Here is a 71,450-nt window from a genome sequence, read left to right as displayed (position 1 = left end):
ACACCCCCCTCTCATTGCCCCTAGCGACCAGGACTGAAGACACCTCCCTCACGTTGCCCCTAGCGACCAGTACTGAAGACACCTCCCTCACATTGCCCCTAGCGACCAGTACTGAAGACCTCTCCCTCACGTTGCCCCTAGCGACCAGGACTGAAGAGACCTCCCTCACGTTGCCCCTAGCGACCAGTACTGAAGACACCTCCCTCACATTGCCCCTAGCGACCAGGACTGAAGAGACCTCCCTCACGTTGCCCCTAGCGACCAGTACTGAAGACACCTCCCTCACATTGCCCCTAGCGACCAGTACTGAAGACACCTCCCTCACATTGCCCCTAGCGACCAGTACTGAAGACACCTCCCTCACATTGCCCCTAGCGACCAGGACTGAAGACACCTCCCTCACATTGCCCCTAGCGACCAGGACTGAAGACACCTCCCTCACATTGCCCCTAGCGACCAGGACTGAAGACACCTCCCGACACTCTGAGGACCTGGACAAACATTGAATACCAAAGTGGATCTGGTGTGACCTGGTCAAACATTGTGCAGGTCACATTGGTCTGGTCTGGCTCCAGATTCAGTTAGTGTTGAGGAGAAGAGACAGAGACAGGAAGCTACCTCTGGTCTGGTCTCCAGAGTCAGTTAGGAGTGGATGACCTTGTTCTTAAAAGACGGGAGAGACGCTGCCAGCACAGTTGGACACAGGAGAGGGAGAGTCAGGAAGTGGAACCCTAAGCTTTAACTTCGCCGGGTAATAGAGCGTGGAGAGAGAGAGAGATAAGAGAATGAGAGACGCATGAAGAAAGTGTGTGTTGAGACCCAGCCCATCCCGTGCTGTGTCACGTCACAACAGACCCTCTACCCAGCCATCCCGTGCTGTTTCACGTCACAACAGACCCTCTACCCAGCCCATCCCGTGCTGTGTCACGTCACAACAGACCCTCTACACAGCCATCCCGTGCTGTTTCACGTCACAACAGACCCTCTACCCTGCCATCCCGTGCTGTGTCACAACAGACCCTCTACCCTGCCATCCCGTGATGTGTCACAACAGACCCTCTACCCAGCCATCCCGTGCTGTTTCACGTCACAACAGACCCTCTACCCAGCCACCCCGTGCTGTGTCACAACAGACCCTCTACCCAGCCATCCCGTGCTGTGTCACGTCACAACAGACCCTCTACCCAGCCATCCCGTGCTGTGTCACAACAGACCCTCTACCCTGCCATCCCGTGCTGTGTCACGTCACAACAGACCCTCTACCCAGCCATCCCGTGCTGTGTCACGTCACAACAGACCCTCTACCCAGCCATCCCGTGCTGTGTCACAACAGACCCTCTACCCAGCCATCCCGTGCTGTGTCACAACAGACCCTCTACCCTGCCATCCCGTGCTGTGTCACGTCACAACAGACCCTCTACCCAGCCATCCCGTGCTGTGTCACGTCACAACAGACCCTCTACCCAGCCACCCCGTGCTGTGTCACGTCACAACAGAACCTCTACCCAGCCATCCCGTGCTGTGTCACGTCACAACAGACCCTCTACCCTGCCATCCCGTGCTGTTTCACATCACAACAGACCCTCTACCCAGCCATCCCGTGCTGTGTCACAACAGACCCTCTACCCAGCCATCCCGTGCCACGTCACAACAGACCCTCTACCCAGCCATCCCGTGCCGTGTCACAACAGACCCTCTACCCAGCCATCCCGTGCTGTGTCACAACAGACCCTCTACCCAGCCATCCCGTGCCACGTCACAACAGACCCTCTACCCAGCCATCCCGTGCTGTGTCACGTCACAACAGACCCTCTACCCAGCCATCCCGTGCTGTTTCACATCACAACAGACCCTCTACCCAGCCATCCCTTGTTGTGTCACAACAGACCCTCTACCCAGCCATCCCGTGCTGTGTCACAACAGACCCTCTACCCTGCCATCCCTTGTTGTGTCACAACAGACCCTCTACCCAGCCATCCCTTGTTGTGTCACAACAGACCCTCTACCCTGCCATCCCTTGTTGTGTCACAACAGACCCTCTACCCAGCCATCCCTTGTTGTGTCACAACAGACCCTCTACCCAGCCATCCCGCGCTGTGTCACAACAGACCCTCTACCCAGCCATCCCGTGCTGTGTCACAACAGACCCTCTACCCAGCCATCCCTTGCTGTGTCACGTCACAACAGACCCTCTACCGTGTCATCCCGTGCTGTGTCACAACAGACCCTCTACCCAGCCATCCCGTGCTGTGTCACGTCACAACAGACCCTCTACCCAGCCATCCCGTGCTGTTTCACGTCACAACAGACCCTCTACCCAGCCATCCCTTGCTGTGTCACAACAGACCCTCTACCCTGCCATCCCGTGCTGTGTCACGTCACAACAGACCCTCTACCCAGCCATCCCGTGCTGTGTCATGTCACAACAGACCCTCTACCCAGCCATCCCGTGCTGTGTCACGTCACAACAGACCCTCTACCCAGCCATCCCGTGCTGTTTCACGTCACAACAGACCCTCTACCCAGCCACCCCGTGCTGTGTCACAACAGACCCTCTACCCAGCCATCCCGTGCTGTGTCACGTCACAACAGACCCTCTACCCAGCCATCCCGTGCTGTTTCACGTCACAACAGACCCTCTACCCAGCCATCCCGTGCTGTGTCACGTCACAACAGACCCTCTACCCAGCCATCCCGTGCTGTGTCACGTCACAACAGACCCTCTACCCAGCCATCCCGTGCTGTGTCACAACAGACCCTCTACCCAGCCATCCCGTGCTGTGTCACAACAGACCCTCTACCCTGCCATCCCGTGCTGTGTCACGTCACAACAGACCCTCTACCCAGCCATCCCGTGCTGTGTCACGTCACAACAGACCCTCTACCCAGCCATCCCGTGCTGTGTCACGTCACAACAGACCCTCTACCCAGCCATCCCGTGCTGTGTCACAACAGACCCTCTACCCAGCCATCCCGTGCTGTGTCACGTCACAACAGACCCTCTACCCAGCCATCCCGTGCTGTTTCACGTCACAACAGACCCTCTACCCAGCCATCCCGTGCTGTGTCACAACAGACCCTCTACCCAGCCATCCCGTGCTGTATCACGTCACAACAGAACCTCTACAACTCTTTCCCCCTGATGCTGATTGGAGGAGAGAATCCCCACTGAGGATGTTCATCACTGTGTGGCTCAGGCTCCGTGCCAAATGGCACCCTATTCTAATATAGAGCAAGGAGAGCAGAGAGACGAGAAAGGAGAGCAGAGAGACGAGAAAGGAGCAGAGAGACGAGAAAGGAGAGCAGAGAGACGAGAAAGGAGAGCAGAGAGACGAGAAAGGAGAGCAGTAGAGACGAGAAAGGAGAGCAGTAGAGACGAGAAAGGAGAGCAGAGAGACGAGAAAGGAGAGCAGAGAGACGAGAAAGGAGAGCAGTAGAGACGAGAAAGGAAAGTAGTAGAGACGAGAAAGGAGAGTAGAAGAGACGAGAAAGGAGAGCAGTAGAGACGAGAAAGGAGAGCAGAGAGACGAGAAAGGAGAGCAGAGAGACGAGAAAGGAGAGCAGAGAGACGAGAAAGGAGAGCAGAGAGACGAGAAAGGAGAGCAGAGAGACGAGAAAGGAGAGTAGTAGGGTGCCACTTGGGATACAGCCTGTGTCTCATCCTGAGCCTGGAGGAGGACAGAGGAGAACTCTGATTCCAAATCAATACCTCTTCCACACCAGAGGAACACAAGACTGGCTATAAGTGACAGACACACGGCTGTCTGGCAGATAGTGAGACAATCCTGGAGACGACTGATGAGTTTGTCCTTGTCCTGCAGTGTTGTCTTCTGTTTCCCCTTCCTCTATATCTGGCCCGTCATGGAAAAACAACGAGGGAGAGAGGGGGGAGGGGGGGTAGAGAGAGGGGGGAGGTAGAGAGGAGTGGGAGAGAGAGGAGTGGGAGGGAGAGGAGTGGGAGGGAGAGGAGTGGGAGAGAAAGAGAGGGGGAGGGAGGGAGAGGAGTGGGAGAGAGAGGAGTGGGAGAGAGAGGAGTGGGAGAGAGAGGAGTGGGAGAGAGAGAAGTGGGAGAGAGAGAAGTGGGAGAGAGAGGAGTGGGAGAGAGAGGAGTGGGAGAGAGAGGAGTGGGAGAGAGAGGAGTGGGAGAGAGAGGAGTGGGAGGGAGAGAGAGGAGTGGGAGGGAGAGAGAGGAGTGGGAGGGAGAGAGAGGAGTGGGAGGGAGAGAGAGGAGTGGGAGGGAGAGAGAGGAGTGGGAGGGAGAGAGAGGAGTGGGAGGGAGAGAGAGGAGTGGGAGGGAGAGAGAGGAGTGGGAGGGAGAGAGAGGAGTGGGAGAGAGAGAAGTGGGAGAGAGAGAAGTGGGAGAGAGAGGAGTGGGAGGGAGAGGAGTGGGAGGGAGAGGAGTGGGAGGGAGAGGAGTGGGAGGGAGAGGAGTGGGAGGGAGGGAGAGGAGTGGGAGGGAGGGAGAGGAGTGGGAGGGAGGGAGAGGAGTGGGAGGGAGGGAGAGGAGTGGGAGGGAGGGAGAGGAGTGGGAGGGAGGGAGGGAGAGGAGTGGGAGGGAGGGAGGGAGAGGAGTGGGAGGGAGGGAGGGAGAGGAGTGGGAGGGAGGGAGGGAGAGGAGTGGGAGAGAGAGAGAGGAGTGGGAGAGAGAGGAGTGGGAGGGAGGGGGAGGAGCGAGCGAGAGGGGGGTGAGGAGAGGGGGAGAGAGAGGAGGGAGGAGAGGGGGAAGGTGAGAGGGGAGGAGGGAGGGAGGAGAGGGGGAGAGAGAGGAGGGAGGAGAGGGGGAGAGAGAGGTGAGGAAGGTTTCTCCAGGATGCTGACAGCAGCAGGAAGTGACCTCTGATCTGTCCTCTGGACTCAACCATGATCACTGTTTCTCCCTTCACAGCCTTCTGCACTCCCCTTACTACACAGGACAGGGGAGGAGGGAGGGAGGAGAGGGGGAGAGAGGGAGGGAGGAGAGGGGGAGAGGAGAGAGAGAGGGTGAGGAGGGAGGAGAGGGAGGAGAGGGGGAGAGGAGAGAGAGAGGGTGAGGAGGGAGGAGGGAGGAGAGGGGAGAGGAAGGAGGGAGGAGAGGGGGGAGAGAGGGAGGAGAGGGGGAGGAGAGGGGGAGGAGAGGGGGAGGAGAGGGGGAGGAGAGGGGGAGGAGAGGGGGAGGAGAGGGGGAGGAGAGGGGGTGAGGTGAGGAGGGAGGGAGGAGAGGGGGTGAGGTGAGGAGGGAGGGAGGAGAGGGGGTGAGGTGAGGAGGGAGGGAGGAGAGCCTGCTGTTTTCCAACAAGATGCAACACAGACACAGATACAAGAAGCCTCCTACCTAGAACAGTAGCCTTGAGGAGCCTGGTCTAAAGTAGTACCCTATATAGGGAATAGGGCTCTGGTCTAAAGTAGTACCCTATATAGGGAATAGGGCTCTGGTCTAAAGTAGTACCCTATATAGGGAATAGTGTCCTGGTCTATATTAGTGGTCTATATTAGTGTCCTGGTCTATATTAGTGGTCTATATTAATGTCTAGGTCTATAGTAGTGGTCTATAGTAGTGCCCTGGTCTATAGTAGTGGTCTATATTAGTGTCTAGGTCTATAGTAGTGGTCTATATATTAGTGTCTAGGTCTATAGTAGTACCCTGGTCTATAGTAGTACCCTGGTCTATAGTAGTGCCCTGGTCTATAGTAGTACCCTGGTCTATAGTAGTGGTCTATATTAGTGTCCTGGTCTATAGTAGTGGTCTATAGTAGTGTCCTGGTCTATAGTAGTGGTCTATATTAGTGGTCTATAGTAGTGCCCTGGTCTATAGTAGTGGTCTATATTAGTGGTCTATAGTAGTGCCCTGGTCTATAGTAGTGGTCTATATTAGTGTCTAGGTCTATAGTAGTACCCTGGTCTATAGTAGTGGTCTATATTAGTGTCTAGGTCTATAGTAGTACCCTGGTCTATAGTAGTGCCCTGGTCTATAGTAGTGGTCTATATTAGTGTCTAGGTCTATAGTAGTGGTCTATATTAGTGTCCTGGTCTATAGTAGTGGTCTATATATTAGTGTCCTGGTCTATAGTAGTGGTCTATATTAATGTCCTGGTCTATAGTAGTGGTCTATATTAGTGTCCTGGTCTATAGTAGTGGTCTATATTAGTGTCCTGGTCTATAGTAGTGGTCTATATTAGTGGTCTATATTAGTGGTCTGGTCTATAGTAGTGGTCTACAGTAGTGCCCTGGTCTATAGTAGTGCCCTGGTCTATAGTAGTGGTCTATAGTAGTGGTCTGTTCTATAGTAGTGGTCTATAGTAGTGCCCTGGTCTATAGTAGTACCCTGGTCTATAGTAGTGGTCTATATTAGTGTCCTGGTCTATAGTAGTGGTCTATAGTAGTGCCCTGGTCTATAGTAGTACCCTGGTCTATAGTAGTACCCTGGTCTATAGTAGTGTCCTGGTCTATAGTAGTGGTCTATATTAGTGTCCTGGTCTATAGTAGTGGTCTATATTAGTGTCCTGGTCTATAGTAGTGGTCTATATTAGTGTCCTGGTCTATAGTAGTGGTCTATAGTAGTGGTCTGGTCTATAGTAGTGGTCTATATTAGTGGTCTGGTCTATATTAGTGTCCTGGTCTATATTAGTGGTCTGGTCTATATTAGTGTCCTGGTCTATAGTAGTGGTCTATAGTAGTGCCCTGGTCTATAGTAGTACCCTGGTCTATATTAGTGGTCTATATTAGTGTCCTGGTCTATATTAGTGGTCTATAGTAGTGTCCTGGTCTATAGTAGTGTCCTGGTCTATAGTAGTGGTCTATAGTAGTGCCCTGGTCTATAGTAGTACCCTGGTCTATATTAGTGGTCTATAGTAGTACCCTGGTCTATATTAGTGGTCTATATTAGTGGTCTGGTCTATAGTAGTGGTCTATAGTAGTGTCCTGGTCTATATTAGTGGTCTATATTAGTGGTCTGGTCTATATTAGTGGTCTATAGTAGTACCCTGGTCTATATTAGTGGTCTATATTAGTGGTCTGGTCTATATTAGTGGTCTATAGTAGTACCCTGGTCTATATTAGTGGTCTATATTAGTGGTCTGGTCTATAGTAGTGGTCTATAGTAGTGCCCTGGTCTATAGTAGTGTCCTGGTCTATAGTAGTGGTCTATATTAGTGGTCTATAGTAGTGGTCTATATTAGTGGTCTATAGTAGTGCCCTGGTCTATAGTAGTGGTCTATAGTAGTGCCCTGGTCTATAGTAGTACCCTGGTCTATATTAGTGGTCTATATTAGTGTCCTGGCTATATTAGTGGTCTATATTAGTGTCCTGGTCTATATTAGTGGTCTATATTAGTGTCCTGGCTATATTAGTGGTCTATAGTAGTGCCCTGGTCTATAGTAGTGTCCTGGTCTATATTAGTGGTCTATAGTAGTGCCCTGGTCTATAGTAGTGGTCTATATTAGTGGTCTATAGTATTACCCTGGTCTATATTAGTGGTCTATATTAATGTCCTGGTCTATAGTAGTGGTCTATAGTAGTGTCCTGGTCTATATTAGTGGTCTATAGTAGTGCCCTGGTCTATAGTAGTGGTCTTTATTAGTGGTCTATAGTATTACCCTGGTCTATATTAGTGGTCTATATTAATGTCCTGGTCTATAGTAGTGGTCTATAGTAGTGCCCTGGTCTATAGTAGTGTCCTGGTCTATAGTAGTGCCCTGGTCTATAGTAGTGGTCTATAGTAGTGTCCTGGTCTATAGTAGTGCCCTGGTCTATAGTAGTACCCTGGTCTATAGTAGTGTACTATATAGGAAATATAGGAAATAGGGCTCTGGTCTAAAGTAGTACCCTATATAGGGAATAGGGCTCTGGTCTAAAGTAGTACCCTATATAGGGAATAGGGCTCTGGTCTAAAGTAGTACCCTATATAGGGAATAGGGCTCTGGTCTAAAGTAGTGTACTATATAGGGAATAGGGCTCTGGTCTAAAGTAGTACCCTATATAGGGAATAGGGCTCTGGTCTATAGTAGTGTACTATATAGGGAATAGGGCCCTGGTCTATAGTAGTGCACTATATAGGGAATAGGGCTCTGGTCTAAAGTAGTACCCTATATAGGGAATAGTGCTCTGGTCTAAAGTAGTACCCTATATAGGGAATAGGGCTCTGGTCTATAGTAGTGCACTATATAGGGAATAGGGCTCTGGTCTATAGAAGTGCACTATATAGGGAACACACATCTCTTTCCACAGGGCCGTGGGGTGAGACAGGGCCGTGGGGTGAGACAGGGCCGTGGGGTGAGACAGGGCCGTGGGGTGAGACAGGGCCGTGGGGTGAGACAGGGACCCTCTTCAACACAAACACACTTAGAAAAACAAAGTCGTTCAATTCTACAACAACATAAAAGGAAGCGATTCCCAAACCTTCCATAACAAAGACATCACCTACAGAGAGATGAACCTGGCCACTGTGACTGAACCAAACTTAAGGAAAGCTTTGACTATGTACAGACTCAGTGAGCATAGCCTTGCTATTGAGAAAGGCCGCCGTAGGCAGACCTGGCTCTCAAGAGAAGACAGGCTATGTGCTCACTGCCCACAAAATGAGGTGAAAACTGAGCTGCACTTCCTAACCTCCTGCCCAATGTATGACCATATTAGAGACACATATTTCCCTCAGATTACACAGACCCACAAAGAATTCGAAAACAAATCCAATTTTGATAAACTCCCATATCTACTGGGTGAAATTCCACAGTGTGCCATCACAGCAGCAAGATTTGTGACCTGTTGCCACAAGAAAAGGGCAACCAGTGAAGAACAAACACCATTGTAAATACAACCCATATTTATGTTTATTTATTTTCTCTTTTTGTACTTTAACCATTTGCACATCATTACAACACTGTATATATACACATAATGACATTTGTAATGTCCCTATTTAAACAATTTAAAAAAAATGTGAGTGTAATGTTTACTGTTAATTTTTTTAAATTATCTATTTTAATTGCTTTGGCAATGTAAACATAAGTTTCCCATGTCAATAAAGCCCTTCCATTGAGAGTGTGGATGCAGGGAGGGCCGTGGTTGGTGTCAGGAGAGAGTGTGTCTTGGTGCTGTGTAGACACATGATCAGTGAGTCTGCTTGATGACTGTAGAGACTCGGGAACACATGTGCCAACAAACAGACGTCTCGAGAACTGTGGAAATCTCTCTCTCGGACAAACAGACGTCTCGAGAACTGTGGAAATCTCTCTCTCGGACAAACAGACGTCTCGAGAACTGTGGAAATCTCTCTCTCGGACAAACAGACGTCTCGAGAACTGTGGAAATCTCTCTCTCGGACAAACAGACGTCTCGAGAACTGTGGAAATCTCTCTCTCGGACAAACAGACGTCTCGAGAACTGTGGAAATCTCTCTCGGACAAACAGACGTCTCGAGAACTGTGGAAATCTCTCTCGGACAAACAGACGTCTCGAGAACTGTGGAAATCTCTCTCGGACAAACAGACGTCTCGAGAACTGTGGAAATCTCTCTCGGACAAACAGACGTCTCGAGAACTGTGGAAATCTCTCTCTCGGACAAACAGACGTCTCGAGAACTGTGGAAATCTCTCTCTCGGACAAACAGACGTCTCGAGAACTGTGGAAATCTCTCTCTCGGACAAACAGACGTCTCGAGAACTGTGGAAATCTCTCTCTCGGACAAACAGACGTCTCGAGAACTGTGGAAATCTCTCTCGGACAAGGTTTTATAAAGACTATTTACTGGTCCGTGGTGTGTAATGAGGAGCAACCAGAAGCTGCACTTTGCAGTTACTAATCAGCACCTAGTAAGAAAATAACTATAAAAAAAACATTAAAATCCCTGTTGATTGATTGATATGGTTACGGTTGAGAGGGATGAGGCAAAAGGAATCGCAAATAAGTCTGGCTGTACAGCCGGATTGGCAAACGTACCGCAAATTTAGAAATCATGTGACTAAACAGAACAAAAATTAAACAGAAACTACACTATGAAACAAAGATAAATAACATCAAATAATGACAGTTAAAAGCTTTATTGTTGTCTATCAACAACAACAAGCCACCGGGGTCTGACAACTTGGATGGAAAATTACAGAGGATGATAGAGGATGATATGGCCACTCCTATTTGCCATGTTTTCCAAACCTACGCCGACTAGAAAGTCTGCCCCCTCAGGCCTGGAGGGAAGCTAACGTAGTGTACTATATAGGGAATAGGGCCTTGGTCTATAGTAGCTCCCTCAGGCCTGGAGGGAAGCTAACCTAAAGCACACTTTATTGGCTCAAACAGCCAAGCAATCATCCTGTTGCCAACCCTGTTACCAACCCTTATTAAGGGGTTGGTAACAGGCTGATTATTGGCTCAAACAGCCAACCAATCATCCTGTTGCCAACCCTGTTACGCCGACGCTGGATAAGAGGTAGAAGGAGAGGGGCCCTAGTCTGACTGAGGAGGCAGGGGCCCTAGTCTGACTGAGGAGGCAGGGGCCCTAGTCTGACTGAGGAGGCAGGGGCCCTAGTCTGACTGAGGAGGCAGGGGCCCTAGTCTGACTGAGGAGGCAGGGGCCCTAGTCTGACTGAGGAGGCAGGGGCCCTAGTCTGACTGAGGAGGCAGGGGCCCTAGTCTGACTGAGGAGGCAGGGGCCCTAGTCTGACTGAGGAGGCAGGGGCCCTAGTCTGACTGAGGAGGCAGGGGCCCTAGTCTGACTGAGGAGGCAGGGGCCCTAGTCTGACTGAGGAGGCGTGCATCACATCCACAGCTTCAGAGTATATTACATGCTAACCTTCAGTCCCTGGACAATAAAGTAGACGAGTTCAGTGCGAGGATATCCTTCCAGAGAGATATCATGGACTGTAACATACTCGTGTTTTACGGAATCTTGGCTCTCTTGGGATATATTGTCCCTGTCCATTCAGCCAGCGGGGGTTCTCCGTCCATCGCGCAGACAGGAAGCAAGAACTCTCCGGGTAAAAGAAAGGTGGAGAAGTGTTTCATGATTAACTAGTCATGGTATGATCCCAGAGAGACGTTGATAAAGTGCCGGTCTATATACGGAGTACGGCTCCTCTCCCAGAGAGACGTTGATAAAGCGCCGGTCTCTATACGGAGTACGGCTCCTCTCCCAGAGAGACGATGATAAAGCGCCGGTCTCTATACGGAGTACGGCTCCTCTCCCAGAGAGACGATGATAAAGCGCCGGTCTCTATACGGAGTACGGCTCCTCTCCCAGAGAGACGTTGATAAAGCGCCGGTCTCTATACGGAGTACGGCTCCTCTCCCAGAGAGACGATGATAAAGCGCCGGTCTATATACGGAGTACGGCTCCTCTCCCAGAGAGACGATGATAAAGCGCCGGTCTCTATACGGAGTACGGCTCCTCTCCCAGAGAGACGATGATAAAGCGCCGGTCTCTATACGGAGTACGGCTCCTCTCCCAGAGAGACGTTGATAAAGCGCCGGTCTCTATACGGAGTACGGCTCCTCTCCCAGAGAGACGATGATAAAGCGCCGGTCTATATACGGAGTACGGCTCCTCTCCCAGAGAGACGATGATAAAGCGCCGGTCTCTATACGGAGTACGGCTCCTCTCCCAGAGAGACGATGATAAAGCGCCGGTCTCTATACAGAGTACGGCTCCTCTCCCAGAGAGACGTTGATAAAGCGCCGGTCTATATACGGAGTACGGCTCCTCTCCCTGAGAGACGATGATAAAGGTCTATATACGGAGTACGGCTCCTCTCCCAGAGAGACGATGATAAAGCGCCGGTCTATATACGGAGTACGGCTCCTCTCCCAGAGAGACGATGATAAAGCGCCGGTCTATATACGGAGTACGGCTCCTCTCCCAGAGAGACGATGATAAAGCGCCGGTCTATATACGGAGTACGGCTCCTCTCCCAGAGAGACGATGATAAAGGTCTATATACGGAGTACGGCTCCTCTCCCAGAGAGACGATGATAAAGGTCTATATACGGAGTACGGCTCCTCTCCCAGAGAGTGGAACTCTACATCAGGTCTGTTCTGTTCTAGAACACTGATCTCCTCTGTTCTAGAACACTGATCTCCTCTGTTCTAGAACACTGATCTCCTCTGTTCTAGAACACTGATCTCCTCTGTTCTAGAACACTGATCTCCGTTCTAGAACAGTGCTCTGTTCTGTTCCTGAACACGGTTCTAGAACACCTCATGACAACAGGAGAAGTAGAATCACCTAAATCTATTCTTGTGTTTCCGCAGTCAAAATGTTAAGCTATAATGTGACTAGTTCAACTATTTCAGTTGACGTTATACTACAACAGCAGCACTCTGATGTGGTCTGTCAAACAGGGAACTACAACATACGTCACATACTGTTGTCACAGAGGAACACACACAGCCAGACAGACATGGTACCTCGTCAAAGAGATTAGACAGACTACCTCGTCAAAGAGATTAGACAGACTACCTCGTCAAAGAGATTAGACAGACTACCTCGTCAAAGAGATTAGACAGACTACCTCGTCAAAGAGATTAGACAGACTACCTCGTCAAAGAGATTAGACAGACTACCTCGTCAAAGAGATTAGACAGACTACCTCGTCAAAGAGATTAGACAGACTACCTCGTCAAAGAGATTAGACATGGTACCTCGTCAAAGAGATTAGACATGGTACCTCGTCAAAGAGATTAGACAGATTTGACAACACCTTGGTTCTCTAACCTTTAATAACCTTTGATAACCTTTGATAACCTTTGATAACCTTTGATAACCTTTGATAACCTTTGATAACCTTTGATAACCTTTGATAACCTTTGATAACCTTTGATAACCTTTGATAACCTTTGATAACCTTTGGAAAGCCCTGGTCAGAGGGGAAGCTTTCACAGTGGATGATGCTGTTCCTGTTATTAGATCCCACATAGAAAAGGGTTCTGCACTACTCCTACTGCTCACCACCAGACAGGGCCACAGTGCCCCCCCCTCTGTGGTGACGTCAGTGCTCTGTGGTGACGTCAGACACGAGACCAGGCGCTCTGTGGTGACGTCAGACTGACATGAGGAGACCAGGCGCTCTGTGGTGACGTCAGACATGAGGAGACCAGGCGCTCTGTGGTGACGTCAGACTGACATGAGGAGACCAGGCGCTCTGCGGTGACGTCAGACACGAGACCAGGCGCTCTGCGGTAACGTCAGACACGAGACCAGGCGCTCTGCGGTAACGTCAGACATGAGGAGACCAGGCGCTCTGCGGTAACGTCAGACATGAGGAGACCAGGCGCTCTGCGGTGACGTCAGACATGAGGAGACCAGGCGCTCTGCGGTGACGTCAGACATGAGGAGACCAGGCGCTCTGCGGTGACGTCAGACATGAGGAGACCAGGCGCTCTGCGGTGACGTCAGACATGAGGAGACCAGGCGCTCTGTGGTGACGTCATACTGAGACCGGAATACAGATGACACGTCCCTGACAGAACAATACCACTACAGACAGACAAACAAACGCTTGGCCCTGTGTCTGGTGATGGGGTGGAGGGGGACACTGTGGCCATGTGTCTGGTGATGGGGTGGAGGGGGACACTGCTTGGCACTGTGTCTGGTGATGGGGTGGAGGGGGACACTGCTTGGCACTGTGTCTGGTGATGGGGTGGAGGGGGACACTGCTTGGCACTGTGTATGGTGATGGGGTGGAGGGGGACACTGCTTGGCACTGTGTCTGGTGATGGGGTGGAGGGGGACACTGCTTGGCACTGTGTCTGGTGATGGGGTGGAGGGGGACACTGCTTGGCACTGTGTCTGGTGATGGGGTGGAGGGGGACACTGCTTGGCACTGTGTCTGGTGATGGGGTGGAGGGGGACACTGTGGCCATGTGTCTGGTGATGGGGTGGAGGGGGACACTGTGGCCATGTGTCTGGTGATGGGGTGGAGGGGGACACTGTGGCCATGTGTCTGGTGATGGGGTGGAGGGGGACACTGTGGCCATGCGTCTGGTGATGGGGTGGAGGGGGACACTGTGGCCATGCGTCTGGTGATGGGGTGGAGGGGGACACTGTGGCCATGTGTCTGGTGATGGGGTGGAGGGGGACACTGCTTGGCACTGTGTCTGGTGATGGGGTGGAGGGGGACACTGCTTGGCCATGTGTCTGGTGATGGGGTGGAGGGGGACACTGCTTGGCACTGTGTCTGGTGATGGGGTGGAGGGGGACACTGTGGCCATGTGTCTGGTGATGGGGTGGAGGGGGACACTGTGGCCATGTGTCTGGTGATGGGGTGGAGGGGGACACTGTGGCCATGTGTCTGGTGATGGGGTGGAGGGGGACACTGCTTGGCACTGTGTCTGGTGATGGGGTGGAGGGGGACACTGCTTGGCACTGTGTCTGGTGATGGGGTGGAGGGGGACACTGCTTGGCACTGTGTCTGGTGATGGGGTGGAGGGGGACACTGCTTGGCACTGTGTCTGGTGATGGGGTGGAGGGGGACACTGCTTGGTCATGTGTCTGGTGACGGGGTGGAGGGGGACACTGCTTGGCACTGTGTCTGGTGATGGGGTGGAGGGGGACACTGTGGCCATGTGTCTGGTGATGGGGTGGAGGGGGACACTGCTTGGCACTGTGTCTGGTGATGGGGTGGAGGGGGACACTGCTTGGCACTGTGTCTGGTGATGGGGTGGAGGGGGACACTGCTTGGCCATGTGTCTGGTGATGGGGTGGAGGGGGACACTGCTTGGCAAATCACCACGTTTCTAGTGTAGAATGCAGATCAGTGTTCTGAGGTCATCCCTCAGATTATCCTGTTGAACCAATTACTTTTTGGAGACTAGATGTTCCATTCACCTTGACACTCAGACAGATAATCCTGTCTTCAGTCCACATTGGTCATACAGTATACTAGGGGTGGCAGGTAGCCTAGTGGGTTAGAGGAGAGGCAGGTAGCCTAGTGGGTTAGAGGAGAGGCAGGTAGCCTAGTGGTTTAGAGGAGAGGCAGGTAGCCTAGTGGGTTAGAGGAGAGGCAGGTAGCCTAGTGGCTTAGAGGAGAGGCAGGTAGCCTAGTGGGTTAGAGGAGAGGCAGGTAGCCTAGTGGGTTAGAGGAGAGGCAGGTAGCCTAGTGGGTTAGAGGAGAGGCAGGTAGCCTAGTGGGTTAGAGGAGAGGCAGGTAGCCTAGTGGGTTAGAGGAGAGGCAGGTAGCCTAGTGGGTTAGAGGAGAGGCAGGTAGCCTAGTGGGTTAGAGGAGAGGCAGGTAGCCTAGTGGGTTAGAGGAGAGGCAGGTAGCCTAGTGGGTTAGAGGAGAGGCAGGTAGCCTAGTGGGTTAGAGGAGAGGCAGGTAGCCTAGTGGGTTAGAGGAGAGGCAGGTAGCCTAGTGGGTTAGAGGAGAGGCAGGTAGCCTAGTGGGTTAGAGGAGAGGCAGGTAGCCTAGTGGGTTAGAGGAGAGGCAGGTAGCCTAGTGGGTTAGAGGAGAGGCAGGTAGCCTAGTGGGTTAGAGGAGAGGCAGGTAGCCTAGTGGGTTAGAGGAGAGGCAGGTAGCCTAGTGGGTTAGAGGAGAGGCAGGTAGCCTAGTGGGTTAGAGGAGAGGCAGGTAGCCTAGTGGGTTAGAGGAGAGGCAGGTAGCCTAGTGGGTTAGAGGAGAGGCAGGTAGCCTAGTGGGTTAGAGGAGAGGCAGGTAGCCTAGTGGGTTAGAGGAGAGGCAGGTAGCCTAGTGGGTTAGAGGAGAGGCAGGTAGCCTAGTGGGTTAGAGGAGAGGCAGGTAGCCTAGTGGGTTAGAGGAGAGGCAGGTAGCCTAGTGGGTTAGAGGAGAGGCAGGTAGCCTAGTGGGTTAGAGGAGAGGCAGGTAGCCTAGTGGTTAGAGGAGAGGCAGGTAGCCTAGTGGGTTAGAGGAGAGGCAGGTAGCCTAGTGGGTTAGAGGAGAGGCAGGTAGCCTAGTGGGTTAGAGGAGAGGCAGGTAGCCTAGTGGTTAGAGGAGGCAGGTAGCCTAGTGGGTTAGAGGAGAGGCAGGTAGCCTAGTGGTTAGAGCGATGGGCCAGTAACAGAAAGGTGGCTAGATCGAATCCCCGAGCTGACAAGGTAAAAATCTGTCGTTTTGCCCCTGAACAAGGCAGTTAACCCACTGTTCACCGGTAGGTCGTCAATGTAAATAAGAATTTGCTCTTAACTGACTTGCCTAGTTCAATAAAAAAGGTTAAATAAATAAAATAGTGTATTCACAGTACTGACAGTAGAATAGACCTGCCTAGTTACAAAAGGCTCCATTTTACAGGAAGGTGTTATCTTGAACAGTACAGCATGGAGGTGCCTAAGAACACAGGATATCCTGTTAGCCGTGGTATATTGGCCATATCCCACACCTCCCCCCCCCCCCCCCCCCCCCCCCGTGCCTCATCGCCAACTAGAGGCCTGTTGACGAGCGTGGGGTGTAATCCCTAGGAGGCAAACGGAAACAGAGGTGCTTTAACGTATAGGGACACACCTGAAAATTGTGCAAAGTTTCTTGTTTTTTCCCCGATGTGCACTAATGAATACACCCGTTCTGTTTCCACACCAGATGCTTTCTGGCTGCTTTTCAAAGATTAATGATTCGGGTTGGTTTTTATTCATGAATAACCTCGCTGGAGCTCATCTCTCATGCCCTTCATATGATAATCTGCCTTCAGGCAGGTGTGCAGCTGTGGGTGACATTACAATGAGAATGGACTCTCTCAGGAGGCAGCGACGGTACAGAAACATTGAAAAAAACAACAGTTACTGATGTTGATGCTAATTCATGATCCGAGTTCCCCTACGGTTGCTGTCGTATCGCCTGAAACATCAATGTTTCTATCATGTGGTTTTCAAAAAGGTCCCAAAAATTAACTTCCTGATGCCAAAGTTGAACACCCAGATATCAACAGATAGAATCCCCCTCCCTTCTCATGGCCAGGGACAAGTCTGGTGGCCTGGGGATTCAATAATATTCACATGGATATCACAAGTTGTACAACACTAAAGCCGACTGTTAAGGGCCAGAGGCTACCTCATTCCTCATCAGTCCCCTGGTAGGAGCACTATGATACACACAGACAGCACTATAGCCGACTGTTAAGGGCCAGAGGCTACCTCATTCCTCATCAGTCCCCTGGTAGGAGCACCATGATACACACAGACAACACTATAGCCGACTGTTAAGGGCCAGAGGCTACCTCATTCCTCATCAGTCCCCTGGTAGGTGCACTATGATACACACAGACAACACTATAGCCGACTGTTAAGGGCCAGAGGCTACCTCATTCCTCATCAGTCCCCTGGTAGGTGCACTATGATACACACAGACAGCCTTGTCGAAAGCCATGAAGCATCGTCATTTGTTTCAGAAACACTGATCAGAGGGAGCAGGCCTGCCGAAACACTGATCAGAGGGAGCAGGCCTGCCGAAACACTGATCAGAGGGAGCAGGCCTGCCGAAACACTGATCAGAGGGAGCAGGCCTGCCGAAACACTGATCAGAGGGAGCAGGCCTGCCGAAACACTGATCAGAGGGAGCAGGCCTGCCGAAACACTGATCAGAGGGAGCAGGCCTGCCGAAACACTGATCAGAGGGAGCAGGCCTGCCGAAACACTGATCAGAGGGAGCAGGCCTGCCGAAACACTGATCAGAGGGAGCAGGCCTGCCGAAACACTGATCAGAGGGAGCAGGCCTGCCGAAACACTGATCAGAGGGAGCAGGCCTGCCGAAACACTGATCAGAGGGAGCAGGCCTGCCGAAACACTGATCAGAGGGAGCAGGCCTGCCGAAACACTGATCAGAGGGAGCAGGCCTGCCGAAACACTGATCAGAGGGAGCAGGCCTGCCGAAACACTGATCAGAGGGAGCAGGCCTGCCGAAACACTGATCAGAGGGAGCAGGCCTGCCGAAACACTGATCAGAGGGAGCAGGCCTGCCGAAACACTGATCAGAGGGGGCAGGCCTGCCGAAACACTGATCAGAGGGGGCAGGCCTGCCGAAACACTGATCAGAGGGAGCAGGCCTGCCGAAACACTGATCAGAGGGAGCAGGCCTGCCGAAACACTGATCAGAGGGAGCAGGCCTGCCGAAACACTGATCAGAGGGAGCAGGCCTGCCGAAACACTGATCAGCTGTAGCTATGATAGAAAACATCTATGATAGAAAACATCTATGATAGAAAAAGTTTGTGTTGTTCATGGAGTAAATGCTATTAAAACATTCTGATATAGATCATTTTGGGTTCCCATCCCTTTACAATTAAAGCATAGTATGCCTGTAACTCAATGCACTGCTTTAAAATAATTAAACAAATATTAAAATTGCGATTAGCTAATGCCATTAACTCAATTAATTAATTGAATAGTTTGACAGCCCTAGTTAAATGACTCCACACATTAATAGGGTTAGTGTTCCCACACGGACACATCTCAACTTTACATCGCTTGTTTATGGAAGACATAGGGCACAGGTGTCAAACTCATTCCACGGGGGGGGGCCGAGTGTCTGCGGGTTTTCGCTCCTCCCTTATACTTGATTGATGAATTAACATCACTAATTAGTTAGGAACTCCCCACACCTGGTTGTCTAGGGCTTTATTGAAAGGAAAAACCAAAAACCTGCAGACACTAGGCCCTCCGTGGAATGAGTTTGACACCCCTGACATAGGGGGACATCTGTGATAATTATATTGAATCAAAATTATAAAAATACAACAATGTCAATGATTTTACTGAGTTACAGTTCCTATAAGGAAAATCAGTCCTTTGAAATAAATAAATGAGGCCCTAGTCTATGGATTTCACATGCCCGGGCAGGGGAGGGCATAGGCTCCTCCACTTAGGAGCTAGGCCCACCTATTGGGGAGCCAGGCCCAGCCAATCAGAATGAGTTTTTCCCCCACAAAAGGGCTTTATTACAGACAGAAATAATCTGCAGTTTCATCAGCTGTCCGGGTGGCTGGTCTCAGAGGATCCTGCACGTGAAGAAGCCGGATGTGGAGGTCCTGAGCTGGCGTGGTTACACGTGGTCTACGGTTGGGAGACCGGTTGGACGCACTGCCAAATTCTCTAAAATGACTTTGGAAACGGCTTATGGTAGAGAAATTAACATTCAATTATTTGGCAACAGCTCTGGTGGACATTCCTGTAGCCAGCATGCCAATTGCACACTCCCTCAAAAATGTTGACATCTGTGGCATTGTGTTGTGTGACAAATCTGCACATTTTAGAGTGGCCTTTTATTGTCCCCAGCACAAGGTGCACCTGTGTATTGATCATGCGGTTTAATCGGTTTCTTGATATGCCACATCTGTCAGGTGGATGGATTATCTTGGAAAATTAGAAATACTCACTAAGGGACGTAAACAAAGTTGTGCACAACATTTGAGATAAACTTTTTGTGAGTCTGGAACATTTATGTGATCTTTTATTTCAGCTCATAAAACATAGAGACCAACACTTTACATGTTGCGTGTTCCTAACACCTGTGGGTAAGCGTCCCTGGGGAGGAAGTGTCGTTCCTCAACTGGAGGCACTCCGCTTACTGGATCTGTGCTAAACTGCTCCAGTAAGTGTGTCTTTTTGAATAGAAAGATTCTCTCTCGCTGATATACCAGCAACCGTTTCTAAACGTTTCTAAACGTTAAAACAGTCGGAATTTGTAGGCTAGTTCACAAGCAACCAACCGCGGGGAAAGCTAGGTTTAACTGCTGAAACCCCTACAGATAATAACAATGGGATTTTCGAGAGTTAGACTGCACAGATAGTCCATTACAAATTACAGTCACAAAGTCACATAACTGATGTAACTAAACAAGCTACTGTTGGTGATATTACATGTCGCGATAGGCCACCAACCGAATCAATTCAACAGTGCAAATTGTAAACGTCTACTCACCAAGTCCACTAATTTCTTGTCTGATAGTAAGACGGTTCCGTTCGTCGGCTATCGCCTTCAACATCTCTTGCAGAGAATGGTCCGGTTCTCCGTTCTCCTCCTCCACCGGTCCGACCTTCTTACAAACACTGGGAACGGATGCCATTCCCAGCCCGGGCTCATGACAGTCCTACCACGGCAGATCCACCCGACCGACAGGGAGAAAGACAGGAGTCGGTGGTGATACCGCGCCGTGTCTCCACTAAAACCACCCACTGATAATCCACTTGGATTAATTCCAGACAATATTTACCAATAGCACTGTCCTCTTGTCTGGTCACCGCTGAATGTTAAAGCCCCTTGAGTAGGAGACTTCCGTCTGGCTCTCTAGATCAGCTGGGGAGGAATGCTCTCACACTTCCTGTATATTATGCAGAACAACAGAGAACATTTAAAGGAAAAGTGACCCATTTTCGTCGATTTCTCATAAATGGATATTGTGGGTGAACATTTCCATTCAAGCAAACAGTCAAATACCAGACACGTTGTAACAAATGTATGTCTCTTATCCATCTGCATGTATGTCTCTTAAATACGTTTCTCGGGTGTGGATCAGCGGGACAGGCCTATGATGTTGCCGTTGGTCTCGAGCTGACGGGAAGGGAAGGGGGGGAGGGGGGGCAGCGGATATTCGGTGCGAGCTCCCGTTGGTCTCCGAAGATGACGGAATTGGTACGAGACGTTTTTTCCGTTTTCAGGGTTCCTCCAAGTTCTAGATGAAATTAGTTATAAACGTGTTTTTTTTTCTCCAGACAATCAACAACTGTCAATTGCAGCACAGCCAGTACAGTAGGCTACAAGCACAGCCTGTACAGTAGTCTACAAGCACAGCCAGTACAGTAGACTACAAGCACAGCCAGTACAGTAGGCTACAAGCACAGCCAGTACAGTAGGCTACAAGAACAGCCTGTACAGTAGACTACAAGCACAGCCAGTACAGTAGACTACAAGCACAGCCAGTACAGTAGGCTGCAAGCACAGCCAGTACAGTAGGCTACAAGCACAGCCAGTACATCAGGCTACAAACACAGCCAGTGCATCAGGCTACAAGCACAGCCTGTACAGTAGACTACAAGCACAGCCAGTACAGTAGACTACAAGCACAGCCAGTACAGTAGGCTACAAGCACAGCCAGTACAGTAGGCTACAAGCACAGCCAGTACAGTAGGCTACAAGCACAGCCAGTACAGTAGGCTACAAGCACAGCCTGTACAGTAGACTACAAGCACAGCCAGTACAGTAGACTACAAGCACAGCCAGTACAGTAGGCTGCAAGCACAGCCAGTACAGTAGGCTACAAGCACAGCCAGTACAGTAGACTACAAGCGCAGCCAGTACATCAGGCTACAAGCACAGCCAGTACATCAGGCTACAAGCACAGCCAGTACATCAGGCTACAAGCACAGCCTGCCCGTTTTCTAATGTCAGAACGTAGGCCTACAAGCCAAGGCATCATCACACACAGCCTAATCATGTCAATAGTTCATGCCAATCTTCCATAAACAGTCCGGTTCAGCGCTTATCGCACGATATGGTGAAGAACGGCCCGATAAAATCATGTTGTAGATTGACTCAAATATTTGTGTGAGACCATAGAGAATGCTAGAGGCCTCTAGTGGCCAAAAGACGATTTTTAGGCATGGGCAGCGACATTGAAGGCTTTCACCATGCTTCTTGACAATTGAAAGTAGTCAACTGGTTGAGGATTCCTATGGGTTGTAGCCTCAATGGGGCTGCCCATGTTGTCACAGACGCTATAATGGCACCGATATAAAGATAAGTCCTCTATCTATCTCTATGTGAGAGACGGAGCGACCATCGCGCCCAGCTCATCTCATGTACTGTAGGCTCTCTGCCGTTTCCAGCTTGTCATTGGCCTGTGACTCGCAGTGGCTGTAAAAGTGTCCCCGAGCCGCTGGCATCGAACAGCCAATCATGTGAGCCCCCTCTGATGTCATTGTTGCAAAGGAAAAAAAGATGATGTCATTTCTGCTCAACAAACCAGGACATAGACTGCTCAATAAACCAGGATACAGACTGCTCCATAAACCAGGATACAGACTGCCACAATAAACCAGGATATAGACTGCTCAATTAACCAGGATACAGACTGCTCAATAAACCAGGATACAGACTGCTCAATAAACCAGGATACAGACTGCTCAATAAAGCAGGATACAGACTGCTCAATAAAGCAGGATACAGACTGTTCAATAAACCAGGATACAGACTGCTCAATAAACCAGGACACAGACTGCTCAATAAACCAGCATAAAGACTGCTCAACAAACCAGGATACAGACTGCTCAATAAAGCAGGATACAGACTGCTCAATAAACCAGGATACAGACTGCTCCATAAACCAGGATACAGACTGCTCCATAAACCAGGATACAGACTGCTCAATAAACCAGGATACAGACTGCTCAATTAACCAGGATACAGACTGCTCAATAAACCAGGATACAGACTGCTCAATAAACCAGGATACAGACTGCTCAATAAACCAGGATACAGACTGCTCAATAAAGCAGGATACAGACTGTTCAATAAACCAGGATACAGACTGCTCAATAAACCAGGACACAGACTGCTCAATAAACCAGCATAAAGACTGCTCAACAAACCAGGATACAGACTGCTCAATAAACCAGGATACAGACTGCTCAATAAACCAGGATACAGACTGCTCAACAAACCAGGATATAGACTGCTCAATAAACCAGGATACAGACTGCTCAATCAACCAGGATACAGACTGCTCAACAAACCAGGATACAGACTGCTCAATAAACCAGGATACAGACTGCTTAATAAACCAGGACACAGACTGCTCAATACACCAGGATACAGACTGCCACAATAAACCAGGATACAGACTGCTCAATAAACCAGGATACAGACTGCTCAATAAACCAGGATACAGACTGCTCAGTAAACCAGGATACAGACTGCCACAATAAACCAGGATACAGACTGCCACAATAAACCAGGATACAGACTGCTCAATAAACCAGGATACAGACTGCTCAACAAACCAGGATACAGACTGCTCAATAAACCAGGATACAGACTGCTTAATAAACCAGGACACAGACTGCTCAATACACCAGGATACAGACTGCCACAATAAACCAGGATACAGACTGCTCAATAAACCAGGATACAGACTGCTCAATAAACCAGGATATAGACTGCTCAATAAATCAGGATACAGACTGCTCAATAAACCAGGATACAGACTGCTCAATAAACCAGGATATAGACTGCCACAATAAACCAGGATACAGACTGCTCCATAAACCAGGATACAGACTGCCACAATAAACCAGGATACAGACTGCTCAATAAACCAGGATACAGACTGCTCAATAAACCAGGATATAGACTGCTCCATAAACCAGGATACAGACTGCCACAATAAACCAGGATACAGACTGCTCAACAAACCAGGATACAGACTGCTCAATAAACCAGGATACAGACTGCCACAATAAACCAGGATACAGACTCTCTCTCCTCTCACAGGAGAACCACTATACCTATTTATACACCTTCCAAATGGCAACCTATTCCCTTTATAGTGCACTACTTTCAACCAGAACTCTGGTAAAAAACTAGTGCACTACTTTCCCACCGGGGATGACAAACGGCACCGACATAAAGTACCAACACCTTACCACTACTACACCTGGCTATCAGCGGAGCCTTGTCTGGCAGCGAAACAGTTCCTTCTGCCTCATTTACTCTCTTTAAAAAAACATAGCTGATATGGCTGACTTGCTGAAACAAATGTGGTTTCTACTGACAATTGAGATGTACAAACTATGACATTAGGGAATGATGAGTGGATAAGAGGCAATCCGTAATTTCGATTAAGACATTAATGAGCGAGCTAGGACGGACGTAACGTTAGTCAATATAACTATTTGTTTAGCACTTTTTGAAATGTACAGCAACGGAATTCAGAACATGGGCCGTTCTTACAGTGTTCTCACTGCACACCAAGTCAGAACCGTAGGATAAATAAAGGGGGCATATAAAGCAGACAATGAAAGCTCTTACAATTTTCGATGATTACATTTCTCTAAAACAGGTTATAGGCTACAGGTGAACCACCAAGTCAGAACAGTAAGCATAATGAAGAGGGGTAAATAGACCAAATTATTAGGGTGAGGCACATGGGCTACTAACATCTTACTACACAACATACACTTAGTATTACTTTCTTAGCTACAGTATACATATCTCCCTGGCATATTACATCATTTATGCAGCAGCATACAAGACATTTTTGGACTCACCTTGTTGTGCTTGAACAGGAAGGTGACGCAGCGGTCCTTCGTGGTCAAAGTTTGTCATCAAAGTCTGGCATTCTCTGGATTTATGGTGCTTTCAAAACAACTGGAGGCCGGATTTACAATTCCGAGTCGACGGCATGGCCAATGTTGAATGTTTATAATTTTAAACTTGTAAAAGAGCCCCTTAATCCCAGATTTGGGACGACACAGCCACTGTCACTGATTCCTTCCAAACCACTCGTTGAAATTGCGATTTCCAACTTGTTGTGTAATGTGTTTATGTCCAATGGTCAATGAGCACCGATACGTTTTATCTATAATTTCTCTTCATATGACAAGGATTAAAAAGGATTTGCCAGTAGATTGTCGACTTGATTCATGATGATGACTGCTAGCTATCATGCTAGCTAAGATAATGAAAGTAAGATGTTGACATGATCAGTCCAATCAGAACTACTGTACATTTAACGTGATTTGACATCATTTTATCTGTGGCCAATGACCTTGAGCCTTCTTGGATGGGCACTTCTAATGTAACATCCGAAGGGGTAGAATTTAAGGTCTCCTCCTACACTTGGCAGTGACGTATAGTCCCTGTGATTGACAGAACACTAAGCCAATCACGGCGCAACGTTCTGTGTTTTCCACTGGCTCGCCCCGCCCACCACAGAAAGCACTGATCTAGGATGAAACACCTGTATTCTGGAGCTGGCTGCCCCGCCCACCACAGAAAGCACTGATCTAGGATGAAACACCTGTATTCTGGAGCTGGCTGCCCCGCCCACCACAGAAAGCACTGATCTAGGATGAAACACCTGTATTCTGGAGCTGGCTGCCCCGCCCACCACAGAAAGCACTGATCTAGGATGAAACACCTGTATTCTGGAGCTGGCTGCCCCGCCCACCACAGAAAGCACTGATCTAGGATGAAACACCTGCCTTCTGGAGCTGGCTGCCCCGCCCACCACAGACAGCACTGATCTAGGCTGAAACACCTGCACTATGGAGCTGCTTTACTCAAGAAAACAAGAAAGAGACCATGTTTGTTTGCGGCTTTATCAACTCAATGATATAAATGATTTTATATTGTTTGCAAACTGTTATGTGACACGTATTAATGCCAAGATAACATGCAAAACAGGCAAGCCCCCCACCCCCCCCATCCCAAATTGTATTTATTTATTTTTGCTAAAAAATGTGGGGCTCTGCCCCATCTGCCCCATCTGACAGGCCGCCACTGGGTGTGAGCGCTATTTGCCTCATGCAGCGCGACACGTCTCCTTCACATAGAGTTGATCAGGCTGTTGATTTGTGTCCTGTGGAATGTTGTCCCACTCCTCTTCAATGGCTGTGTGAAGTTGCTGGATATTGGCGGGAACTGGAACATGATGTCGTACACGTCGATCCAGAGCATCCCAAACATGCTCAATGGGGTGACGTGTCTGGTGAGTAATGCAGGTCATAGAAGAACTGGGACATTTTCAGCTTCCAGGAACTGTGTCCAGATCATTGTGACATGGGGCCGTGTATTATCATGCTGAAACATGAGGTGATCGCGGTGGATGAAGGGGCCTCAGGATCTCATCACAGCATCCCTGTGCATTTAAATTACCATCGATAAAATGCAATTGTGTTCATTTTCTGTAGCTTATGCCTGCCCATAACCCCATCGCCACCAGGGGGCACTCTTTACAACGTTGACATCAGAAAACTGCTCATCCACACAACGCCATGCACGTGGTCTTCGGTTGTGAGACCGGTTGGACGTACTTCCAAATTCTCAAAAAAAAAGACTTTGGAGGTGGCTTATGGTAGAGATATTAACATTCAACAGCTCTGGTGGACATTCCTGCAGTCAGCTTGCCAATTCCATTCTCCCCCTTAAAACTTGAGACATCTGTGGCATTGTGTTGTTTGACAAAACTTCACATTTTAGAGTGGCCTTTTATTGGCCCCAGCACAAGTTGCACCTGTGTAATGGTCATGCTGTTTAATCATCTTCTTGATATGCCACACCTGTCAGGTGGATGGATTATCTTGGCAAAGGAGAAACGCTCACTAACAGGGATGTAAAAAAAATTGTGCACAACATTTGAGAGAAATAATCTTTTTGTGCATCTGGAATATTTCTGGGATCTTTTTATTTCAGCTCATGAAACATGGAGACCAACACTTTACATGGTGTGTTTATATTTTAGTTCAGTGTAGATCACAGGTGTCAAACTCATTCCACGGAGGGCCGAGTGTCTGCGGGTTTTCGCTCCTCCCTTGTACTTGATTGATGAATTAACATCACTAATTAGTTAGGAACTCCCCACACCTGGTTGTCTAGGGCTTTATTGAAAGGAAAAACCAAAAACCTGCAGACACTAGGCCCTCCGTGGAATGAGTTTGACACCCCTGGAGATGAACCGTCCCTGAACTGTCTGGTTTGCAGAGAGAGACTTGAGGACTCAAATATGACCACATTTTATTTAACGCTTTTAGTGTGCAGAGAAACAAGTGCTCTACAAAATGTCTTCCTAGTGAATGGTGGAAGATAGAAACCGGCCACCTCAATGCCCCCCGAGGCACCCCTACAGATCTGCTCATCTTAAAATGTGACCGGTTTCTCACGGGAAAACTTTTGAGAAGTTTGCATTTCCTGCTGTGCAGCAACATTCTCTGCAACAACAGAGAGATCAAATGAAGATCGGTATGATTTGACCGCATCACTTACTAAACACACACAGGAGAACATGAGCTATTAGAAGCTGATTCTGGGACAGAGATAGGGTTTATAAAAAACACCTGGATGAGGGTTAGGGGATAATAAGCAGACTGGATGAGGGTTAGTGTTTATAGACCGAACAACACCAGTTATCTGTGACTTATAGCACATCGGGTGCCTTATTTAAAGGTAGGCTAAATCAATCAGTCTTCAACATCTCTGTTTTATTTCAGCTTCTCTGTGAGGTGGTCATACTGCTACACCACCACTAGAGGTCACTGGTCAGGGAGGTTCATATGAACCCTCGTCTGATGTCAGCCGGCCGGTTCCCAGTAGGTCTCAGCCCCCTTCGTCCAATCAGCCCTCCTGCTGTGGGATCGTGACCTGGCAGCGGACCAATCGGGTCGTAGCGGGGGCGGGGCAGAATACCACCGGGGATGCCGGGTCTCTGGTCGTACTCCCCGCCGATGATGCCAGGCGGGTAGAAGGGGAAGGGGTTGTTGGGGAGGGGGTGGAGGGGGTAGATGGGTGGGGGGACAGGGTGGTAACGGGGCGTGTGGCGGGGGTAACTGGCTGCCTCTCTCCTCCACTTGTACTTCTTCTTGTAGAGCTGAAATTAAAATGGTACCAGAGAGTTAGACTGTGGCTGAGTCCTAAATGGTACCAGAGAGTTAGACAGTGGCTGAGTCCTAAACGGAACCAGAGAGTTAGACTGTGGCTGAGTCCTAAATGGAACCAGAGAGTTAGACAGTGGCTGAGTCCTAAACGGATCCAGAGAGTTAGACAGTGGCTGAGTCCTAAACGGATCCAGAGAGTTAGACTGTGGCTGAGTCCTAAATGGTACCAGAGAGTTAGACAGTGTCTTGAGTCTCAAATGGAACCCTATTCCCTATATAGTGCACTACTTTAGACCAGAGCCCTATTCCCTATATAGTGCACTACATTTGACCAGAGCCCATAGTGAGTAGGGGGCAACTTGAGCCGCACCAGTGATTACAGCAGCATGTCATTTCATAACTTGTTGTCGTTAACATCAATTGCTATTGATGAGTTGTCAATAGATGTCTTTACAACACATATCAAGTTGATAGGAACAGATATTGATGAGACGGCATGTTGCTCTGATGTCAGCCGGGGTTTTATTAACGTCAGATTGTAGCTGGGGTTTTATTAACGTCAGATTGTAGCTGGGGTTTTATTAACGTCAGATTGTAGCCGGGGTTTTATTAACGTCAGATTGTAGCTGGGGTTTTATTAACGTCAGATTGTAGCTGGGGTTTTATTAACGTCAGATTGTAGCTGGGGTTTTATTAACGTCAGATTGTAGCTGGGGTTTCCCCGACGTCAGATTGTAGCTGGGGTTTCAGTGACGTCAGATTGTAGCCGGGGTTTTATTAACGTCAGATTGTAGCCGGGGTTTTATTAACGTCAGATTGTAGCTGGGGTTTTATTAACGTCCGATTGTAGCTGGGGTTTTATTAACGTCCGATTGTAGCTGGGGTTTTATTAACGTCCGATTGTAGCTGGGGTTTTATTAACGTCAGATTGTAGCCGGGGTTTTATTAACGTCAGATTGTAGCCGGGGTTTTATTAACGTCAGATTGTAGCCTGGGTTCTATTAACGTCAGATTGTAGCCGGGGTTTTATTAACGTCAGATTGTAGCCGGGGTTTTATTAACGTCAGATTGTAGCTGGGGTTTTATTAACGTCAGATTGTAGCTGGGGTTTTATTAACGTCAGATTGTAGCTGGGGTTTTATTAACGTCAGATTGTAGCTGGGGTTTTATTAACGTCCGATTGTAGCTGGGGTTTTATTAACGTCCGATTGTAGCTGGGGTTTTATTAACGTCCGATTGTAGCTGGGGTTTTATTAACGTCCGATTGTAGCTGGGGTTTTATTAACGTCCGATTGTAGCTGGGGTTTTATTAACGTCAGATTGTAGCCGGGGTTTTATTAACGTCAGATTGTAGCCTGGGTTCTATTAACGTCAGATTGTAGCTGGGGTTTTATTAACGTCAGATTGTAGCCGGGGTTTTATTAACGTCAGATTGTAGCTGGGGTTTTATTAACGTCAGATTGTAGCTGGGGTTTTATTAACGTCAGATTGTAGCTGGGGTTTTATTAACGTCCGATTGTAGCTGGGGTTTTATTAACGTCCGATTGTAGCTGGGGTTTTATTAACGTCCGATTGTAGCTGGGGTTTTATTAACGTCAGATTGTAGCCGGGGTTTTATTAACGTCAGATTGTAGCCTGGGTTCTATTAACGTCAGATTGTAGCCGGGGTTTTATTAACGTCAGATTGTAACTGGGGTTTTATTAACGTCAGATTGTAACTGGGGTTTTATTAACGTCAGATTGTAACTGGGGTTTTATTAACGTCAGATTGTAACTGGGGTTTCACCGACGTCAGATTGTAGCTGGGGTTTTATTAACGTCAGATTTTAGCTGGGGTTTCAGTGACGTCAGATTGTAGCCTGGGTTTCAGTGATGTCAGATTGTAGCTGGGGTTTTATTAACGTCAAATTGTAGCTGGGGTTTCACCGATGTCAGAATGTAACTGGGGTTTTATTAACGTCAGATTGTAGCCGGGGTTTTAGTGACGTCAGATTGTAGCTGGGGTTTTATTAACGTCAGATTGTAGCTGGGGTTTTATTAACGTCAGATTGTAGCCGGGGTTTTATTAACGTCAGATTGTAGCCGGGGTTTTATTAACGTCAAATTGTAGCCGGGGTTTTATTAACGTCAGATTGTAGCTGGGGTTTTATTAACGTCAGATTTTAGCTGGGGTTTCAGTGACGTCAGATTGTAGCCGGGGTTTCACCGATGTCAGATTGTAACTGGGGTTTTATTAACGTCAGATTGTAGCTGGGGTTTCACCGACGTCAGATTGTAACCGGGGTTTTATTAACGTCAGATTGTAGCCGGGGTTTTATTAACGTCAGATTGTAGCCTGGGTTTTATTAACGTCAGATTTTAGCTGGGGTTTCAGTGACGTCAGATTGTAGCCGGGGTTTCACCGATGTCAGATTGTAACTGGGGTTTTATTAACGTCAGATTGTAGCTGGGGTTTCACCGACGTCAGATTGTAACCGGGGTTTTATTAACGTCAGATTGTAGCCGGGGTTTTATTAACGTCAGATTGTAGCCTGGGTTTTATTAACGTCAGATTGTAGCTGGGGTTTTAGTGACGTCAGATTGTAGCTGGGGTTTTATTAACGTCAGATTGTAGCCGGGGTTTTATTAACGTCAGATTGTAGCCGGGGTTTTATTAACGTCAGATTGTAGCCGGGGTTTTATTAACGTCAGATTGTAGCTGGGGTTTTAGTGACGTCAGATTGTAGCCGGGGTTTTATTAACGTCAGATTGTAGCCGGGGTTTTATTAACGTCAGATTGTAGCCGGGGTTTTATTAACGTCAGATTGTAGCTGGGGTTTTATTAACGTCCGATTGTAGCCGGGGTTTTATTAACGTCCGATTGTAGCCGGGGTTTTATTAACGTCCGATTGTAGCCGGGGTTTTATTAACGTCCGATTGTAGCCGGGGTTTTATTAACGTCAGATTGTAGCCGGGGTTTTATTAACGTCAGATTGTAGCCTGGGTTCTATTAACGTCAGATTGTAGCCGGGGTTTTATTAACGTCAGATTGTAGCCGGGGTTTTATTAACGTCAGATTGTAGCTGGGGTTTTATTAACGTCAGATTGTAGCTGGGGTTTTATTAACGTCCGATTGTAGCTGGGGTTTTATTAACGTCCGATTGTAGCTGGGGTTTTATTAACGTCCGATTGTAGCTGGGGTTTTATTAACGTCCGATTGTAGCTGGGGTTTTATTAACGTCCGATTGTAGCTGGGGTTTTATTAACGTCAGATTGTAGCCGGGGTTTTATTAACGTCAGATTGTAGCCGGGGTTTTATTAACGTCAGATTGTAGCCTGGGTTCTATTAACGTCAGATTGTAGCCGGGGTTTTATTAACGTCAGATTGTAGCCGGGGTTTTATTAACGTCAGATTGTAGCTGGGGTTTTATTAACGTCAGATTGTAGCTGGGGTTTTATTAACGTCCGATTGTAGCTGGGGTTTTATTAACGTCCGATTGTAGCTGGGGTTTTATTAACGTCCGATTGTAGCCGGGGTTTTATTAACGTCCGATTGTAGCCGGGGTTTTATTAACGTCAGATTGTAGCCGGGGTTTTATTAACGTCAGATTGTAGCCTGGGTTCTATTAACGTCAGATTGTAGCCGGGGTTTTATTAACGTCAGATTGTAACTGGGGTTTTATTAACGTCAGATTGTAACTGGGGTTTTATTAACGTCAGATTGTAACTGGGGTTTTATTAACGTCAGATTGTAACTGGGGTTTCACCGACGTCAGATTGTAGCTGGGGTTTTATTAACGTCAGATTTTAGCTGGGGTTTCAGTGACGTCAGATTGTAGCCTGGGTTTCGGTGATGTCAGATTGTAGCTGGGGTTTTATTAACGTCAGATTGTAGCTGGGGTTTCACCGATGTCAGAATGTAACTGGGGTTTTATTAACGTCAGATTGTAGCCGGGGTTTTAGTGACGTCAGATTGTAGCTGGGGTTTTATTAACGTCAGATTGTAGCCGGGGTTTTATTAACGTCAGATTGTAGCCGGGGTTTTATTAACGTCAGATTGTAGCCGGGGTTTTATTAACGTCAGATTGTAGCCGGGGTTTTATTAACGTCAGATTGTAGCTGGGGTTTTATTAACGTCAGATTTTAGCTGGGGTTTCAGTGACGTCAGATTGTAGCCGGGGTTTCACCGATGTCAGATTGTAACTGGGGTTTTATTAACGTCAGATTGTAGCTGGGGTTTCACCGACGTCAGATTGTAACCGGGGTTTTATTAACGTCAGATTGTAGCCGGGGTTTTATTAACGTCAGATTGTAGCCTGGGTTTTATTAACGTCAGATTGTAGCTGGGGTTTTAGTGACGTCAGATTGTAGCTGGGGTTTTATTAACGTCAGATTGTAGCCGGGGTTTTATTAACGTCAGATTGTAGCTGGGGTTTTAGTGACGTCAGATTGTAGCTGGGGTTTTATTAACGTCAGATTGTAGCTGGGGTTTTATTAACGTCAGATTGTAGCCGGGGTTTTATTAACGTCAGATTGTAGCCGGGGTTTTATTAACGTCAGATTGTAGCCGGGGTTTTATTAACGTCAGATTGTAGCCGGGGTTTTATTAACGTCAGATTGTAGCCGGGGTTTTATTAACGTCAGATTGTAGCCGGGGTTTTATTAACGTCCGATTGTAGCCGGGGTTTTATTAACGTCCGATTGTAGCCGGGGTTTTATTAACGTCAGATTGTAACTGGGGTTTCACCGACGTCAGATTGTAGCTGGGGTTTTATTAACGTCAGATTGTAGCTGGGGTTTAATTAACGTCAGATTGTAACTGGGGTTTCAGTGACGTCAGATTGTAGCCGGGGTTTCAGTGACGTCAGATTGTAGCCGGGGTTTTATTAACGTCAGATTGTAGCTGGGGTTTTATTAACGTCAGATTGTAGCCGGGGTTTTATTAACGTCAGATTGTAGCTGGGGTTTTATTAACGTCAGATTGTAGCCGGGGTTTTATTAACGTCAGATTGTAGCTGGGGTTTTATTAACGTCAGATTGTAACTGGGGTTTCAGTGACGTCAGATTGTAGCCGGGGTTTCAGTGACGTCAGATTGTAGCCGGGGTTTTATTAACGTCAGATTGTAGCCGGGGTTTTATTAACGTCAGATTGTAGCCGGGGTTTTATTAACGTCAGATTGTAGCTGGGGTTTTATTAACGTCAGATTGTAGCTGGGGTTTTATTAACGTCAGATTGTAGCTGGGGTTTTATTAACGTCAGATTGTAGCTGGGGTTTTATTAACGTCAGATTGTAGCCGGGGTTTTATTAACGTCAGATTGTAACTGGGGTTTTATTAACGTCAGATTGTAACTGGGGTTTTATTAACGTCAGATTGTAGCTGGGGTTTTATTAACGTCAGATTGTAGCTGGGGTTTTATTAACGTCAGATTGTAGCTGGGGTTTTAGTGACGTCAGATTGTAGCCGGGGTTTTATTAACGTCAGATTGTAGCTGGGGTTTCCCCGACGTCAGATTGTAGCTGGGGTTTCAGTGACGTCAGATTGTAGCCGGGGTTTTATTAACGTCCGATTGTAGCCGGGGTTTTATTAACGTCCGATTGTAGCCGGGGTTTTATTAACGTCAGATTGTAGCTGGGGTTTTATTAACGTCAGATTGTAGCTGGGGTTTTATTAACGTCAGATTGTAGCTGGGGTTTTATTAACGTCCGATTGTAGCCGGGGTTTTATTAACGTCCGATTGTAGCTGGGGTTTTATTAACGTCAGATTGTAGCCGGGGTTTTATTAACGTCAGATTGTAGCCGGGGTTTTATTAACGTCAGATTGTAGCCTGGGTTCTATTAACGTCAGATTGTAGCCGGGGTTTTATTAACGTCAGATTGTAGCCGGGGTTTTATTAACGTCAGATTGTAGCTGGGGTTTTATTAACGTCAGATTGTAGCTGGGGTTTTATTAACGTCAGATTGTAGCTGGGGTTTTATTAACGTCAGATTGTAGCTGGGGTTTTATTAACGTCCGATTGTAGCTGGGGTTTTATTAACGTCCGATTGTAGCTGGGGTTTTATTAACGTCCGATTGTAGCCGGGGTTTTATTAACGTCAGATTGTAGCCGGGGTTTTATTAACGTCAGATTGTAGCCTGGGTTCTATTAACGTCAGATTGTAGCTGGGGTTTTATTAACGTCAGATTGTAGCCGGGGTTTTATTAACGTCAGATTGTAGCTGGGGTTTTATTAACGTCAGATTGTAGCTGGGGTTTTATTAACGTCAGATTGTAGCTGGGGTTTTATTAACGTCCGATTGTAGCTGGGGTTTTATTAACGTCCGATTGTAGCTGGGGTTTTATTAACGTCCGATTGTAGCTGGGGTTTTATTAACGTCAGATTGTAGCCGGGGTTTTATTAACGTCAGATTGTAGCCGGGGTTTTATTAACGTCAGATTGTAGCCTGGGTTCTATTAACGTCAGATTGTAACTGGGGTTTTATTAACGTCAGATTGTAACTGGGGTTTTATTAACGTCAGATTGTAACTGGGGTTTCACCGACGTCAGATTGTAGCTGGGGTTTTATTAACGTCAGATTTTAGCTGGGGTTTCAGTGACGTCAGATTGTAGCCTGGGTTTCAGTGATGTCAGATTGTAGCTGGGGTTTTATTAACGTCAGATTGTAGCTGGGGTTTCACCGATGTCAGAATGTAACTGGGGTTTTATTAACGTCAGATTGTAGCCGGGGTTTTAGTGACGTCAGATTGTAGCTGGGGTTTTATTAACGTCAGATTGTAGCTGGGGTTTTATTAACGTCAGATTGTAGCCGGGGTTTTATTAACGTCAGATTGTAGCCGGGGTTTTATTAACGTCAGATTGTAGCCGGGGTTTTATTAACGTCAGATTGTAGCTGGGGTTTTATTAACGTCAGATTTTAGCTGGGGTTTCAGTGACGTCAGATTGTAGCCGGGGTTTCACCGATGTCAGATTGTAACTGGGGTTTTATTAACGTCAGATTGTAGCTGGGGTTTCACCGACGTCAGATTGTAACCGGGGTTTTATTAACGTCAGATTGTAGCCGGGGTTTTAGTGACGTCAGATTGTAGCTGGGGTTTTATTAACGTCAGATTGTAGCCGGGGTTTTATTAACGTCAGATTGTAGCCGGGGTTTTATTAACGTCAGATTGTAGCCGGGGTTTTATTAACGTCAGATTGTAGCCGGGGTTTTATTAACGTCAGATTGTAGCCGGGGTTTTATTAACGTCAGATTGTAGCCGGGGTTTTATTAACGTCCGATTGTAGCCGGGGTTTTATTAACGTCCGATTGTAGCCGGGGTTTTATTAACGTCAGATTGTAACTGGGGTTTCACCGACGTCAGATTGTAGCTGGGGTTTTATTAACGTCAGATTGTAGCTGGCGTTTAATTAACGTCAGATTGTAACTGGGGTTTCAGTGACGTCAGATTGTAGCCGGGGTTTTATTAACGTCAGATTGTAGCCGGGGTTTCAGTGACGTCAGATTGTAGCCGGGGTTTTATTAACGTCAGATTGTAGCTGAGGTTTTATTAACGTCAGATTGTAGCCTGGGTTCTATTAACGTCAGATTGTAGCCGGGGTTTTATTAACGTCAGATTGTAGCCGGGGTTTTATTAACGTCAGATTGTAGCTGGGGTTTTATTAACGTCAGATTGTAGCTGGGGTTTTATTAACGTCAGATTGTAGCCTGGGTTCTATTAACGTCAGATTGTAGCCGGGGTTTTATTAACGTCAGATTGTAGCCGGGGTTTTATTAACGTCAGATTGTAGCTGGGGTTTTATTAACGTCAGATTGTAGCTGGGGTTTTATTAACGTCAGATTGTAGCTGGGGTTTTATTAACGTCAGATTGTAGCTGGGGTTTTATTAACGTCCGATTGTAGCTGGGGTTTTATTAACGTCCGATTGTAGCTGGGGTTTTATTAACGTCCGATTGTAGCCGGGGTTTTATTAACGTCAGATTGTAGCCGGGGTTTTATTAACGTCAGATTGTAGCCTGGGTTCTATTAACGTCAGATTGTAGCTGGGGTTTTATTAACGTCAGATTGTAGCCGGGGTTTTATTAACGTCAGATTGTAGCTGGGGTTTTATTAACGTCAGATTGTAGCTGGGGTTTTATTAACGTCAGATTGTAGCTGGGGTTTTATTAACGTCCGATTGTAGCTGGGGTTTTATTAACGTCCGATTGTAGCTGGGGTTTTATTAACGTCAGATTGTAGCCGGGGTTTTATTAACGTCAGATTGTAGCCGGGGTTTTATTAACGTCAGATTGTAGCCTGGGTTCTATTAACGTCAGATTGTAACTGGGGTTTTATTAACGTCAGATTGTAACTGGGGTTTTATTAACGTCAGATTGTAACTGGGGTTTCACCGACGTCAGATTGTAGCTGGGGTTTTATTAACGTCAGATTTTAGCTGGGGTTTCAGTGACGTCAGATTGTAGCCTGGGTTTCAGTGATGTCAGATTGTAGCTGGGGTTTTATTAACGTCAGATTGTAGCTGGGGTTTCACCGATGTCAGAATGTAACTGGGGTTTTATTAACGTCAGATTGTAGCCGGGGTTTTAGTGACGTCAGATTGTAGCTGGGGTTTTATTAACGTCAGATTGTAGCTGGGGTTTTATTAACGTCAGATTGTAGCCGGGGTTTTATTAACGTCAGATTGTAGCCGGGGTTTTATTAACGTCAGATTGTAGCCGGGGTTTTATTAACGTCAGATTGTAGCTGGGGTTTTATTAACGTCAGATTTTAGCTGGGGTTTCAGTGACGTCAGATTGTAGCCGGGGTTTCACCGATGTCAGATTGTAACTGGGGTTTTATTAACGTCAGATTGTAGCTGGGGTTTCACCGACGTCAGATTGTAACCGGGGTTTTATTAACGTCAGATTGTAGCCGGGGTTTTAGTGACGTCAGATTGTAGCTGGGGTTTTATTAACGTCAGATTGTAGCCGGGGTTTTATTAACGTCAGATTGTAGCCGGGGTTTTATTAACGTCAGATTGTAGCCGGGGTTTTATTAACGTCAGATTGTAGCCGGGGTTTTATTAACGTCAGATTGTAGCCGGGGTTTTATTAACGTCAGATTGTAGCCGGGGTTTTATTAACGTCCGATTGTAGCCGGGGTTTTATTAACGTCCGATTGTAGCCGGGGTTTTATTAACGTCCGATTGTAGCCGGGGTTTTATTAACGTCAGATTGTAACTGGGGTTTCACCGACGTCAGATTGTAGCTGGGGTTTTATTAACGTCAGATTGTAGCTGGGGTTTAATTAACGTCAGATTGTAGCTGGGGTTTAATTAACGTCAGATTGTAACTGGGGTTTCAGTGACGTCAGATTGTAGCCGGGGTTTTATTAACGTCAGATTGTAACTGGGGTTTTATTAACGTCAGATTGTAGCTGGGGTTTTATTAACGTCAGATTGTAGCTGGGGTTTTATTAACGTCAGATTGTAGCTGGGGTTTTATTAACGTCAGATTGTAGCTGGGGTTTTATTAACGTCAGATTGTAGCTGGGGTTTTATTAACGTCAGATTGTAGCTGGGGTTTTATTAACGTCAGATTGTAGCTGGGGTTTTATTAACGTCAGATTGTAGCTGGGGTTTTATTAACGTCAGATTGTAGCTGGGGTTTTATTAACGTCAGATTGTAGCTGGGGTTTTATTAACGTCAGATTGTAGCTGGGGTTTTATTAACGTCAGATTGTAGCTGGGGTTTTATTAACGTCAGATTGTAGCTGGGGTTTTATTAACGTCAGATTGTAGCTGGGGTTTTATTAACGTCAGATTGTAGCTGGGGTTTTATTAACGTCAGATTGTAACTGGGGTTTTATTAACGTCAGATTGTAGCTGGGGTTTCCCCGACGTCAGATTGTAGCCGGGGTTTCATTAACGTCAGATTGTAGCCGGGGTTTCATTAACGTCAGATTGTAGCCGGGGTTTCATTAACGTCAGATTGTAGCTGGGGTTTTATTAACGTCAGATTGTAGCTGGGGTTTCCCCGACGTCAGATTGTAGCTGGGGTTTCAGTGACGTCAGATTGTAGCTAGGGTTTTATTAATGTCAGATTGTAGCCGGGGTTTTATTAACGTCAGATTGTAGCCGGGGTTTTATTAACGTCAGATTGTAGCCGGGGTTTTATTAACGTCAGATTGTAGCCGGGGTTTTATTAACGTCAGATTGTAGCTGGGGTTTTATTAACGTCAGATTGTAGCTGGGGTTTTATTAACGTCAGATTGTAGCTGGGGTTTTATTAACGTCAGATTGTAGCTGGGGTTTTATTAACGTCAGATTGTAGCTGGGGTTTTATTAACGTCAGATTGTAGCTGGGGTTTTATTAACGTCAGATTGTAGCTGGGGTTTTATTAACGTCAGATTGTAGCTGGGGTTTTATTAACGTCAGATTGTAGCTGGGGTTTTATTAACGTCAGATTGTAGCTGGGGTTTTATTAACGTCAGATTGTAGCTGGGGTTTTATTAACGTCAGATTGTAGCTGGGGTTTTATTAACGTCAGATTGTAGCTGGGGTTTTATTAACGTCAGATTGTAGCCGGGGTTTTATTAACGTCAGATTGTAGCTGGGGTTTTATTAACGTCAGATTGTAGCTGGGGTTTTATTAACGTCAGATTGTAGCCGGGGTTTTATTAACGTCAGATTGTAGCCGGGGTTTTATTAACGTCAGATTGTAGCCGGGGTTTTATTAACGTCAGATTGTAGCCGGGGTTTTATTAACGTCAGATTGTAGCCGGGGTTTTATTAACGTCAGATTGTAGCCGGGGTTTTATTAACGTCAGATTGTAGCCGGGGTTTTATTAACGTCAGATTGTAGCCGGGGTTTTATTAACGTCAGATTGTAGCCGGGGTTTTATTAACGTCAGATTGTAGCCGGGGTTTTATTAACGTCAGATTGTAGCCGGGGTTTTATTAACGTCAGATTGTAGCTGGGGTTTTATTAACGTCAGATTGTAACTGGGGTTTTATTAACGTCAGATTGTAGCTGGGGTTTTATTAACGTCAGATTGTAGCTGGGGTTTTATTAACGTCAGATTGTAGCTGGGGTTTTATTAACGTCAGATTGTAGCCGGGGTTTTATTAACGTCAGATTGTAGCCGGGGTTTTATTAACGTCAGATTGTAGCCGGGGTTTTATTAACGTCAGATTGTAGCCGGGGTTTAATTAACGTCAGATTGTAGCTAGGGTTTTATTAACGTCAGATTGTAACTGGGGTTTCACCGACGTCAGATTGTAGCCGGGGTTTTATTAACGTCAGATTGTAGCCGGGGTTTTATTAACGTCAGATTGTAGCTGGGGTTTTATTAACGTCAGATTGTAGCTGGGGTTTTATTAACGTCAGATTGTAGCCTGGGTTTTATTAACGTCAGATTGTAGCTGGGGTTTTATTAACGTCCGATTGTAGTTTTATTGATATCTAAAAACAGTCACTAACGAATAGAGACTTACTATCTGTGGGTTGATACCAGGGACGATGAGCAACAGCATAAATACAGCTGAGACAAACCCTTTAAACCGGGGCTGGACAAAGAGACGACTCAAAGTGCAGAGTCAATATATAGAATACAGGGACGTGACTCACCTCTCTCCACTGAGTGTCTCTGGCTCTGCTGTGGTCTTGGCAGTCTGCAACAGTCAAATAACAAATCACACAACATGCAGTCAATAACTAACATATCTTTAATACAGACACGTCTCAGGAGGACAGTCCTAGTTCTGACATGTAGAATCTAACATGTCTTTAATACAGACACGTCTCAGGAGGACAGTCCTAGTTCTGACATGTAGAATCTAACATGTCTTTAATACAGACACCGACACGTCTCAGGAGGACAGTCCTAGTTCTGACATGTAGAATCTAACATGTCTTTAATACAGACACGTCTCAGGAGGACAGTCCTAGTTCTGACATGTAGAATCTAACATGTCTTTAATACAGACACCGACACGTCTCAGGAGGACAGTCCCTAGTTCTGACATGTAGAATCTAACATGTCTTTAATACAGACACGTCTCAGGAGGACAGTCCTAGTTCTGACATGTAGAATCTAACATGTCTTTAATACAGACACGTCTCAGGAGGACAGTCCCTAGTTCTGACATGTAGAATCTAACATGTCTTTAATACAGACACGTCTCAGGAGGACAGTCCTAGTTCTGACATGTAGAATCAGACTGTCTGTCTGCACCCTGAGGAGAGGAACAGCAACCTTTAAAGTAGAGACCTCCAGATAGGCCAGAGACAGGCCAGAGACAGGCCAGAGACAGGCCAGAGACAGGCCAGAGACAGGCCAGAGACAGGCCAGAGACCTCCAGTCTTTTATGTGTGTTTATAAATATATCCGTGAGTGTGTGTGCGTTCGTCCTACCCCTGAAGTCTCTGCGGTAGAGGTGTCTCCACAGGGCCGGGTCTGCGGTGGTCTGGTGGAGGTGTCTGTTGACTGAGGAGAGGGCCAGGAGAGAGGAGACATCCAGCAGTCTCAGCACCCTCAGTAACAGCTCTGGAGGAAGGACTGGCAGGCCAAACACTGCTGGCAGGGCCATGGCTGTTATACCCCCACCAGACACCAGGGGGAGACAGGGAGTCACAATACAGAGAGATAGTTATACCCCAACCAGACAACATGGAGGAGACAGGGAGTCACAATACAGAGAGATAGATAGTTACAACACTGCTGGCTGTTATACCACCACCAGACACCAGGGGGAGACAGGGAGTCACAATACAGAGAGATAGATAGTTACAACACTGCTGGCTGTTATACCACCACCAGACACCAGGGGGAGACATGGAGTAATGGATTTGACACATTGGTTGTTAACATTTGCTATTCAATGATTTTAAATGATTGCAGTGAGATCTGAGAGACCAATGTCATATTTCCAGATATTTCCTTCTTAATAACAGTACTATTCATTTCTGAACAGTACTATATATCTACATCCCAGTACTATATATCTCCATCCCAGTACTACATATCTACATCCCAGTACTATGTATTTAATAACAGTACTATATATCTACATCCCAGTACTATGTATTTAATAACAGTACTATATATCTACATCCCAGTACTATGTATTTAATAACAGTACTATATATCTACATCCCAGTAGTATGTATTTAATAATAGTACTATATATCTACATCCCAGTACTATATATTTAATAACAGTACTATATATCTACATCCCAGTACTATGTATTTAATAACAGTACTATATATCTACATCCCAGTACTATGTATTTAATAACAGTACTATATATCTACATCCCAGTACATTTAATAATAGTACTATATATCTACATCCCAGTAATATGTATTTAATCACAGTACTATATATCTACATCCCAGCACTATGTATTTAATAACAGTACTATATATCTACATCCCAGTACTATGTATTTAATAACAGTACTATATATCTACATCCCAGTACTATGTATTTAATCACAGTACTATATATCTACATCCCAGTACTATGTATTTAATCACAGTACTATACATCTACATCCCAGTACTATGTATTTAATAACAGTACTATATATCTACATCCCAGTACTATATATTTAATAACAGTACTATATATCTACATCCCAGTACTATGTATTTAATAACAGTACTATATATCTACATCCCAGTACTATGTATTTAATCACAGTACTATATATCTACATCCCAGTACTATGTATTTAATAACAGTACTATATATCTACATCCCAGTACTATGTATTTAATAACAGTACTATATATCTACATCCCAGTACTATGTATTTAATCACAGTACTATATATCTACATCCCAGTACTATGTATTTAATCACAGTACTATACATCTACATCCCAGTACTATGTATTTAATAACAGTACTATATATCTACATCCCAGTACTATATATTTAATAACAGTACTATATATCTACATCCCAGTACTATGTATTTAATAACAGTACTATATATCTACATCCCAGTACTATGTATTTAATCACAGTACTATATATCTACATCCCAGTACTATGTATTTAATAACAGTACTATATATCTACATCCCAGTACTATGTATTTAATAATAGTACTATATATCTACATCCCAGTAATATTTATTTAATAACAGTACTATATATCTACATCCCAGTACTATATATTTAATAACAGTACTATATATCTACATCCCAGTACTATGTATTTAATAACAGTACTATATATCTACATCCCAGTACTATGTATTTAATAACAGTACTATATATCTACATCCCAGTACTACATATCTACATCCCAGTACTATGTATTTAATAACAGTACTATATATATCTACATCCCAGTACTACATATCTACATCCCAGTACTATGTATTTAATAACAGTACTATATATCTACATCCCAGTACTACATATCTACATCCCAGTACTATATATCTACATCCCAGTACTATGTATTTAATAACAGTACTACATATCTACATCCCAGTACTATGTATTTAATAACAGTACTATATATCTACATCCCAGTACTATGTATTTAATAACAGTACTATATATCTACATCCCAGTACTATGTATTTAATAACAGTACTATATATCTACATCCCAGTACTATGTATTTAATAACAGTACTATATATCTACATCCCAGTACTATGTATTTAATAACAGTACTATATATCTACATCCCAGTACTATGTATTTAATAACAGTACTATATATCTACATCCCAGTACTATGTATTTAATAACAGTACTATATATCTACATCCCAGTACTATGTATTTAATAACAGTACTATATATCTACATCCCAGTACTATGTATTTAATAACAGTACTATATATCTACATCCCAGTACTATGTATTTAATAACATTACTATATATCTACATCCCAGTACTATATATCTACATCCCAGTACTATGTATTTAATAACAGTACTATATATCTACATCCCAGTACTATGTATTTAATAACAGTACTATATATCTACATCCCAGTACCTTCTCTGGCTGAAGCTATCAGAGGATACACCAGCTGGTCTTTGAAGACCCGGGACAACTTCCTCAGCTCTGTGTAGACGGCCGCTGCACTGTCACCTGTGGATCGACAGACAGAACAGACGCTGTCACCTGTGGATCGACAGACAGAACAGACGCTGTCACCTGTGGATCGACAGACAGGACAGACGCTGTCACCTGTGGATCGACAGACAGAACAGACGCTGTCACCTGTGGATCGACAGACAGAACAGACGCTGTCACCTGTGGATCGACAGACAGGACAGATGCTGTCACCTGTGGATCGACAGACAGAACAGACGCTGTCACCTGTGGATCGACAGACAGGACAGATGCTGTCACCTGTGGATCGACAGACAGGACAGACGCTGTCACCTGTGGATCGACAGACAGGACAGACGCTGTCACCTGTGGATCGACAGACAGAACAGACGCTGTCACCTGTGGATCGACAGACAGAACAGACGCTGTCACCTGTGGATCGACAGACAGAACAGACGCTGTCACCTGTGGATCGACAGACAGAACAGACGCTGTCACCTGTGGATCAACAGACAGAACAGACGCTGTCACCTGTGGATCAACAGACAGAACAGACGCTGTCACCTGTGGATCAACAGACAGAACAGACGCTGTCACCTGTGGATCAACAGACAGAACAGACACAGTCACCAGACACACACTCACCTGTCCACCGGTCAGTCACCAGACACACACTCACCTGTCCACTGGCTCAGTCACCAGACACACACTCACCCGTCCACCGGTCAGTCACCAGACACACACTAACCCGTCCACCGGTCGGTCACCAGACACACACTCACCTGTCCACCGGTCAGTCACCAGACACACACTCACCTGTCCACTGGTCAGTCACCAGACACACACTCACCTGTCCACTGGTCAGTCACCAGACACACACTCACCTGTCCACTGGTCAGTCACCAGACACACACTCACCTGTCCACCGGTCAGTCACCAGACACACACTCACCTGTCCACCGGTCAGTCACCAGACACACACTAACCCGTCCACTGGTCAGTCACCAGACACACTCACCTGTCCACTGGTCAGTCACCAGACACACTAACCTGGTCAGTCACCAGACACACACTCACCCGTCCACTGGTCAGTCACCAGACACACACTCACCTGTCCACTGGTAAGTCACCAGACACACTCACCTGTCCACTGGTCGGTCACATAGGTGGAGGGTTTTAGTGACAGTTTCCTCACTGTCTCCACCTGCTGGTTCGTCTTCAGGGTGGCTGCAGAGGGGAGCAATGTACCGATCAATCAGGGGAAGACCAATGAGATCAATAATGATAAGCAGAGCTGGGTCAAACAGATAGCTATGTCAAACACTGACACTGCCTTTCAGAGGGCCGGGCCCCCTATAGAGCCCTATAGTCCTTCCAGAGGGCCCCCTATAGAGCCCTATGGTCCTTCCAGAGGGCCCCCTATAGAGCCCTATAGTCCTTCCAGAGGGCCCCCTATAGAGCCCTATGGTCCTTCCAGAGGGCCCCCTATATAGCCCTACGGTCCTTCCAGAGGGCCCCCTATAGAGCCCTATAGTCCTTCCAGAGGGCCCCCTATATAGCCCTACGGTCCTTCCAGAGGGCCCCCTATAGAGCCCTATAGTCCTTCCAGAGGGCCCCCTATAGAGCCCTATGGTCCTTCCAGAGGGCCCCCTATAGAGCCCTATGGTCCTTCCAGAGGGCCCCCTATAGAGCCCTATAGTCCTTCCAGAGGGCCCCCTATAGAGCCCTATGGTCCTTCCAAAGGGCCCCCTATAGAGCCCTATGGTCCTTCCAGAGGGCCCCCTATAGAGCCCTATGGTCCTTCCAGAGGGCCCCCTATAGAGCCCTATAGTCCTTCCAGAGGGCCCCCTATAGAGCCCTATGGTCCTTCCAAAAGGCCCCCTATAGAGCCCTATAGTCCTTCCAAAAGGCCCCCTATAGAGCCCTATAGTCCTTCCAGAGGGCCCCCTATAGAGCCCTACGGTCCTTCCAGAGGGCCCCCTATAGAGCCCTATGGTCCTACCAGAGGGCCCCCTATAGAGCCCTACGGTCCTTCCAGAGGGCCCCCTATAGAGCCCTACGGTCCTTCCAGATGGCCCCCTATAGAGCCCTATAGTCCTTCCAGAGGGCCCCCTATAGAGCCCTATAGTCCTTCCAGAGGGCCGGGCCCCCTATAGAGCCCTATGGTCCTTCCAGAGGGCCGGGCCCCCTATAGAGCCCTATGGTCCTTCCAGATGGCCCCCTATAGAGCCCTATGGTCCTTCCAGAAGGCCCCCTATAGAGCCCTATGGTCCTTCCAGAGGGCCCCCTATAGAGCCCTATAGTCCCTGGTCAGAAGTAATAAACCATATAGGGAAGAGGACACCATTTGGGCCCCGGCCCCAGCTTTGAGAAACAGTGAGACTGACCGTTGATAACCAGAACGGGTCCCATGGGAACAGCTAGGACCATGGCCAGGCTGTCGTCACAGAGAGGATGGGCATACTGCAGTCTGTACAGTCCTCCTGGGGCCCTCCACCCAGCTGGCATCTCACCAGGACGCCCCTCAGAGCCCTACACACACACACACACACACACACACACACACACACACACACACACACACACACACACACACACACACACACACACACACACACACACACACACACTTTAGGGAACAGGGCCCTGGTCAACAGTATTGCACTATATAGGGAATAGGGGCTCTGGTCTAAAGTAGTGTACTATATAGGGAATAGGGCCCTGGTCTATAGTAGTGTACTATATAGGGAATAGGGCTCTGGTCTATAGTAGTGTACTATATAGGGAATAGGGCTCTGGTCTAAAGTAGTGTACTATATAGGGAATAGGGCTCTGGTCTAAAGTAGTGTACTATATAGGGAATAGGGCTCTGGTCTAAAGTAGTGTACTATATAGGGAATAGGGCACTGGTCTAAAGTAGTGCACTATATAGGGAACAGGGCCCTGGTCTAAAGTAGTGTACTATATAGGGAATAGGGCTCTGGTCTATAGTAGTGCACTATATAGGGAATAGGGCTCTGGTCTAAAGTAGTGTACTATATAGGGAATAGGGCTCTGGTCTAAAGTAGTGTACTATATAGGGAATAGGGCTCTGGTCTAAAGTAGTGTACTATATAGGGAATAGGGCTCTGGTCTAAAGTAGTGTACTATATAGGGAATAGGGCTCTGGTCTAAAGTAGTGCACTATATAGGGAATAGGGCTCTGGTCTAAAGTAGTGTACTATATAGGGAATAGGGCCCTGGTCTAAAGTAGTATACTATATAGGGAATAGGGCTCTGGTCTATAGTAGTGTACTATATAGGGAATAGGGCCCTGGTCTAAAGTAGTATACTATATAGGGAATAGGGCTCTGGTCTAAAGTAGTATACTATATAGGGAATAGGGCTCTGGTCTAAAGTAGTGTACTATATAGGGAATAGGGTGACATTTGGGATCCTAGCGTCCTCTCTCCTCGCCTCCTTCTCAAACCCATTGGATGAGAAAGCCAGAGATCCCTCCCACCTGACCTTCTCCTCCAATGGGGTTTTGAGGAGGAAGCAGAGAGGAGTATTCGATGTAGATTCTCCCCCCAGTCTCCTGTAGAGCCTTACCTGGCACAGGAAGCCCGTCTCTACCATCAGGAGGTGCACTGCCACCATCAGGGCATCACAGGTACTGCTGCTCTGAGCCTGGTGGTAGAGAACCTCCAGGGAATGGGGGACCTTCCCTCCTTCTGCCTCCCCACACAGCATGGGCTCCCACACCCACCGACCTGCCTCTCCTTCCTGCTCCTCCTCTCTGACCACTTCCTGTTGAGGCTCCGCCCCCTTGCTGCTGGTGCTGCTGGCCTGGATCAACAACACAAATCACCATGGTGACCGGCTGGTACTGAGATGACAGTCAACAGCAGTGTCCTATTAGAGTTGAACAAAACTCACAGTGCTATTGGATTACCGCAAAATCATATGATTTACACATTTTATACACACACACACACAAATAATTCAGACCCCTTGACTTTTTCCACATTTTGATGTTACAGCCTTATTCTAAAATGGATTAAATCATTTATATCCCCTCAATCTACACACAATACCCCATAAAGAAAAACAAAAACAGGTTAAGACTATAAAAATAAATAAATAATGAAATATCACATGTACATAAGTATTCAGACCCGTAATTCAGTACTTTGTTGAAGCACCTTTGGCAGCGATTACAGCCTTGAGTCTTCTTGGGTCTGACGCTACAAGCTTGGCACAGCTGTATTTGGGGAGTTTCTCCCACTTCTTCTCTGCAGATCCTCTCAAACTCTGTCAGGTTGGATGGGGAGCGTCGCTGCACAGATATTTTCAGGTCTCTCCAGAGATGTTCGATCGGGTTCAAGTCCGGGCTCTGGCTGGGCCACTCAAGGACATTGAGACTTGTCCCAAAGCCACTCCTGCGTTGTCCTGGCTGTGTGCTTAGGGTCGTTGTCCTGTTGGAAGGTGAACCTTCGCACAAGTCTGATGTCTTGAGTGCTCAGGAGCAGGTTTTCATCAAGGATCTCTCTGTACTTCGCTCTGTTCATCTTTCCCTTGATCCTGACTAGTCTCCCAGTCCCTGCTGCTGAAAAACATCCCCACAGCATGCCACCACCATGCTTCACCATAGGGATGCTGCCAGGTTTCCTCCAGACGGACGCTTGGCATTCAGGCCAAGAGTTCAATCTTGGTTTCATCAGACCAGATAATCTTGTTTCTCATGGTCTGAGAGTCTTTAGGTGCCTTTTGGCAAACTCCAAGCGGGCTGTCATGTGCATTTTACTGAGGAATGGCTTCCATCTGGCCACTCTACCATAAATGCTTGATTGAGATGGTTGTCCTTCTGGAAGGTTCTCCAATTGCCACAGAGGAACTCTGGAGCTCTGTCAGTGACCATCAGGTTCTTAGTCACCTCCTTGACCAAGGCCCTTCTCCCCCGATTGCTCAGTTTGGCCGAGCGGCCAGCTCTAGGAAGAGTCTTGGTGGTTCCTTTTAAAAATGGAGACCACCGTGTTCTTGGGAACCTTCAATGCTGCAGACATGTTTTGGTACCCTTCCCCAGATCTGTGCCTCGCCACAATCCTGTCTCGGAGCTCTACGGACAATTCCTTCGACCTCATGGCTTGGTTTTAGCTCTCACATCCACTGTCAACTGTGGGACCTTATATAGACAGGTGTGTGCCTTTCCAAGTCATGTCCAATCAATTTAATTTATGACAGGTAGATCTAAAATCAAATTATAGAAACATCTCAAGGATGATCAATGGAAACAGGATAAACCTGAGCTCAATTCCCAAATCTCATAGCAAAGGGTCTGAATACTTATGTAAATAAGGTATCTGTTTTTTGTTTTTTTATACATTTGCAAAAAATTCTAAAAGCCTGTTTTCACGTTGTCATTATGGGGTATTGTGATGTCATTAGGGGGTATTGTGCTGTCATTAGGGGGTATTGTGATGTCATTAGGGGGTATTGTGATGTCATTAGGGGGTATTGTGCTGTCATTAGGGGGTATTGTGCTGTCATTAGGGGGTATTGTGCTGTCATTAGGGGGTATTGTGCTGTCATTAGGGGGTATTGTGATGTCATTAGGGGGTATTGTGATGTCATTAGGGGGTATTGTGTTGTCATTAGGGGGTATTGTGATGTCATTATGGGGTATTGTGATGTCATTATGGGGTATTGTGTTGTCATTAGGGGGTATTGTGATGTCATTAGGGGGTATTGTGCTGTCATTATGGGGTATTGTGCTGTCATTATGGGGTATTGTGCTGTCATTAGGGGGTATTGTGATGTCATTAGGGGGTATTGTGATGTCATTAGGGGGTATTGTGCTGTCATTAGGGGGTATTGTGATGTCATTAGGGGGTATTGTGATGTCATTAGGGGGTATTGTGTTGTCATTAGGGGGTATTGTGATGTCATTATGGGGTATTGTGTTGTCATTAGGGGGTATTGTGATGTCATTAGGGGGTATTGTGCTGTCATTAGGGGGTATTGTGATGTCATTAGGGGGTATTGTGCTGTCATTAGGGGGTATTGTGCTGTCATTAGGGGGTATTGTGTTGTCATTAGGGGGTATTGTGATGTCATTATGGGGTATTGTGTTGTCATTAGGGGGTATTGTGATGTCATTAGGTGGTATTGTGATGTCATTAGGTGGTATTGTGATGTCATTACGGGGTATTGTGTGTAGATTGAAGAGGAAAAAAATTATTGAATCAATTTTAGAATAAGGCTGTAACTTAACAAAATGTGGAAGAAGTCAAGGGGTCTGAATAATTGTATTGTAATATACTACTCCTATATATATATATATATATATATATATATATGTGTATATATATATATATATACACACTACTGTAATATAATATACTACTGGTGTTAGGAGTTGAAGGCTCACCTCACTGGAGCGTTTGGCTGGTGGGTGTACAGCTTGGTACAGCCCAGTACTACTACTGCTGTTGCTGGGTGCCTGGCGGGCTGAGGCGGCAAAGGCAGCGGAGGAAGCAGGGGAGCCTGAGGGCACAGCCTGGCGGGCTGAGGGAGCAGGGGCAGCGCAGGGGGTAGAGGCGGTGGAGGGTACAGCCACAGATGGAGGCAGGATGACACAGACCAGGTCCCCACTGACGATGCCACAGGAGGACAAAGTCTGACCAGAGTCAGATAGAACATCTGCACCGTTCAGGGACAAGGTGAACTCTGTGTCTGGGCTGTGGGGGACAGAGGAGAGATAGCATCTGGTCAAGTCCAAACATAAACCATTGATTTCAAAGTTTAATAAACCATACAACTATGAACAATGACTGCTTTGAACAACTTACACAATACATTTAAAAAGATCACATTGACTGGAAAAACTCCAGATGCACAGTTTGGTGACAGAATTACAGTAAAATCTCCCTCAGTTTTATTCTGTTAGCAAACTTAGTTTCTGCCTAGTTCTTCCTCTAAATGTGTTTTTGTGAAATGTTCAGTGGACATGTTTAAAAGTAGTCCTTGTGCATAGAGTTGTATGGTTTGGTAAACTTTGAAATCAATGTTTTTTTGTTCGGCAGACATTTTAAAGTGAAAATCTGAGTCTACCGTGGAATTGCCCTTTAGCAACAGAAGGAGAACATTTCTGGGTCTAACCTGAGGGTCTAACTAACCCGAGGGACTAACTAACCCGAGGGACTAACTAACCAGAGGGACTAACTAACCCGAGGGACTAACTAACCCGAGGGACTAACTAACCTGAGGGACTAACTAACCTGAGGGACTAACTAACCTGATGGTCTAAGGGTCTAACCTGAGGGACTAACTAACCTGAGGGACTAACTAACCTGAGGGACTAACTAACCTGAGGGTCTAACTAACCTGAGGGTCTAACTAACCTGAGGGTCTAACTAACCTGAGGGTCTAACTAACATGAGGGACTAACCAACCTGAGGGACTAACCAACCTGAGGCTCTAACCAACCCGAGGCTCTAACCAACCTGAGGCTCTAACCAACCTGAGGCTCTAACCAACCTGAGGGACTAACTAACCCGAGAGACTAACTAACCCGAGGGTCTAACTAACCCGAGGGTCTAACTAACCTGAGGATCTAACTAACCTCTAACTAACCTGAGGGTCTAACTAACCTCTAACTAACCTGAGGGTCTAACTAACCTGAGGGTCTAACTAACCTGAGGGACTAACTAACCTGAGGGACTAACTAACCTGAGGGACTAACTAACCTGAGGGACTAACTAACCTCTAACTAACCTGAGGGACTAACTAACCTGAGGGACTAACTAACCTGAGGATCTAACTAACCTGAGGATCTAACTAACCTCTAACTAACCTGAGGGTCTAACTAACCTGAGGATCTAACTAACCTGAGGGACTAACTAACCTGAGGGACTAACTAACCTGAGGATCTAACTAACCTGAGGATCTAACTAACCTCTAACTAACCTGAGGGTCTAACTAACCTGAGGGACTAACTAACCTGAGGGACTAACTAACCTGAAGGTCTAACTAACCTGAGGATCTAACCTGAGGGTCTAACTAACCTGAGGGTCTAACTAACCTGAGGGTCTAACTAACCTGAGGGTCTAACTAACCTGAGGATCTAACCTGAGGGTCTAACTAACCTGAGGGTCTAACTAACCTGAGGGACTAACTAACCTGAGGGACTAACTAACCTGAGGATCTAACCTGAGGGTCTAACTAACCTGAGGGACTAACTAACCTGAGGGACTAACTAACCTGAGGGACTAACTAACCTGAGTCCATGTGAAGGCAGAAGGATCTCTCTGATCTGAACGTTGAGCTCTGTCAGAGTGGGCTCCTCTCCCTCCAGCTTCACCCTGCTGGTCTGCTTGTTTATCCTCACACGCAGTTTCATGCTTGGGAGAGAGAGACCGACGGACAGGGTTAGGTAACCAACACACAGAACACGATCAGACAGGTTAAGGACACAAATTCACAAATAATTCAGACACAAGACACTTAATTGTGGTCTTCTCTCCCTGGTTCATCATGAATCATTACGGTCATCTTCCAAAAAATCTTTTCATAAAGCGTCTAACTTTCTGAGCGTGATGTCCGTTTTCACAACGAAGTAGAAAACACTCGACAAAGCCAAGTCACCTCTTTACAGTAGAAACACAATGCTAGCTGGAATTCTTTCACTTTCATTTCTTGCCAACTGTGTTAAGAGAGACTGAATTATGAGAGCAAAATGGTCACGTTCATCAGTGCAACAATCTAACGTTATAGCAGGTGCGCTGGCCTAGCAATTCCTACAGTGTACAGCTATGTTTCATTATGCACAGCACACTTCTGGTATGATGGTGTTATCTAGCTAGAACAATACAAACCTACATGTAGAAGTGCAGCTAGCTGGTTAACTTATCTGGTAGCTAGCTAGCCAGCAGCATTTTACTTACTTTAGTTTAGTTGTTGTCTCTTGTTAAACTTATTGCAAGCCTTAATCATTTCACACCATAAATTGCATGTTAACTAAAGAAGTCTTAACTGCAAGTAGAGATAGTTGAAGATTTCCACGTATTACAACGAGAAGATAGAAGAGGCTTTGACAGAAGCTAGATGGTCAACAATGTTATCAAATTGTTGACTTCAACTACGGAAAGCGATTAGAGTTCTGACTTCAACTACGGAACGTCAAAAAGACGAAACACATTTAGGAAAATAATTAACACTAATGTTTACAAAAAAAATTAAACATTGCTCGGATATTATGGAACATGTATTTGGTAGGCACGACTATAATATGGTGTTATCCAAGATCAATATTTCAATCCATTCAAAAATGAACGCGATTAATTTTAAAACATTTCCAGCTGCGTCATTAATCACAGTTTTCCAAAACGCGTTATGTACGGACGCTTCCGAGGTGCCGTAGTCTGTTGGTTCGGTACAGAATCAGACACTGCTGAAATATAAGTGAAATAAACAGCTAGCAACATAATAATATCATGAGTCGATCGTACAATGACGAGTTACAATATTTGGACAAGATTGACAAGAACTGCTGGCGAATCAAGAAAGGTTTCGTCCCAAATATGCAGGTGATTAGCTAAAACTAACTTACATGGAATGAATTAACGTTAGCACATGTCCGTAGTTTGCTAGCTTCAGACGTGATTTGCTACTATCCAGCTTGTCTCTGTTATTGTTGCTCTTGTCTCTTGTATGTAGATAAGGTGTAAGAGCATAGTAGTTACATAAACTAGCTAACCTAATATGGCGTATGGACTTGACAGCTCATCAAATCCTTCCCATTTCATTCCAGGTGGAAGGAGTGTTTTACGTCAACGAGTCCCTGGAGAAGCTGATGTTTGAGGAGCTGCGTAACGCGTGTAAAGGAGGAGGTAGATGACAACAACACGATGATGCCATGGTAACAGACAAGCCCGCTCCTGTATTGTTTTCCCCGTTGATTTGACTGATTTGGTTGTTGTTGTTGTTTGTCGTCAGGTTTTGGTGGGTTTCTCCCTGCCATGAAACAGATTGGAAACGTTGCAGCTCTGCCGGGAATAGTCCATGTAAGTAGGGAACCACTGGTCCGGATCAGGCCTTAACACAAGTCAGTGTATAAACGGACATATTGACACTCTGTAATATCTCACAGGGGCTGTTTTCCCCGGACACGTATTTAGCCTAGTCGTGGACTTACGAAGCACTTTCAATGGAGATTCTCCAATGAGTTTGCTTGTCAGTCCAGGATTACTCTTAACCGGTGTCCCCCCAAACCTCTCTCTCTCTCCCTCAGAGGTCCATCGGCCTGCCAGACTGCCACTCGGGGTATGGGTTCGCCATCGGAAACATGGCTGCCTTTGACATGAGCGACCCCAACGCTGTCGTATCCCCAGGTACAGAGGATACACACAGTCCAACAGGCTGGCCTGTCTATCTCTGGTGTGGGTTTTGACATTAACTGGTTGTGTGTGTGTGTGTGTGTGTGTGTGTGTGTGTGTGTGTGTGTGTGTGTGTGTGTGTGTGTGTGTGTGTGTGTGTGTGTGTGTGTGTGTGTGTGTGTGTGTGTGTGTGTGTGTGTGTGTGTGTGTGTGTGAGCTAGGTGGTGTGGGCTTTGACATTAACTGTGGAGTGCGTCTACTAAGGACCAACCTAGACGAGGGAGACGTCCAGCCTGTCAAGGAGCAGCTGGCTCAGGCCCTGTTTGACCACATCCCTGTCGGAGTCGGCTCCAAGGGAGTCATCCCTATGACCGCCAAGTAAGCAGACACCACTACCCTGCTGTCTGTTACAGGGACCTAGAGGAGGCACTAGAGATGGGAGTGGACTGGTCCCTGAGAGAAGGCTGTCTAGAGACTGATAACCTGGTGTCTGTTACAGGGACCTAGAGGAGGCTCTAGAGATGGGAGTGGACTGGTCCCTGAGAGAAGGCTGTCTAGACTGATAACCTGGTGTCTGTTACAGGGACCTAGAGGAGGCTCTAGAGATGGGAGTGGACTGGTCCCTGAGAGAAGGCTATGCCTGGGCAGAGGATAAGGAACACTGCGAGGAGTATGGCAGGATGCTGCAGGCCGACCCCAACAAGGTCTCCTCCAAGGCCAAGAAGAGAGGCCTGCCTCAGGTAACACCCCTCACTAACTAACCCTGACCCCTGACCCCCAACAAGGTCTCCTCCAAGGCCAAGAAGAGAGGCCTGCCTCAGGTAACACCCCTCACTAACTAACCCTGACCCCTGACCCCCAACAAGGTCTCCTCCAAGGCCAAGAAGAGAGGCCTGCCTCAGGTAACACCCCTCACTAACTAACCCTGACCCCTGACCCCCAACAAGGTCTCCTCCAAGGCCAAGAAGAGAGGCCTGCCTCAGGTAACACCCCTCCCTAACTAACCCTGACCCCTGACCCCCAACAAGGTCTCCTCCAAGGCCAAGAAGAGAGGCCTGCCTCAGGTAACACCCCTCCCTAACTAACCCTGACCCCTGACCCCCAACAAGGTCTCCTCCAAGGCCAAGAAGAGAGGCCTGCCTCAGGTAACACCCCTCCCTAACTAACCCTGACCCCTGACCCCCAACAAGGTCTCCTCCAAGGCCAAGAAGAGAGGCCTGCCTCAGGTAACACCCCTCCCTAACTAACCCTGACCCCTGACCCCCAACAAGGTCTCCTCCAAGGCCAAGAAGAGAGGCCTGCCTCAGGTAACACCACTCCCTAACTAACCCTGACCCCTGACCCCCAACAAGGTCTCCTCCAAGGCCAAGAAGAGAGGCCTGCCTCAAGTAACACCCCTCCCTAACTAACCCTGACCCCCAACAAGGTCTCCTCCAAGGCCAAGGAGAGAGGCCTGCCTCAGGTAACACCCCTCCCTAACTAACCCTGACCCCTGACCCCCAACAAGGTCTCCTCCAAGGCCAAGAAGAGAGGCCTGCCTCAGGTAACACCCCTCACTAACTAACCCTGACCCCTGACCCCCAACAAGGTCTCCTCCAAGGCCAAGAAGAGAGGCCTGCCTCAGGTAACACCCCTCCCTAACTAACCCTGACCCCTGACCCCCAACAAGGTCTCCTCCAAGGCCAAGAAGAGAGGCCTGCCTCAGGTAACACCCCTCCCTAACCTGATCCCTTATTCTGAGTACAAGTGGAACCCTATTCCTACTGTTGACCAGGACCCATTAGGGCTCCTACTGTTGACCAGGACCCATTAGGGCTCCTACTGTTGACCAGGACCCATTAGGGCTCTACTGTTGACCAGGGCCCATTATAGGGCTCTACTGTTGACCAGGGCCCATTATAGGGCTCTACTGTTGACCAGGGCCCATTATAGGGCTCTACTGTTGACCAGAACCCATTATAGGGCTCTACTGTTGACCAGGACCCATTATAGGGCTCTACTGTTGACCAGGACCCATTATAGGGCTCTACTGTTGACCAGGACCCATTATAGGGCTCTACTGTTGACCAGGACCCATTATAGGGCTCTACTGTTGACCAGGACCCATTATAGGGCTCTACTGTTGACCAGGACCCATTATAGGGCTCTACTGTTGACCAGGACCCATTATAGGGCTCTACTGTTGACCAGGACCCATTATAGGGCTCTACTGTTGACCAGGACCCATTATAGGGCTCTACTCTTGACCAGGACCCATTATAGGGCTCTACTCTTGACCAGGACCCATTATAGGGCTCTACTGTTGACCAGGACCCATTATAGGGCTCTACTGTTGACCAGGACCCATTATAGGGCTCTACTGTTGACCAGGACCCATTATAGGGCTCTACTGTTGACCAGGACCCATTATAGGGCTCTACTGTTGACCAGGACCCATTATAGGGCTCTACTGTAATTCCAGCTGGGAGCAGGGAACCACTATGCAGAGATCTATAATGACCTATCCTTATTCCATGCCATGGTATTGTTCCAGCTGGGTACTCTGGGAGCAGGGAACCACTATGCAGAGATCCAGGTGGTGGATGAGATCTATAATGACTATGCTGCTAAGAAGATGGGCATCGACCACAAGGGCCAGGTGTGTGTGATGATCCACAGTGGCAGCAGGGGGCTGGGCCACCAGGTGGCTACAGGTAGGACTGCTCTCTCTCTACCCATGTTGGAAATATTGCATTTTTCTGTTGGTTTCATTTTAAAGAATTGTCTGTAACGTGGCCACTGGTCTGCGTTGCTGCACGGTGTATTGCGAATGATAATGTGTTTTCAGTGACTTAACTGGTTAAATAAAAGGTAAAAATATACATTGAGAGCAAAAAATAATTGATCCATTTTAGAATGTTACGTTACAGCCTTATTCTAAAATGGATTAAATCAAAATACAAATTCTCAATCTACACACTACCCCTTTAGTGAAAACGGCTTATTAGAAATGTTGGCACGTTTATTACAAACAAAAAACTGATACCTTACATAAGTATTCAGACCCTTTGGCTATGAGCTCAGGTGCTTCCTGTTTCCATTGATCATCCTTGATGTTTCTACAACTTGGAGTCCACCTGTCATAAATTTAAAATGATTGGACATGATTTGGAAAGGCACACACCTGTCTATATAAGGTCCCACAGTTGACAGTTCATGTCAGAGCAAAAACAAAGCCATGAGGTCGAAGGAATTGTCCGTAGAGCTCTGAGACAGGATTGTGTCGAGGCACAGATCTGGGGAAGGGTACCAAAACATTTCTGCATTGTTGAAGGTCTCCAAGAACACAGTGGCCTCCATCATTCTTAAATGGAAGAAGTTTGGAACCACCAAGACTCTTCCTAGAGCTGGCCGCCCGGCCAAACTGAGCAATCTGGCGAGAACGGCCTTGGTCAGGGAGGTGACCAAGAACACAATGGTCACTCTGACAGAGCTCCAGAGTTCCTCTGTGGAGATGGGAGAACCTCCCAGAAGGACAACCATCTCTGCAGCACTCCACCAATCAGGCCTTTATGGTAGAGTGGCTGGACGGAAGCCACTCAGTAAAAGGCACATGACAGCCCGCTGGGAGTTTGCCAAAAGGCACCTAAAGGACTCTGATGAAACCAAGATTGGCCTGAATGCCAAGCGTCACGTCTGGAGGAAACCTGGCATCATCCCTACGGTGAAGCATGGTGGTGGCAGCATCACGTCTGGAGGAAACCTGGCATCATCCCTACGGTGAAGCATGGTGGTGGCAGCATCATGCTGTGGGGGTGTTTTTCAGTTGCAGGGACTAGGAGACTAGTCAGGACCGAGCAAAGTACAGAGATCCTTGATGAAAACCTGCTCAAGACATTAGACTGGGGGGCAACAGTTCACCTTCCAACAGGACAACGACCCTAAGCACACAGCCAAGACAACGCAGGAGTGGCTTCGGGACAAGTCTCTGAATGTCCTTGAGTGGCCCAGCCAGAGTCCGGACTTGAACCCAATCGAACATCTCAGGAGAGACCTGAAAATAGCTGTGCAGCGACGCTCCCCATCCAACCTAACAGAGCTTGAGAGGATCTGCAGAGAAGAAGTGGGAGAAACTCCCCAAATACAGGTGTGCCAAGCTTGTAGTGTCATACCCAAGAAGACTCAAGGCTGTAATCGCTGCCAAAGGTGATTCAACCAAGTACTGAGTAAAGGGTCTGAGTACTTAGGTAAATGTGATATCAGTTTTTTATAAATTAGCAAAAACCTTTTTACTTTGTCATTATGGGGTATTGTGTGCAGATTGAGGGGGGGAAACAATTTAATCCATTTTAGAATAATGCTGTAACCTAACGGGTCTGAATACTTCCCGACGCCACTGAAGAAAAACCCTTGAATAATTAGGTGTCCTAACTTTTGATTGGTTCTGTATATATTCTGGTAGATGCCCTGGTTGCCATGGAGAAGGCGATGAAGCGAGACAAGATCCAGGTGAACGATCGCCAGCTGGCGTGCGCCCGGATCTTTTCAGAGGAGGGACAGGACTACCTGAAAGGAATGGCCGCCGCCGGCAACTATGCCTGGGTCAATCGCTCCTCTATGACCTTTCTCACACGACAGGTAACTGACCCTAACTGACCGCCCCTGAGACGGGTAACTGACCCTAACTGACCCTAACTGACCCTAACTGACCCTAACTGACCTCCCCTGAGATGGGTAACTGACCCTAACTGACCCTAACTGACCTCGCCTGAGACGGGTAACTGACCCTAACTGACCGCCCCTGAGACGGGTAACTGACCCTAACTGACCCTAACTGACCTCGCCTGAGACGGGTAACTGACCCTAACTGACCCTAACTGACCGCCCCTGAGACGGGTAACTGACCCTAACTGACCGCCCCTGAGACGGGTAACTGACCCTAACTGACCTCGCCTGAGACGGGTAACTGACCCTAACTGACCGCCCCTGAGACGGGTAACTGACCCTAACTGACCTCGCCTGAGACGGGTAACTGACCTCGCCTGAGACGGGTAACTGACCTCGCCTGAGACGGGTAACTGACCTCGCCTGAGACGGGTAACTGACCTCGCCTGAGACGGGTAACTGACCTCGCCTGAGACGGGTAACTGACCTCGCCTGAGACGGGTAACTGACCTCGCCTGAGACGGGTAACTGACCTCGCCTGAGACGGGTAACTGACCTCGCCTGAGACGGGTAACTGACCTCGCCTGAGACGGGTAACTGACCTCGCCTGAGACGGGTAACTGACCTCGCCTGAGACGGGTAACTGACCTCGCCTGAGACGGGTAACTGACCTCGCCTGAGACGGGTAACTGACCTCGCCTGAGACGGGTAACTGACCCTAACTGACCTCGCCTGAGACGGGTAACTGACCGCCCCTGAGACGGGTAACTGACCCTAACTGACCTCGCCTGAGACGGGTAACTGACCCTAACTGACCTCGCCTGAGACGGGTAACTGACCCTAACTGACCTCGCCTGAGACGGGTAACTGACCCTAACTGACCTCGCCTGAGACAGGTAACTGACCCTAACTGACCGCCCCTGAGACGGGTAACTGACCCTAACTGACCCTAACTGACCCTAACTGACCACCCCTGAGACGGGTAACTGACCCTAACTGACCTCGCCTGAGACGGGTAACTGACCGCCCCTGAGACGGGTAACTGACCGCCCCTGAGACGGGTAACTGACCGCCCCTGAGACGGGTAACTGACCGCCCCTGAGACGGGTAACTGACCCTAACTGACCTCGCCTGAGACGGGTAACTGACCCTAACTGACCTCGCCTGAGACGGGTAACTGACCCTAACTGACCTCGCCTGAGACGGGTAACTGACCCTAACTGACCTCGCCTGAAACGGGTAACTGACCCTAACTGACCGCCCCTGAGACGGGTAACTGACCCTAACTGACCGCCCCTGAGACGGGTAACTGACCCTAACTGACCGCCCCTGAGACGGGTAACTGACCCTAACTGACCGCCCCTGAGACGGGTAACTGACCCTAACTGACCGCCCCTGAGACGGGTAACTGACCGCCCCTGAGACGGGTAACTGACCGCCCCTGAGACGGGTAACTGACCGCCCCTGAGACGGGTAACTGACCGCCCCTGAGACGGGTAACTGACCGCCCCTGAGACGGGTAACTGACCGCCCCTGAGACGGGTAACTGACCGCCCCTGAGACGGGTAACTGACCGCCCCTGAGACGGGTAACTGACCGCCCCTGAGACGGGTAACTGACCGCCCCTGAGACGGGTAACTGACCGCCCCTGAGTAACACCTGTGTGACTTCTCTGTGTCTCTGTCTCCTCCTCAGCGTGACTTCTCCGTGTCTCTGTCTCCTCCTCAGCGTGACTTCTCCGTGTCCCCCTCAGCGTGACTTCTCCGTGTCTCTGTGTTCCCCTCAGCGTGACTTCTCCGTGTCTCTGTCTCCTCCTCAGCGTGACTTCTCCGTGTCTCTGTGTTCCCCTCTGTGTGACTTCTCCGTGTCTCTGTGTTTCTCCTCTGCGTGACTTCTCGGTGTCTCTGCGTGATTTCTCCGTGTCTCTGTGTTCCCCTCTGCGTGACTTCTCCGTGTCTCTGTGTTTCCCCTCTGCGTGACCTCTCCGTGTCTCTGTGTTTCCCCTCTGCGTGACCTCTCCGTGTCTCTGTGTTTCCCCTCTGCGTGACCTCTCCGTGTCTCTGTGTTTCCCCTCTGCGTGACTTCTCCGTGTCTCTGTGTTTCCCCTCTGCGTGACTTCTCCGTGTCTCTGTGTTTCCCCTCTGCGTGACTTCTCCGTGTCTCTGTGTTTCCCCTCTGCGTGACCTCTCCGTGTCTCTGTGTTTCCCCTCTGCGTGACTTCTCCGTGTCTCTGTGTTCCCCTCAGCGTGACTTCTCCGTGTCTCTGTGTTTCCCCTCTGCGTGACCTCTCCGTGTCTCTGTGTTTCCCCTCTGCGTGACTTCTCCGTGTCTCTGTGTTTCCCCTCTGCGTGACTTCTCCGTGTCTCTGTCTCCTCCAGGCATTTGCCAAGGTGTTCACCACCACTCCGGATGACCTGGACATGCATGTGATCTATGACGTGTCTCATAACATCGCCAAGGTGGAGGAACACATGGTAGATGGGAAACAGAAGACTCTGCTGCTGCATCGCAAGGGATCCACCCGGGCCTTCCCTCCACACCACCCTCTCATCCCCGTAGACTACCAGGTACACCACCCTCTCATCCCTGTAGACTACCAGGTACCACCCGGGCCTTCCCTCCACACCACCCTCTCATCCCCGTAGACTACCAGGTACACCACCCTCTCATCCCTGTAGACTACCAGGTACCACCCACCCTCTCATCCCTGTAGACTACCAGGTACCACCCACCCTCTCATCCCTGTAGACTACCAGGGACCACCCACCCTCTCATCCCTGTAGACTACCAGGTACACCCTCTCATCCCTGTAGACTACCAGGGACCACCCACCCTCTCATCCCTGTAGACTACCAGGTACACCACCCTCTCATCCCCGTAGACTACCAGGTACCACCCTCTCATCCCTGTAGACTACCAGGTACCACCCGGGCCTTCCCTCCACACCACCCTCTCATCCCCGTAGACTACCAGGTACCACCCGGGCCTTCCCTCCACACCACCCTCTCATCCCCGTAGACTACCAGGTACCACCCTCTCATCCCTGTAGACTACCAGGGACCACCCACCCTCTCATCCCTGTAGACTACCAGGTACACCACCCTCTCATCCCCGTAGACTACCAGGTACCACCCTCTCATCCCTGTAGACTACCAGGTACCACCCGGGCCTTCCCTCCACACCACCCTCTCATCCCCGTAGACTACCAGGTACCACCCGGGCCTTCCCTCCACACCACCCTCTCATCCCCGTAGACTACCAGGTACCACCCTCTCATCCCTGTAGACTACCAGGTACCCCCCTCTCATCCCTGTAGACTACCAGGTACCACCCACCCTCTCATCCCTGTAGACTACCAGGTACCCCCTCTCATCCCTGTAGACTACCAGGTACCCACCCTCTGATCCCTGTAGACTACCAGGTACCACCCACCCTCTCATCCCTGTAGACTACCAGGTACCACCCACCCTCTCATCCCTGTAGACTACCAAGTACCACCCACCCTCTCATCCCTGTAGACTACCAGGTACCACCCTCTCATCCCTGTAGACTACCAGGTACCACCCACCCTCTCATCCCTGTAGACTACCAGGTACCACCCACCCTCTGATCCCTGTAGACTACCAGGTACCACCCACCCTCTGATCCCTGTAGACTACCAGGTACCACCCTCTCATCCCTGTAGACTACCAGGTACCACCCACCCTCTCATCCCTGTAGACTACCAGGTACCACCCACCCTCTCATCCCTGTAGACTACCAGGTACCACCCTCTCATCCCTGTAAACTACCAGGTACCACCCACCCTCTCATCCCTGTAGACTACCAGGTACCACCCTCTCATCCCTGTAGACTACCAGGTACCCCCCTCTCATCCCCGTAGACTACCAGGTACCACCCACCCTCTCATCCCTGTAGACTACCAGGTACCACCCACCCTCTCATCCCTGTAGACTACCAGGTACCACCCTCTCATCCCTGTAAACTACCAGGTACCACCCACCCTCTCATCCCTGTAGACTACCAGGTACCACCCGGGCCTTCCCTCCACACCACCCTCTCATCCCTGTAGACTACCAGGTACCCCCCTCTCATCCCTGTAGACTACCAGGTACCCCCCTCTCATCCCTGCAGACTACCAGGTACACCACCCTCTCATCCCTGTAGACTACCAGGTACCACCCTCTCATCCCTGTAGACTACCAGGTACCCCCTTCTCATCCCTGTAGACTACCAGGTACACCACCCTCTCATCCCTGTAGACTACCAGGTACACCACCCTCTCATCCCCGTAGACTACCAGGTACCCCCCTCTCATCCCTGTAGACTACCAGGTACCACCCACCCTCTCATCCCTGTAGACTACCAGGTACCACCCACCCTCTCATCCCTGTAGACTACCAGGTACCCCCCTCTCATCCCTGTAGACTACCAGGTACCACCCACCCTCTCATCCCTGTAGACTACCAGGTACCCCACCCTCTCATCCCTGTAGACTACCAGGTACACCACCCTCTCATCCATGTAGACTACCAGGTCCACCCTCTCATCCCTGTAGACTACCAGGTACACCACCCTCTCATCCCCGTAGACTACCAGGTACCCCCCTCTCATCCCTGTAGACTACCAGGTACCACCCACCCTCTCATCCCTGTAGACTACCAGGTACACCACCCTCTCATCCCTGTAGACTACCAGGTACCACCCACCCTCTCATCCCTGTAGACTACCAGGTACCACCCACCCTCTCATCCCTGTAGACTACCAGGTACCACCCACCCTCTCATCCCTGTAGACTACCAGGTACCACCCACCCTCTCATCCCTGTAGACTACCAGGTACCACCCACCCTCTCATCCCTGTAGACTACCAGGTACCCCCCTCTCATTCCTGTAGACTACCAGGTACACCACCCTCTCATCCCTGTAGACTACCAGGTACACCACCCTCTCATCCCTGTAGACTACCAGGTACACCACCCTCTCATCCCTGTAGACTACCAGGTACACCACCCTCTCATCCCTGTAGACTACCAGGTACACCACCCTCTCATCCCTGTAGACTACCAGGTACCACCCTCTCATCCCTGTAGACTACCAGGTACCACCCACCCTCTCATCCCTGTAGACTACCAGGTACCACCCACCCTCTCATCCCTGTAGACTACCAGGTACCACCCACCCTCTCATCCCTGTAGACTACCAGGTACCACCCACCCTCTCATCCCTGTAGACTACCAGGTACCACCCTCTCATCCCTGTAGACTACCAGGTACCCCCCTCTCATCCCTGTAGACTACCAGGTACCACCCACCCTCTGATCCCTGTAGACTACCAGGTACACCACCCTCTCATCCCCGTAGACTACCAGGTACCACCCCCCCCCCCCCCCCCACCCTCTCATCCCTGTAGACTACCAGGTACCCCCCACCCTCTCATCAGCAGAATAAAGTTAGTCTATAATATTATAGTTAACCTTAATCCAGATGTGCTTTAGGGCCAATCTGGCAGCCCTATGTGGCTCTGGCCCTAAAGTAGTCCCCTATATAGGGAGGGCCCTAAAGTAGTCCCCTATATAGGGAGGGCCCTAAAGTAGTCCCCTATATAGGGAGGGCCCTGAAGTAGTCCCCTATATAGGGAGGGCCCTGAAGTAGTCCCCTATATAGGGAGGGCCCTGAAGTAGTCCCCTATATAGGGAGGGCCCTGAAGTAGTCCCCTATATAGGGAGGGCCCTGAAGTAGTCCCCTATATAGGGAGGGCCCTGAAGTAGTGCCATTTTGATGCAGAGACTGTTTTTAAGATGCTTCCTGTTTCTGGTCCAATCAGCTGACAGGTCAGCCGGTGTTGATCGGGGGCACGATGGGCACCTGCAGTTACGTCCTGACGGGCACAGAGCAGGGCATGACGGAGACCTTCGGTACCACCTGCCACGGAGCGGTAAGACTCACCCCAGCTCTGTCGCTTTACTGCGCCTCTCTGTCGCTTTACTGCGCCTCTCTGTCGCTCTACTGCGCCTCTCTGTCGCTCTACTGCGCCTCTCTGTCGCTCTACTGCGCCTCTCTGTCGCTCTACTGCGCCTCTCTGTCGCTCTACTGCGCCTCCCTGTCGCTCGACTGCGCCTCCCTGTCGCTCGACTGCGCCTCCCTGTCGCTCGACTGCGCCTCCCTGTCGCTCGACTGCGCCTCCCTGTCGCTCGACTGCGCCTCCCTGTCGCTCGACTGCGCCTCCCTGTCGCTCGACTGCGCCTCCCTGTCGCTCGACTGCGCCTCCCTGTCGCTCGACTGCGCCTCCCTGTCGCTCGACTGCGCCTCCCTGTCGCTCGACTGCGCCTCCCTGTCGCTCGACTGCGCCTCCCTGTCGCTCGACTCCGCCTCCCTGTCGCTCGACTCCGCCTCCCTGTCGCTCGACTCCGCCTCCCTGTCGCTCGACTCCGCCTCCCTGTCGCTCGACTCCGCCTCCCTGTCGCCCGACTCCGCCTCCCTGTCGCCCGACTCCGCCTCCCTGTCGCCCGACTCCGCCTCCCTGTCGCCCGACTCCGCCTCCCTGTCGCCCGACTCCGCCTCCCTGTCGCCCGACTCCGCCTCCCTGTCGCCCGACTCCGCCTCCCTGTCGCCCGACTCCGCCTCCCTGTCGCCCGACTCCGCCTCCCTGTCGCCCGACTCCGCCTCCCTGTCGCCCGACTCCGCCTCCCTGTCGCCCGACTCCGCCTCCCTGTCGCCCGACTCCGCCTCCCTGTCGCCCGACTCCGCCTCCCTGTCGCCCGACTCCGCCTCCCTGTCGCCCGACTCCGCCTCCCTGTCGCCCGACTCCGCCTCCCTGTCGCCCGACTCCGCCTCCCTGTCGCCCGACTCCGCCTCCCTGTCGCCCGACTCCGCCTCCCTGTCGCCCGACTCCGCCTCCCTGTCGCCCGACTCCGCCTCCCTGTCGCCCGACTCCGCCTCCCTGTCGCCCGACTCCGCCTCCCTGTCGCCCGACTCCGCCTCCCTGTCGCCCGACTCCGCCTCCCTGTCGCCCGACTCCGCCTCCCTGTCGCCCGACTCCGCCTCCCTGTCGCTCGACTCCGCCTCCCTGTCGCTCGACTCCGCCTCCCTGTCGCTCGACTCCGCCTCCCTGTCGCTCGACTCCGCCTCCCTGTCGCTCGACTCCGCCTCCCTGTCGCTCGACTCCGCCTCCCTGTCGCTCGACTCCGCCTCCCTGTCGCTCGACTCCGCCTCCCTGTCGCTCGACTCCGCCTCCCTGTCGCTCGACTCCGCCTCCCTGTCGCTCGACTCCGCCTCCCTGTCGCTCGACTCCACCAGTCTCTTCTTCTCTTTACCTGTGTTCCCAGCTACATCACTGTTGTAACGTGAAGGAATGTCCATATTATAACAAGTAGTAACGATCGACTGCATCCATCTGTTCATTATATAGAACATGTTCCCTCTTAGTTCCAGATTAACTACATGTTTTACCTCAACTCCTGTCTCCAGGGTCGGGCTCTGTCTCGGGCCAAATCCCGCAGGAACATAGACTTCCAGGACGTGTTGGACAAGCTGGCAGACCAGGGTATCGCCATCAGGGTGGCTTCGCCCAAACTAGTCATGGAAGAGGTAGGCTTCTCTTCGCCCAAACTAGTCATGGAAGAGGTAGGCTTCTCTTCGCCCAAACTAGTCATGGAAGAGGTAGGCTTCTCTTCGCCCAAACTAGTCATGGAAGAGGTAGGCTTCTCTTCGCCCAAACTAGTCATGGAAGGGGTAGGCTTCTCTTCGCCCCAACCTGTCATGGAAGGGGTAGGCTTCTCTTTGCCCCAACTAGTCATGGAAGGGGTAGGCTTCTCTTCGCCCAAACTAGTCATGGAAGGGGTAGGCTTCTCTTCGCCCCAACTAGTCATGGAAGGGGTAGGCTTCTCTTTGCCCCAACTAGTCATGGAAGGGGTAGGCTTCTCTTCGCCCAAACTAGTCATGGAAGGGGTAGGCTTCTCTTCGCCCAACCTGTCATGGAAGGGGTAGGCTTCGCTTCGCCCAAACTAGTCATGGAAGAGGTAGGCTTCTCTTCGCCCAAACTAGTCATGGAAGGGGTAGGCTTCTCTTCGCCCAAACTAGTCATGGAAGAGGTAGGCTTCTCTTCGCCCAAACTAGTCATGGAAGAGGTAGGCTTCTCTTCGCCCGAGCTAGTCATGGAAGGGGTAGGCTTCGCCCAGGTTAGTCATGCTATAGCTACAGTGAGGTGGGTGGTAGCTACAGTGGAGTGGGGTTATAAAGCTAACGGTATTTATAGTCATGCTATAGCTACAGTGGGGTGGGGTCATAAAGGCTAAGGGTATTTATAGTCATGCTATAGCTAAAGGCTAACAGTATTTATAGTCATGCTATAGCTACAGTGGGGTGGGGTCATAAAGGCTAACAGTATTTATAGTCATGCTATAGCTACAGTGGGGTGGGGTCATAAAGGCTAACAGTATTTATAGTCATGCTATAGCTACAGTGGGGTGGGGTCATAAAGGCTAAGGGTATTTATAGTCATGCTATAGCTAAAGGCTAACAGTATTTATAGTCATGCTATAGCTACAGTGGGGTGGGGTTATAAAGGCTAACAGTATTTATAGTCATGCTATAGCTACAGTGGAGTGGGGTCATAAAGGCTAACGGTATTTATAGTCATGCTATAGCTACAGTGGAGTGGGGTCATAAAGGCTAAGGGTATTTATAGTCATGCTATAGCTAAAGGCTAACGGTATTTATAGTCATGCTATAGCTACAGTGGGGTGGGGTCATAAAGGCTAACAGTATTTATAGTCATGCTATAGCTACAGTGGGGTGGGGTCATAAAGGCTAACGGTATTTATAGTCATGCTACAGTGGAGTGGGGTCAAAGGCTAACGGTATTTATAGTCATGCTACAGTGGAGTGGGGTCATAAAGGCTAACGGTATTGTAGTCATGCTATAGCTACAGTGGAGTGGGGTCATAAAGGCTAACAGTATTTATAGTCATGCTATAGCTACAGTGGAGTGGGGTCATAAAGGCAAACAGTATTTATAGTCATGCTACAGTGGAGTGGGGTCATAAAGGCTAACGGTATTTATAGTCATGCTATAGCTTAAGGCTAACGGTATTTATAGTCATGCTATAGCTAAAGGCTAATGGTATTTATAGTCATGCTATAGCTAAAGGCTAACCGTATTTATAGTCATGCTACAGCTAAAGGCTAACGGTATTTATAGTCATGCTATAGCTTAAGGCTAACGGTATTTATAGTCATGCTATAGCTTAAGGCTAACGGTATTTATAGTCATGCTATAGCTTAAGGCTAACGGTATTTATAGTCATGCTATATCTAAAGGTATTTATAGTCATGCTATAGCTAAAGGCTAACATTATTTATAGTCATGCTATAGCTAAAGGCTAACAGTATTTATAGTCATGCTATAGCTAAAGGCTAACGGTATTTATAGTGATGCTATAGCTAAAGGCTAACGGTATTTATAGTCATGCTATAGCTAAAGGCATTTATAGTCATGCTATAGCTACAGTGGAGTGGGGTCATAAAGGCTAACAGTATTTATAGTCATGCTATAGCTACAGTGGGGTGGGGTCATAAAGGCTAACAGTATTTATAGTCATGCTATAGCTACAGTGGGGTGGGGTCATAAAGGCTAACGGTATTTATAGTCATGCTATAGCTACAGTGGGGTGGGGTCATAAAGGCTAACAGTATTTATAGTCATGCTATAGCTACAGTGGGGTTATAAAGGCTAACGGTATTTATAGTCATGATATAGCTACAGTGGGGTGGGGTCATAAAGGCTAACGGTATTTATAGTCATGCTTTAGCTACAGTGGGGTGGGGTCATAAAGGCTAACGGTATTTATAGTCATGCTATAGCTACAGTGGAGTGGGGTCATAAAGGCTAACGGTATTTATAGTCATGCTATAGCTACAGTTGGGTCATAAAGGCTAACAGTATTTATAGTCATGCTATAGCTAAAGGCTAACGGTATTTATAGTCATGCTATAGCTAAAGGCTAACGGTATTTATAGTCATGCTATAGCTAAAGGCTAACCGTATTTATAGTCATGCTATAGCTAAAGGTATTTATAGTCATGCTATAGCTAAAGGCTAACAGTATTTTCTTCCCATTTCTAGGCTCCGGAGTCGTACAAAAACGTGTGTGATGTCGTCAACACGTGTCACGATGCTGGAATCAGCAAGAAGGCCATCAAACTACGACCCATTGCCGTCATCAAGGGATAAGGCTGCTCCGCTAGTGACGCTATAGGCCACGGCACTCCATCCAGGAGCCAATCACCAGGCAGAGAGCCAATGGAGAAGTGTCTGACTGCGAGCGAGCGTGTCCGGTCTTCATAAACAGACTTGACAAGGGATCGGTTTCCTCAGCTCCGCTTCCTGTTTATGACCAGTATGACTTTTTGACGTGGGGGGGTGATTTGTCCGTTGAGTGATCAATGAAATTGGACAGGATGGGCTCTTTAATATTGTAAAAGTTTGAGAGGGTGACATGTCTTGGGTTTACTTTTCATTCATGGTTTACTTTTCATTCATTCACTGTGGAATATCACCTTGAGATTCAGGTTAAACCACAGATAATAAAATACAAGAGAACAGATTGATCTACTGCAGTTAATGCCTGGTAGTCACTTTGTTCCAACATCTGAAGATAATAAACACTATAGCATCAAATTGTGAGATCGTTTGGGAACTCGATTCTTTGACCTCCCTCTGTGACCCAGTGGTAGGAGAAACCCTGATGGTGTCTGGATTAGTAAACACTATTGATAGGAGAAACCCTGATGGGGTCTGGATTAGTAAACACTAGTGGTAGGAGAAACCCTGACGGGGTCTGGATTAGTAAACACTAGTGGTAGGAGAAACCCTGATGGTGTCTGGATTAGTAAACACTAGTGGTAGGAGAAACCCTGATGGTGTCTGGATTAGTAAACACTAGTGGTAGGAGAAACCCTGACGGTGTCTGGATTAGTAAACACTAGTGGTAGGAGAAACCCTGACGGTGTCTGGATTAGTAAACACTAGTGGTAGGAGAAACCCTGACGGTGTCTGGATTAGTAAACACTATTGGTAGGAGAAACCCTGATGGTGTCTGGATTAGTAAACACTAGTGGTAGGAGAAACCCTGATGGTGTCTGGATTAGTAAACACTAGTGGTAGGAGAAACCCTGATGGTGTCTGGATTAGTAAACACTAGTGGTAGGAGAAACCCTGATGGTGTCTGGATTAGTAAACACTAGTGGTAGGAGAAACCCTGATGGTGTCTGGATTAGTAAACACTAGTGGTAGGAGAAACCCTGATGGGGTCTGGATTAGTAAACACTATTGGTTCATCAAATCAACATTAAGTTACTCATGAAGACAGCTCAATACAGGATGAACAAATTACATAAATATCTCTTCAATGTGCTTTGACTGCCTGTAGTCTCTCCCACAGCTGGTTCTGGTTCTGGGTGGCCTGTAGTCTCTCCCCACAGCTGGTTCTGGGTGGCCTGTAGTCTCTCCCCACAGCCGGTCCTGGTTCTGGGTGGCCTGTAGTCTCTCCCCACAGCCGGTCCTGGTTCTGGGTGGCCTGTAGTCTCTCCCCACAGCCGGTCCTGGTTCTGGGTGGCCTGTAGTGTCTCCCCACAGCCGGTCCTGGTTCTGGGTGGCCTGTAGTCTCTCCCCACAGCCGGTCCTGGTTCTGGGTGGCCTGTAGTGTCTCCCCACAGCCGGTCCTGGTTCTGGGTGGCCTGTAGTGTCTCCTCACAGCCGGTCCTGGTTCTGGGTGGCCTGTAGTGTCTCCCCACAGCCGGTCCTGGTTCTGGGTGGCCTGTAGTGTCTCCCCACAGCCGGTCCTGGTTCTGGGTGGCCTGTAGTGTCTCCCCACAGCCGGTCCTGGTTCTGGGTTGCCTGTAGTGTCTCCCCACAGCCGGTCCTGGTTCTGGGTGGCCTGTAGTCTCTCCTTACAGCCGGTCCTGGTTCTGGGTGGCCTGTAGTCTCTCCTCACAGCCGGTCCTGGTTCTGGGTGGCCTGTAGTCTCTCCCCACAGCCGTTCCTGGTTCTGGGTGGCCTGTAGTCTCTCCCCACAGCCGGTCCTGGTTCTGGGTGGCCTGTAGTCTCTCCCCACAGCCGGTCCCGGTTCTGAGTGGCCTGTAGTCTCTCCTTACAGCCGGTCCTGGTTCTGGGTGGCCTGTAGTCTCTCCTCACAGCCGGTCCTGGTTCTGGGTGGCCTGTAGTCTCTCCCCACAGCCGTTCCTGGTTCTGGGTGGCCTGTAGTCTCTCCCCACAGCCGGTCCTGGTTCTGGGTGGCCTGTAGTCTCTCCCCACAGCCGGTCCCGGTTCTGAGTGGCCTGTAGTCTCTCCTCACAGCCGGTCCCGGTTCTGGGTGGCCTGTAGTCTCTCCCCACAGCCGGTCCTGGTTCTGGGTGGCCTGTAGTCTCTCCTCACAGCCGGTCCTGGTTCTGGGTGGCCTGTAGTCTCTCCCCACAGCCGGTCCTGGTTCTGGGTGGCCAGATGTGATCAGTTCTGTTTTTCCAACATTAGATCCAGTCTGGATCATCTTTATTTAAATCCATGTTGTATCATATCCATTAGTCTGGTCTAGAGGTAAGCTTTCTGGGATCATATCTGAATATCCATTAGTCTGGTCTGGAGGTAAGCTGTCTGGGATCATATCTGAATATCCATTAGTCTGGTCTGGAGGTAAGCTGTCTGGGATCATATCTGAATATCCATTAGTCTGGTCTGGAGGTAAGCTGTCTGGGATCATATCTGAATATCCATTAGTCTGGTCTGGAGGTAAGCTGTCTGGGATCATATCTGAATATCCATTAGTCTGGTCTGGAGGTAAGCTGTCTGGGATCATATCTGAATATCCATTAGTCTGGTCTGGAGGTAAGCTGTCTGGGATCATATTTGAATATCCATTAGTTTGGTCTAGAGGTAAGCTGTCTGGGATCATATCTGAATATCCATTAGTCTGGTCTGGAGGTAAGCTGTCTGGGATCATATCTGAATATCCATTAGTCTGGTCTGGAGGTAAGCTGTCTGGGATCATATTTGAATATCCATTAGTCTGGTCTGGAGGTAAGCTGTCTGGGATCATATTCGAATATCCATTAGTCTGGTCTAGGATCATATCTGAATATCCATTAGTCTGGTCTGGAGGTAAGCTGTCTGGGATCATATCTGAATATCCATTAGTCCGGTCTGGAGGTAAGCTGTCTGGGATCATATCTGAATATCCATTAGTCTAGTCTGGAGGTAAGCTGTCTGGGATCATATCTGAATATTCATTAGTCTGGTCTGGGATCATATCTGAATATCCATTAGTCTGGTCTGGAGGTAAGCTGTCTGGGATCATATTTGAATATCCATTAGTCTGGTCTGGAGGTAAGCTGTCTGGGATCATATTTGAATATCCATTAGTCTGGTCTAGGATCATATCTGAATATCCATTAGTCTGGTCTGGAGGTAAGCTGTCTGGGATCATATCTGAATATCCATTAGTCTGGTCTGGAGGTAAGCTGTCTGGGATCATATCTGAATATCCATTAGTCTGGTCTGGAGGTAAGCTGTCTGGGATCATATCTGAATATCCATTAGTCTGGTCTGGAGGTAAGCTGTCTGGGATCATATTTGAATATCCATTAGTTTGGTCTAGAGGTAAGCTGTCTGGGATCATATCTGAATATCCAATTGTCTGGTCTGGAGGTAAGCTGTCTGGGATCATATCTGAATATCCATTAGTCTGGTCTGGAGGTAAGCTGTCTGGGATCATATCTGAATATCCATTAGTCTGGTCTGGAGGTAAGCTGTCTGGGATCATATTTGAATATCCATTAGTCTGGTCTGGAGGTAAGCTGTCTGGGATCATATTCGAATATCCATTAGTCTGGTCTAGGATCATATCTGAATATCCATTAGT

General features: G+C 48.3%; 3 protein-coding genes across 6 annotated transcripts in view; 1 reads left to right on the top strand and 2 right to left on the bottom strand.

Annotated features, from left to right (window-relative positions):
* LOC129845284 (uncharacterized protein KIAA0930 homolog) overlaps nucleotides 1-20,477 on the bottom strand; it is a 59,548-nt gene extending 39,071 nt beyond the window's left edge. Inside the window, exon 1 of one of the 2 annotated variants that reach the window (XM_055913160.1) lies at nucleotides 19,828-20,477. In XM_055913160.1, coding sequence (XP_055769135.1) covers nucleotides 19,828-19,972 — 145 coding nt within the window. In that variant the 5' untranslated portion in view covers nucleotides 19,973-20,477. The remainder of the gene's footprint in view (nucleotides 1-19,827) is intronic. The other variant, XM_055913159.1, reaches the window with a different exon arrangement.
* A 5,814-nt stretch (nucleotides 20,478-26,291) lies between these two features.
* On the bottom strand, nucleotides 26,292-52,229 carry LOC129845287 (F-box only protein 7-like). 3 transcript variants are annotated; one of them, XM_055913169.1, is made up of 10 exons: nucleotides 52,127-52,229; nucleotides 50,796-50,918; nucleotides 48,947-49,256; nucleotides 46,129-46,365; nucleotides 44,925-45,069; nucleotides 43,681-43,764; nucleotides 42,478-42,606; nucleotides 39,865-40,041; nucleotides 39,078-39,121; nucleotides 26,292-27,487 (listed from the first exon to the last, which is right to left on the bottom strand). In XM_055913169.1, the coding sequence occupies exons 2-10, from the start codon at nucleotides 50,915-50,917 to the stop codon at nucleotides 27,170-27,172; spliced, it is 1,566 nt and encodes a 521-aa protein (XP_055769144.1). In that variant the 5' UTR covers nucleotide 50,918; nucleotides 52,127-52,229; the 3' UTR covers nucleotides 26,292-27,169. The 3 variants fall into 3 exon arrangements, with proteins under 3 accessions (XP_055769144.1, XP_055769143.1, XP_055769145.1); XM_055913168.1 differs by lacking the exon at nucleotides 52,127-52,229 and adding an exon at nucleotides 51,462-51,800; XM_055913170.1 differs by lacking the exon at nucleotides 52,127-52,229 and adding an exon at nucleotides 51,462-51,800 and having other exon boundaries at nucleotides 42,478-42,573.
* Nucleotides 51,912-68,141, top strand: LOC129845289 (RNA-splicing ligase RtcB homolog). Its single transcript, XM_055913171.1, has 12 exons — nucleotides 51,912-52,103; nucleotides 52,328-52,406; nucleotides 52,513-52,580; nucleotides 52,808-52,907; nucleotides 53,114-53,270; nucleotides 53,476-53,632; nucleotides 55,426-55,585; nucleotides 57,334-57,509; nucleotides 59,915-60,103; nucleotides 63,362-63,472; nucleotides 65,005-65,124; nucleotides 67,661-68,141. Exons 1-12 carry the CDS (start codon nucleotides 52,011-52,013, stop codon nucleotides 67,766-67,768), a joined length of 1,518 nt encoding a protein of 505 aa, XP_055769146.1. The 5' UTR covers nucleotides 51,912-52,010; the 3' UTR covers nucleotides 67,769-68,141.
* Nucleotides 68,142-71,450: the final 3,309 nt, after the last annotated feature.

This window comes from Salvelinus fontinalis, unplaced genomic scaffold, assembly GCF_029448725.1.
Source record: "Salvelinus fontinalis isolate EN_2023a unplaced genomic scaffold, ASM2944872v1 scaffold_0269, whole genome shotgun sequence".
Classification (NCBI taxonomy): Eukaryota; Metazoa; Chordata; class Actinopteri; order Salmoniformes; family Salmonidae; genus Salvelinus; species Salvelinus fontinalis.
Note: the sequence above shows the minus strand (reverse complement) of the source record. Positions and strands in the feature narration are given on the sequence as shown.

What these genes read in the sequence shown, in the direction of transcription:
- LOC129845287 (XM_055913169.1), bottom strand. Translation starts at nt 50,917, where the DNA reads ATGAAACTGCGTGTGAGGATAAACAAGCAGACCAGCAGGGTGAAGCTG. An exon ending in CTGCCTTCACATGGACTCAG is followed by an intron (nt 49,257 to 50,795) that starts GTTAGTTAGTCC and finishes TGTCCCCCACAG; the next exon opens with CCCAGACACAGAGTTCACCT. An exon ending in TGTGACCGACCAGTGGACAG is followed by an intron (nt 42,607 to 43,680) that starts GTGAGTGTGTCT and finishes GTCGATCCACAG; the next exon opens with GTGACAGCGTCTGTTCTGTC.
- LOC129845289 (XM_055913171.1), top strand. Translation starts at nt 52,011, where the DNA reads ATGAGTCGATCGTACAATGACGAGTTACAATATTTGGACAAGATTGAC. An exon ending in GTTTCGTCCCAAATATGCAG is followed by an intron (nt 52,104 to 52,327) that starts GTGATTAGCTAA and finishes ATTTCATTCCAG; the next exon opens with GTGGAAGGAGTGTTTTACGT. An exon ending in TCATCCCCGTAGACTACCAG is followed by an intron (nt 60,104 to 63,361) that starts GTACACCACCCT and finishes TGGTCCAATCAG; the next exon opens with CTGACAGGTCAGCCGGTGTT.